Genomic DNA, 72,089 nt, shown 5'->3' on the forward strand with positions numbered 1-72,089 from the left:
CAATTACACCAAATATGTTGTCAAATATGGTCAATACATTAGCTAACGTATCCCAAACATCACAGTGTGAAGGCCGTCTATACATAAAAGTACGGACATTTGTCATATACAAACACAAATGTGTCTCACATCGCACCGTTTGACCATGACAAATCACCTTTCCAAAGCTAAACACATGAAGACATTTGGATAAATTTGCTCCATATTCTACGCATACAGCATGGCCGTCATAATTTGTTCACGTACATGAGTGCACACAATGCAGAGTCAGATACAAATGTATCCAAAAGTGTCTTGATCTTTCGCCTTCAAAATATTATTTACATCCACAATATTTTTGACTCTGCATCATGTGCACTACTGTACGTGTAAAAAAAAACACGCCCATGATGTATGCGTGGTGAAATTGACGCTACATGCACAATATATTGGTCATTTCATGTACAGTATTAATTATTAATATTCATATCATATTTTTTCACTCCGCATCATGTGCACCACTGTACGTGTAAAAAAAACGACGCCCATGATGTATGCGTGGTGAAATTGACGCTACATGCACAATATGTTGGTCATTTCATGTACAGTATTAATTATTAATAGTCATATCATATTTTTTCACTCCGCATCATGCGCACCACTGTACGTGTAAAAAAAACGACGCCCATGATGTATGCGTGGTGAAATTGACGCTACATGCACAATATGTTGGTCATTTCATGTACAGTATTAATTATTAATAGTCATATCATATTTTTTCACTCCGCATCATGTGCACCACTGTACGTGTAAAAAAAACGATGCCCATGATGTATGCGTGGTGAAATTGACGCTACATGCACAATATGTTGGTCATTTCATGTACAGTATTAATTATTAATATTCATATCATATTTTTTCACTCCGCATCATGTGCACTGTAATGCGTCATAAAAAATTGACGCACAACTGTGTATGCGTGAAAATATGACGCATAACGGGAAAATAAAAACGGCGGCCATTTTATGCAGGAAGTGATGTAATAGGATATCCTGTTTACAAAATCTGTACTGGGAGGTAACTTTCACTTTCACTTTGCAGTCTCAGATTTCTCTAGACTGTGTGGTTGTGTGAAAGGTGTTGTCGTGTGTTTTACTGCTCTAGTGTCCTGTGTGCCTTGTATTTTGTCTTAGTGTCAATCTATTATTGTTGTATCACATTGTCTCAGTCTGTTTAGTGTTATTTTGTCTATACCCGTGATAGTTTGTATTGTCTGTGGGAGTCTGTTGTGGGTAGCATAGTTTGGGGGGTTAGTTGGGCTATTTTTCTACTTCTCCTTTTTCTTTCACACCTCTACCTTTCCCCATTTCCCCCTTTATATTTTATATTTTGTTGGTACATTCTTATCCCTCTCAATATGTCAGGTAGGCCTCGCCTGTCCAGGATGGGGGAAGACGAATTGGGGGGGTTCATATGGCTCGTAAGCCATTTCCTCCCACTAATGCTGGAAGCTGTGGGCCGTGTGATACAGGGGTATCACACGGAGGCCAGGAAAATCCGGTGGGAGAAGGTGCGCCATCACCTGGTCCGGGTCTATGGGAGTCTCAGGAATGTACACCAACTCAAGCACCGCTGGGTAGATCTGATCACCAGGAAACAAGACCTGCTGGACCACCTGGGACTCCAGATTGGTGGCCATGTTGGTGAGTAAAAAACAATTACATGGGAATGACAGAAATCGGTGTGTGAACATGTGATGATTGTTAGCGAATCTGCAAAATAAGTAGCTGAGTGTGTGTAATGCCAGGGAAACCTAGGCCCATGGTTATACACATTAATCCCCATTCTTGCAACACATGTACACGCAATGACAGCTTTATAAATTCAACATCTATTTGTATTATGCTAAGTCGCCCCCTCTCTGCGTCCCAAAATGTTTCAAATGCTGCGCTACAAAGGTATACATATGTGTCCTAATGTGTATTTGTTGCAGAATGTGTATGAAGACCTATGCTACCAGTCCGATGGATCATTTTTGCAACACATACCAGATGCCTGTAGCTGCATGTAATGTAGTGTTGCCTTTGTGTCAGAAAAGCAACATGTGAACGGCTCCATTTGTACTCCACTGGTCATAATGGCCAGTGAGTACGTCATGTAGAAACAACATACCTACATATGCAGACGCCATAGCTAGACAGAAAATTGGAAACACATGATGATGTTATACATGTGTGTTGCCGTCACGTCACATGAAGTTAGTCATGTTGTTCACACATATGTCACATGTGTGTCTGTTTGCTGTCTGTTGACACTGTCCAAATAGCCTGTTTAATTGTGAGTGGTCATGCAGTCCTCATGGAACCAGTTTTGGAATGTCTCTCGGGGATGCACATGCTCAGATGTATGGATAACATTATTGTTGGGGCATACTAATGGAGGATTAACTTGGACGACACCTGACTGTCCTGACCACTGCATGAGTGTAGTAGGGTGTGACACTGGAGCAGGAGACTCATCCAATGTTAATGTTGAATACAAAGTGATCCATGCAGGATGAGCATGTGTGAAAGTCTATCATTACCATGTCATTTTCACACAGTGTCATTGTAACAGAAATCTTTTGTCCGTTCACCCAGTCTGAGTATAATCTTTGTTTCATGCTTTACAGGTGGACCAGCCCCGTACACCGTGGGAGAGGTGGCCCATTTTGACGACCCCGATACCTACAGTGAGTGTCGCCTGAGTGCTATTTACATTGTTTGGTAATGACGCATGATGGATTACTGTGTGTTCAAGAGAATTCATGATTTGATGTGCTGGCCGTTCATTGGCTTTGTTCTTTTAGTGTGATATCAAATTAGAATTATGTTTCTGCAAAGCAATACGTAGTCATCTCTCAGATTGAGGGGCTTTAGCCCATTCAATTATGGCGGCAATTGGGAATGGTATGACTCATTTCGAATAGACTGGTCAATGTTAGACTTGGTCAGGGACTTGCCATGAACTGAGTCTGCATATCAGACTGACAGTCTCCCAGATAGCTTAGGCACATGGCATTGATGACAAGTGCTTCTTCCTAGTTGAGGATGGACTGTGTACACTGTAGGTTGGATCTTCCATGGGCATGTACTTCCACAAGGTGAACTCGAAGTGTGTGTGACTTGAGTGCAATGCCCTAGGTGTTCAGTTGAATCATGTGAATGGGTGTACTACCTCCCCTGTGTGTGTTGTTAAACATGCCTCACTAATAGTATGTTATGTTGGGCTAAGTCATAACATTTTGACATGTGTGGACCTGGGATGTGACAAGGTTGGGCTGACTACAACGTGTTGCTAGCCCTTCATAGGTGTTGTGTGTGAAGGCACATAATTGTAGCACTTTCTGTACACTCCTGGGTGTGCATTGAACATGGGATTGTTGGTTGTTCTTCCCACACCACCCACAAAGACTGGGATGTTACTGTGAAACAGGGTACCTAGGACTGTAGCAACCAGTATGTTACACGTACTTAACACCTTTTGTGACTTGAGTTAGTACCTTGGGCCAGAGTGAGAAAAATGTCTACACGTTGCAAATGGCATAAATATCTGTGTGGGATTTGCAAACGTCTGTTTCCTAATCCAAAATGTCTTTGGTGGTCATGTACATATGAGTAAAATGCTTTTCAAAATTGATATAATGAAGGGTTTTACCAGACCTACTTGCAAATCACAGTGGTAGGCAATCCCATTTGCAACCGAGTACGTGGTTGCAAAGTGAGTAGCTGTTATCATCCACTTGAAGTGGATGGTAACCACCTTGCTGACTGGAAGGGGTCCTCATTGTAAAGCTTCAGCCTTTGTGAGTGGACTAAAAAAATCCTGCGCAAAAAAGCCAGTGGTCTAAGGGACCAATAATTACCGTGAAAATTTCCAAGTACAATTGTTGTGATTTAAAAATAATTGCAGCTCATTTTTCTTTCCGGTAAACGGCCTACACTTGGGGAGAAATAACTTGCTTAATTTAAAAACAGTCACGTCTATGGAGTTCTGCTGGTCCCAGCAGGCCACCATCCCCGTGAGTGCCCATGTTGCTAAGGTGGGGCAACTTGGAACCCACATCATTGATGTTCATGAGGTGGGTTTTAGGGACCCCATAGCGACTCGCAGACGGTGTCAGAGACACCGTTCTGCTTTGCAATTTGCTAGTTGATTTTCCTAAATTCCTACATCTGACACTTAGGCGGTCATTCTGACCCTGGCGGTCTTTGACCGCCAGGGCGGAGGACCGCGGGAGCACCGCCGACAGGCCGGCGGTGCTCCAATGGGGATTCCGACCGCGGCGGTAAAGCCGCGGTCGGACCGGCACCACTGGCGGGCTCCCGCCAGTGTACCGCCGCCCCATTGAATCCTCCACGGCGGCGCAGCTTGCTGCACCGCCGCGGGGATTCCGACCCCCCCTACCGCCATCCAGATCCCGGCGGTCCGACCGCCGGGATCCGGATGGCGGTAGGGGGGGTCGCGGGGCCCCTGGGGGCCCCTGCAGTGCCCATGCCACTGGCATGGGCATTGCAGGGGCCCCCGTAAGAGGGCCCCTACATGTATTTCACTGTCTGCTGCGCAGACAGTGAAATACGCGACGGGTGCAACTGCACCCGTCGCACAGCTTCCACTCCGCCGGCTCGATTCCGAGCCGGCTTCATCGTGGAAGCCTCTTTCCTGCTGGGCTGGCGGGCGGTCTGAAGGCGACCGCCCGCCAGCCCAGCGGGAAAGTCAGAATTACCGCCGCGGTCTTTTGACCGCGGAACGGTAACCTGACGGCGGGACTTTGGCGGGCGGCCTCCGCCGCCCGCCAAGGTCAGAATGAGGGCCTTAGTGTGGACACATGATTCTGGACCAGGGGTTCAATCTTAGCACACAATTAATTAAAAATGCTATTGAGTGAGGAGTGTGAGTGTAATCAAATAGAATGACACATGTACTGAAGTCAGTATGCGGAAGAGCTGGTGCCATAATGTCAAATGCCTTAGGTATGATTTGGATGAGTAGTTTAGGGTGATGTCATCCATCATGTAGAGACATGGATATGCTAGGTGTGAAATGACCTTAGGGATGCATGATTCACATGTACTTCCTCTGAGCATTTCCGTGAACTATGTTGTAACAATTGCTGCATACAATATATTTCTAGTAATGGACAAATGAGCCATTGTGGGATTCAACCCACTGTAAATTCAATGCTCAATATTTCCCTTTTCTCTTCACAGCTGCAAACCTGAGTGCCGCAGAGCGCAACCATTTTGAGCACAGGGCAATGAGGTACAGGCACATCCTGCAGGTGCAGTGTGGGTATCGGAGGATGGCCCGCAGATACAATTCCGATCGGGCCTCCGGGGCGTGGTATGCCACACCACAGGCTCCACCAACGGTGCCACCTACAACCACCAGGTCTGCCCAAGGGGACCCAGCGACGGACCAGCCATCTTCCTCAAGACCTGGACCCAGCCGTGTGTTGGGAGCAGGGCTGTTCCGTGGCCACTCCACTCCAGCGACAATCTCCACCTCCACCGGCACGCAGACCAGCAGTGACCCTCCAATTGACCCTGCAGCCTTCCAGGCATTGTCTAGGAAATTGGACAGGTTAATTCAAAAGGTGGACAACCTGACGGAGGACATGGCGGAGGTTAAAAAGAAGGTGCGCTCCATCCGGCGCACACTTCAGAGGGCAAATCTTTAGTTATTTTGCCCTCCTGAACTTTTACCCCTCCCCTCTCCCCTCTTTCCTCTTTTCATACTGTTAGTTGGGTTTGGGGGGTTAGTTATAGGATAAGTATAGGTAATTAGCTTAGTTAGTGTTAGGTAAGAGGGTGGGGGGTCCTTATACTTTCTATCTAATATTTTTATGTGGGTGGGTGGTTGGATGGGGGGCAATGTTGGGATTCCTGTTTAATACAAAAAAAAAAAATATATATAAAAAACAAAAAATACAAAAAAATATATGTTTGTTTAGGATAGTATAGTATGTGTGTAGGTTAGTAAGTGTTGTCCTGCATGTGTCTTGTCTCTTAATGGTGGGTGGGGGGTTGATGTTTAGATCGTTTCGTTACATGTGTAGAGTAAGGTTAGCTTAGGTTAGTTAGGGACAGTTGTGGGTTAGTAGTAGTCAGGTTAGATTAGTGTAGGTTTACCTTTCCCTTAGTTGCCTCTTTTATTACTACTTTTAAATAAAAAAATTGTTAACCCTTTACCTGATGCGTTAGGTGCTACCTTTTCATGGCCTTGACATCAGTGTAGCAGAAATGTTAAGTATGACATTTGTGTTCCATGCTCCCTATCCCCAGGCTTATGAGGTTTTACATGCCAGCTACCAGTGTGCTAACTTGGTAAGTATCCACCATGTTGGAGAGCCACCATTGGTAGTGTGCATTGATCATCAAGGTTTGGGGTTGGTATGTATCCTACTTCACAAAGAGTGCTTCCTGACTTGTTATTGTAGGTAAATAGATAGGTCGGACAGCATTGTGAAGTTCAGGGAGAGCTTTATAGATGATGATTTGTTCACACTCTTGTCTTGTTGCTATCATTGCTGACCTACATCATGTGTGTACTGATTCAGCATGACTTTCCTTCAGGGAAGTATACGCCGTAAGGGTGATTGATGCAGTGTAATTTGTTTATCATTCCTTTCATTCTACAGCATAATTTCAAATTTTAGTATTGCATGGTGCCTACATTTCTCAGCCACCATTAGTTGTGTAGAATAGCTATAGATGGTGCATCATTCTGTCCAACACAGCATGATTGTGTGTGCTTAGTCCCTTCATCAGTTATTTTCCTCAGTATAGTAAAGCTATGATGCAATCTTGGCCACTGCACAGATGATTCAGTATACATGAAATCAGGACAGTAGTATAGAGAATCGACATGGTTTCCACACAGCCACTTTGGAGTTATCTACTGCACAGTTGAATTTTGAAATGACACAGAGACACAATAGGTGTGCAAGTGATATTTATTTATAAGTGGTGTTGTGCAAAATGTCCATTCACCATGTTTGCTGACTCCTTTCTGGTGCATTATTACATGGTGATCCTACAGAAGGGGTGTGGATGATGCTCCTGACATGCTGGGGTGATGTCACAGACAGTGCAGAGGAACATGAAATGCCAAATGGTAGGAGAGAAACATTCACTGGCAAGGTGGACAAGTCAGACAGTGGATTGCCGAACAGTCATTGAGGTTAGTTGTAGTGAGACTGACATGTGTCAAAACGTAGGACCTTGGTCAGAGTAGGGCATGGTGCAGGGACTAGGGCTTCCGGGTACTCTTGCGTGTGAATGTTATCTGTTCCATGTCTTCTTCTTCTGATGTGTGTGTTGCCTGGTGTGTCCTGGTTGTTGTTGGTTGTGAAGGGGCAACACACACCTCAGTGTTAGAAGACATGGAGGCAGACATCCCGGGGGCTGATCCCTGTTGAGTAAGGAAGGGCAGTACTGCAGCAAGGAGGGCCTGCTGGTTTTTCAGAATGGCAGCCACATCCCGATGGTAGGCAGCCAGGTCGGCCCTGAGGGGTTCTATGTTGCATTTGTGCACACGTTGAGTGGCTTGCAGTTTGAGTTGTTGTGTCAACTGGATGACAGCTGTGCCAATTTCCTTCAGTGTTTTTGAAATGTCGTCCAAGAGAAAATTTCTGGCTTGCATTGCAGCTGCCTGATCAGCAGTTGACAACAAGCACGAACGCACCCCCTCAAGGCTGGCTGCCATATTTTGCATCCCCACCTGCACCTCCTTGGCCAGCTCCCGCTGGACCCCAACGACAGTTCTTTCGAAGCTGGTGCCAGTGTCGTCAGAGTCCTCAGCTGTGTTGGAGCTGGCAGGTCTTACAATTGGGGTGGCGGGTGGTTCTACTGTGGTGGCTGCTTCTTCTGTGCTCCTCCTTGTGACTGAAGGTGGGGTTTGGAGGCTTTCAAGGACCATGTCAATGGTCTCTTGTGGGAGGTTGATGGTGTCGTCATCCATGTCATCAGGGAACTCATGGACAGGCAGCTCAGCAGGAGATCCGTGTTCTTCTGCAATGAAACAGGGTACAATTAGTGTGTCTGTGTTGTGACAATTTTGCAGTAAGATACAAGCCTTTGGATGCCTTAACATTGTACTCTGTGTTTGTCTAGGTATCTGCTGTCCGTCATAGGGCATTGTTGTAGGCCTATGGCCCACCTCTGTGTCACATGTTTGATATGGATCTTTCAGACATGTCTGCCAGGTCGCCTCTAGGTGTTGCTTTGTAATTATTTAGGAATAGGTGTTTTTTTCTCCTACTCCTCACTCAGTGTTTCACTATTGTTATGGAGGGACATTCTGTAGGGTGGGCTCTCATTATCCAACATGTGATTCTTGACTTTCTAGGCAGCAGGACAGCTAATGGTGTGGGGGACTAAGTTTGACCCACTTGAAAATAACTCTGTCACCCAGATATTCAATTTAGCTAAGACTAACTAGCAGTGCCTCTGGTCTCCCACATCAAAGGAATGTTTAGACATCCGAGCGCATGACATCTTTGGAACTTCTCAGGGAAGTGGTGGTCACTCAGGTCCTACACATTTGTATCTTTTCCGGTAGGTTCCCATACACAAATGACATAGACAGTATTAGTTTGATATGAAGTTTCATTGTACAACTGACTTGTAGGAATTTAGGTGTGAGCCCCATTTACACAAACAATACACACTGTTAGAATTGAAATAGTCCGCAGGAGAGTAATACATTAGTACACAGCTTTCATGGTGCCTAACTGTTTCTACTCTCCCCCTGCATGTTCTATGTATAGCACAGCTTGTTAAGTTTGGAGGTTGCCTGTCAGAATCACAGGGGAGACATCATCCCTCATATCAGAGGAATGGGCTAGGATCTGGTTGTGCATCAGCAGCAAGGCAGGCAGCATCTAGTTGTTATTTTCTGTTTGGAAACTCCCCCATGCGTGTCTTGGGACAAGGGAGTGAATGTAAAAGACATATGTAATGGTGATGACAAAGTTTCCCTAAGCAGGAATGCCAAACCTTGACCCCTACCACATCTATCAGCAACGTACCAGACGGTATCCTTGACTGGGGCACAGAGTGAATATGTTCTGGCAAACTCCAGTGCAGAAGTAGGCAAAACAGTGTGATTTGACTAATTGACAACACCTTAGGACTGACTATTTGCTACATTAACTGATAGGAAGGGCAATGAGAATCATTTAGTGCAAATTGCTCTGAGGCACTTAGATGTAAGCAAATGAGTATAAGTACATTCAGGGTAAGATGTACAAAGGCCTCCAGCCTGAGGCTAATGCGCAAAGTATACGTTTCACTTGCCACACTACACTTTGACTGACTCTGGGTGTTGTGACTGCCCTGCCAGCACACTTGCCTCTCAGGCCCTGCCCCATACACTTTTTATTCACATTGCATGATCTGTACATGTAACGTGGCATTACCTATGCATGTCAATGTTAGGATGTGGTATGGATGTAAACATTCTTGATGTTTTGAGATGATGTTGGGTGATGTGTTTTGAATTGGATTGGCCTGTTTATCGTATGAAGGTCCTATTTGTTTGTCCGACTTTGCAGGTGTGTTTCAGTGACCAGTTGCCTGTGTCCCCTCCTCAATGTTGCTGTCTGAGCAGTATGACATTAGTGATGTAGCCTTGTTAGCCAGGCACGTGAGGGACCCTGACGTATGCAGCATGTGTGTATCGTTAGTGCTGTGTGGCTCCTATTGCTGTTTACTTAGGCTTATGTATGTGTCAGTTATGGACATTCGGCATTTGAGTGTACTGGTACCTTTGTCTTATTTCTAGGAGTAATTGCAGATGTCACCCTCACCCCCTAATTTAGGTATGTATGTTCCAGGGTGGGGTTTCTGCCATTTGGTACTATAGCTGCACAGAGATGAGAGGTGTTATTGTCAACTGTGTTTGCAGTTAAGTTACAGTTGTTGTATTTGCTACTGCATTACAGATAGGGACCTAGTTGATGTAGAATAGATTTTGCAATACAAGTGCCTGGATGTGGATTTGAGGTAGTGTCCTTCCCACCTGTCACTGCTTTCCCTTGGCTCTCTTGTTGTAATTACAGGATGTCCCCGTGGGACTGTTGTGGTTGCTGTATTTTGTCGTGCCCCAGCTTCGGTCAGTACTGGGCATGCCCCCCTGCCGTGCCCCTTTCCCCATGCCACTTCATATATGTGCTGACTTACATGCATTGTGTAGTAGGTATCCCCCCCCTGCTTACAGTCCCCATTATTGTATTAGGATTCCCCATGCGACTTACCCTGCATGTGCGTAGTGTCGTGGTAGTCTGCGCTGTCCAGTCCTTGAATCCCTGTGACGATCTCCTCCGGGATGACGGCTGCGACCATCTCCTCCATGTGGTCCAGGGCCTCCTGTTGTGCTGGACTCCCCCCTCCAGTCTGCATTGCTGCCTTCCTGTTCCTGGCCATTTTCTCTTTGGTCCTACGTTTGCAGTCATGCCAGCGTTTCTTACACTCGGTGACTGTCTGGCGTTCTTCAGCCACACTGTTAATCTTGTCCACAATTTGTTTCCAGATGGCCTCTCTCCTACTGAGTGGCAATTTGGAGGTGATGAAAAGTTTGTGCTGGTGTTCCGTCACCTCTTTCACCAGGATTTCCTGCTCCTCTGCACTGAAGCGACACTTTCTTTTTTTTTTTTAAATGTCCTGGTTCCTGTATGCTTCCTCCTGGCTGGTTCCTGGTCTGCTCTCATCCTTCTGGGGTCTGTTGGGGCATCTAGGATCCATTTTGGGTCTCCTCTCCTGAAAGGGCAGTTTTCGCGCAAAAATGTGACGCAATTGCGTGAAAAAAAACGGCGTTTTCACGATTGCGCTGTCGTAAATCGACCCACAGTGATGTGCGTCGCATTTACGTTGGTTTCCTTTACGACAGACCGACGCTGTCTGTGTCACGAAATAATGACTCCCACCTGTTGGTTGCGCCGCCGTACGTCAAAGTATAAATTTGACGCCCGCATGGCGCATCCAAATGGCGTTAGACGGCGCAAATTTTTTTGACGCAAAATTGCGTTAACGCAATTTTGCGTCAAAAAGTATAAATATGGCCCTCAGAGTCTTTTTCTCTTTTGAGGAATTTCGGAACCTTGGGAAGTGATGATTCTGAAGCACATACATCCATTATGGTAATTACTTCTCCATATCAATTTTGTGCATCCACCTAACCAATTTTGTAGCAACAAATAACAGTGTTATTTACTTTTCTTTTAAGTGGTCTCCAGGTTCCTTCAATGGAGCGGTGAAGCAGCACTAAGGTATAAATTGACTTCAGGTCTCCCTGAGGTGGCAAGGACTTCAAACAAGTAACAACTCCCCAGGAAGGGCTGTCAGCAAAACAGGTGGCCAAGAAATCAAGGATTCAAAAGGTGACCATTAGCATGGTAAGTATCACAAGTAAGTATCTAGTAGTTTGGCTTTGATTCCTGCTGCGCTCAAATGCCAAAACCATGAGGTCCATGGTCTTTCAGGGTGGGCACTTCAACCTGATGCACAGGATGCAATCAAAGAAGGTTGGACCATGTCTTGTTCAATTGACTCTTATTTGGTCACTGCTGCGTTGGAGCTTCCTTGGAAGAGTCATGGCAGCTGTGACAGGACCATGCCCCTAAACTCCTAAATTTAGGGACATTCACAAAAAGGTTTGCAATACATATATTTTGACCTTAGCCAATCTTAAGTTAAAATGTTAAAATGAAAATTGGGAGAGTAAGTGTTCGTGCACACAGGTGAAGGAATTGCAGCCAACACCATTTTCAAAGGGTGAGTGGCAGGAGAGAAGGTGTGTTTGGAAAAATCACTTTAAGATGAGAGAAAAATGTTTAATTGTTTTTTTATTTCATAATTGTTATTTGCACCAGTGGTGTATCTTACCTACAGAGTAATTATGCCAATCTCATTCACTGACATAAGTACCCTGTTTTTTTTAAAGTTATGTCTCATTGCCTTGCTTGTTTTCGTGAATTGCAGGATGAGGCGTGAATTAAGAATGCAGATTTATGTAACTTCATATTATTATGAGTTATGCTACTTTTGCAAAATGTCCCCTATGTCTTTTTGTCTTATGTCCACCACACTTCATTCTTTTCCATTTTTCCTTGATTCCCAAATGTGGCTACAGCCTCTTTGTGAGAAATTGGTTTATTTGCTAAGGTAGATTGACGTTCACCACAAGTAATAGTAAAGGTATTAGCTTGCTACCTCCAAATCTGCTAAAATAACCCCATTTGACAGGTAAAACCTTCCTTTTAAATATTAGTAAGTCACCCCTACGTAGGCTTGTAGCCCACAAGGTAGGGTGCATGGTATTTACAAGTGGGGAGATTCAGAAAATGAATGCCCCTAAAGTGACTATGCTCAAAAGGCTATTTGTGTTGTGGCAGACCTAGCTGTACTACGTAGAAATGCCAGCTAGAAATATAATTAAACCACTATTTTAGTAGTTATTAAAACCCATTTGAATGGCAAATCTGGATTTCTTATCAATATTAAGGAAACATAACTTTTAGAAAGCTACCCTTTACCTACCTAAACCTCCAGGAAGCTAATTTGCATTAGCTCCCCAGCTACTCCCATCCAGTGCTCGGCCTAGAATGAGGTGTGAATGTTAATATGAAATTCTTCCCAGGAGCACACAATAGGGTGGTCTGAATGGGTAGAAATGACTTCTCTTAGCTCAAGAGAGTGTGCAGGGGCTTTGTCCCTCCTATTGTCACCCCAGTGTCATATCCTGCATGAGAGATCTGTTAGAATCACATGTAAATGTTCTGTGCCCTACAAAGAGAACAAACAGGATGCTGGGATAAGTCTTACCTATCGCTTGTCTGAACAGGGATATTGGTCATTCAGAAACTCAAAACCCTCCCTATTTTCATTTTATGGATAAATGACAATTTCAGTACCCTTCATTTGAGATTCTGTCTTAACATATCTCCTTTAAATCACTGGAAGTCATTATTAATGTGGAATCGAAGTCAGAGTAGAAAAATAACAACACATATTTAATAAAGCTCCTTAGAAGTCTTATAGTCCTAGCTTCTGACTTCCCTCTACTGGAATTATTCATCCCAAAAGTGAGAGGATCATTCCATACTGGGTGTACATTCAAATATTAACCACAAACATATTGTTATACTGAAATTTCATTGCCTCAATATCGACTGAAAACATATGGACTTTTTTGCAAAATAACTTGATATAGTTTACACAAAAACACAGTAGAATGAGATAAAATATAAACCTCATAAACATAAAAAACAAACATGTTGATAAAAACATATTAAAAATGTGAAAACATTGATTCTCCATAAAATAAATATTTCTATATAAAATTAACAAATACCAATTTTCAGACATATATTTTTAAAACCTAAAGTCTGCCTAATGACACACAGCATAAAACATGAAAAACTAACTACTGTACTAATCACATTCAATACTACAATGGTTAACAAATAAAATCCACAATTAATAATGTATTTGTATAAATAGAGCAAATACAAAATATTCAATGCTTCTGCCAAACCTGGTTAAGGAGAAAGAAGAATGTTAATCTGTATGGTAGACACAACTACAGACAAAACTGGATAAAAGGCACATTCATTTTTTAAACATTAACCACTTGATTGAAACAAATATCTTCCAACACATTTAATACTAAACTACACTAAATTATATGTATGTATGAAAAATTCTCTTAATATACTCCCCCCTACAGATACCTGTGCTGAATGTCTTTGTATTACATACATTGCAAAAGAAAACACCTGAAAGTTTTGCTGAAAAGTTAAGGCCAGATTTAGAAAAGTGGCACTGCACCTATTGCAGAGCCACTTTTCTTGCACCCCTTAGTGCCCCCTTAACACCACCATGTGTGCGCCGTATTTGTGTGCGCCGCATATAAAATACATCGCACCATGGCGGTAGTCAGGGGTACTAGCGTCATGAATATTTATGGTAGTTCGGTGCAGGATTAGCTTTAAAAATGTTGACGCTAATCCTGCAAAGCATCCAGAGGCCAATGGAAAACAATGGGAGCTTTCCTCTAACACCTGCACTGTTTTTTCAGCTCCCCTTGTGCCGGAACGTCTCCTTTGTATACATTATGCCTGGCTCATTCATAATGAGGTGCAAAGGGTTGCAAAGTGGCGCAATGCAAGCATTCCGCCACTTTGTAAATATAGCACAGTGTTTTTGTCCTTCCAACACCACATTAACTTTAATAAATGACGCTTATATGGCGTAATGGTGCTAGGCCCTCTTAAATCTGGGCTTCAATGTTTCCCTGACCCAAGAAGACAAGCAATTAGTAAGTAAAAAATACAAATTGTGTCTCACTATAAAAAAAAATTAAATGTGACCTTTCCAATAAATATAATATTATAGCAATCAATCAATTTTATTTAAATTTATATAACTTTCAGATCCCACTATTTCAAAGAAACCTACCTATACAATCACACAAAAGTAGAACCAACAATGGACTTATAAAGGATAAACGCTATGTTCAAGAAAACTCTATGAAAGAGTGAGATAATTGGAAGTGTAGTAACTAAATGCTACAACTAATAGTTGGTATAGGTGTGCTATAACAATTATTAAAGCCATCAGAGAGAACAACCATCCACCTTCAATTACTGAAATATAAATAAGCAAAACTGTACATGACCTGAAATTGATGCCCTCCAAATGCCTCTAGTATTAAACATTATTAAGACACACCATCAGACAAACAACATAAGAAATGCCAGACATGCTAAAGAAGAGTTCTTACTCACAATAACAAAGGCAACAGCAAAATAATAATAATTTCTTAACTGCAAATAAGACACTAACATTAACCCAATCACCAGTTTGCATAATGGATGGGACTTTTAAGTCATGCCTCCTTTTAAATCTAGATAATAAACAGACACTATAACGGACAAATATTCCCTTAGCCTACACCCTACTGCCAAACAAACAAGCTTAAAAAACAACAAAAATAACAAATATGCACCACAATGATGGATTTTGAATATCCTATGATCAACATCATAATCAAACTCAGCACCTAAACCCAAATTCAATGCTCCAACGTTAATTTTAATCCAACTAGTTGATGCCACTTAACAAATTTACACCTTCCACCCTACTCACAAACTTATGTATGCATATGTAGATCTCCTCATGGGTGGATCTATACCTAGGTAAATCTTATGGCTAGAATTCACTATTTCCATGGGTAGCTTTACACCAAGATATGGCCCAAGTGTCCACTCTCTCAAATGACGAGACAGAGGCTCTTACAAATGAATTTAGTACTTAATAACTTTCTGTCTGCTTGTAGACGTCTCCGCCAACAAGGCTTTTCCCTATAGAAAGTTATAAGTAATGCTAAGAAAATTAATTTTAAATAAAAAAAATTATTAGAATTATTTTATTTGTGATTTATTTTTTAAAGTTATCATTTGCAATATATTTTATTATATTTGCATTGTTTATATTAAACATGTAAATGTTTTTAAACTCAAAGTTAAAGTTAAATAAAGTTTACATTAAAATGTTATATTTAACATAATTTATTTTATACGTTCCCCTATGCTTTATCATTATAACTTGCCTCTATTGAGTTCTATAGTAGTGTGTTGAAGTACCAGTGGTTGGACATTTGTTGTGCTGATACAAAGGCTGGGCTGGAGTACGTTTGAGTCTCCTTTGTCAATAGTACTACTGTAGTAGATTTAAATGTGTATTTAGCAAATCATCATTGTAATACTCTTATGAGGGTGCATGTTTTGTATCAGAAAGTTCCTCCCTACACTCTTCTTTCAAGCTCATTTAATCCCACCTATTTATGGTAACTATTCCTCAATTTTCAACCACATTCACTACTATGTCCTATCCCTATGTGTGCCTACATGACAGCACCTAACATGCACTAATCTAGTACTAATACATTCCAATGGATTTTCAAAAAATACATTATACAAAAAATAAATTATATTATACCTAGCCTACTTATTTAATCTAAAAATATATAAAGTACAGTTTATTTACCTTTACACAGTAAACCTACAGTCACTTTCCTCAATGTCTGTGGTGCAATGAAATAAAAAGGAGACTCTACAATCAACCCAATGTTGAAAGGAATAGTAGCAAAGTAGAAAAGTCAAAGAGATTACAAATACATTCCAATCAATGTTAAAATGTGTTTTTATGGGAAAAAATAAAAAAGTTTAACACATTTTTTCATGTGGAACATTTGACTGCACCAAAAAAGGTATGACAACGTTCAATGTAAAACAATGTTACATAAGTTACACTTTAGATATTATACAATTGGTGCATTCATGAAATCATTTAGACTATGCATATTAGTGCAATACTGATCCTCCTGTTCATACTCACAAGTGTTATTCACTGATGTCCCAATTCACAAAAGCACTAATGAGCACAGGAAGTACTCTTTACCATGCTCAGTTGCCATGGTAAATCATTCCCGAAACGTCCAGCTCATTTTAGTACAGAGTGCATAGTTATTTTTATTTTCTCTAATTGTATAATTAATATACATATATATATTTTTTTGATAAGGCCAGTGATATAGCAGAAACTTGTTATTTTAAATCATGACTGTAATATATAATAATTTGAGGAGTTACATTTACCATTATAACTCTCTTACAACAAACATTAATGACAGTGAACTAGAGGGAGAGGCAAATATAATATTCTAACTCAAATCTCCAAAACACTGAGGAAGTTTAGGTTTTCATCCCCTATACTCATGTTCCAAGCATAGGAAAGGGACCAAAGTATAAACGCTTAGGCCCATATTTATACTTTTTTAGCGCCGCATTTGCGCCGCTTTTTGACGCAAAATTGGCCCAAACTTACAAAATACAATTGTATTTTGTAAGTTTGTGCCGATTTTGCGTCAAAAAATGATGCAAATGCGGCGCTAAAAAATTATAAATATGGGCCCTAGTCTCATACACAGCAGAAATGTAGTTTTATTCACTTCCAGCTCGCATCAGAGCTGCTCACAATCAAAGGAAATGACTGGTGGCAGTGGCAAGCACATACACTTTAAAAATTGCATAAGGAACATAATTCAAAACTGCATAAGGTACAAAATTCAAAACACATTGTTCTCAATCAATGGTGGCAGTGGGACACTGATACATTTTTAAATTGTGAAGATAGCATGCTCTGGGACAGACTTTTCTAGTAAATGGTTTAATTATTGTTCTCAATAAAAAACCTGTGTCAGAAGTGCCATGTGCAAATAAACACAGGCATATTGGGTGTCAAATGCTTGTATGTAATTACTAGATAAGTAATATAAATAGTAAAGACGCTACTCACTTACTTCAAGGGTAATACCGGCAAAATGATCTAAGTTGCCTACATTTGACCAGCCTCCTAATGGGTAGTTTCTTGGTGCAGCATCTGATGTGAAGGGCGTGACACTGAGGTACTTGTAGGTAGCCTGAACATCTAGGAATGCTTGGAAACATAGTTTGGAGTGGCTATTTTTCCCCAAATGTAGGAGATTTGTCAAAGAACCTTACATGCGTGGTGTTTCTTGCAAATTATGGTTCATGATGGTCTTTTTCTTATCATACTAATACCCCCCTCCTGAGTTGCAGTTTGACAGGAGCACTAACACCTTCTATGTTAATGTAGAAATGTCAGCCTTCTAATAAATCCTTTCCATCATGCTCTATATTTCCTTTTCTTTAGTTACCCACGTTACTCACTTTGACCTATTTTGTAAAGCTGTCACATTTGACTAGACAATAACACAAGGAAAACATCTTGATTTGCTTTAGGCATGACAACCATGCTTAGCGACATCACACAGATGAGTATGTTGTTTCTCAACCTTGCATAAGTTGCTAGCAGCTGTTCCATATTATTGTGCAGCTCTCCCTTCTTTGGTTTCCCAATCAAACTTGTGAGATCATTGTACTCTTATAGTTTACCAAGCGTTTCTTTGCACGCATCATGTAACTGCTTTTACCTGTGCAGTAACATCTCAGAGGCAACAACTGACCAACTAGGAGATTCTCCTTCAGCGACTGGGGCTGACAACTTTCAAATTGGAGTAAGGTGCTTCTATGAATTGCTTTGTAGTGCACTTCTGTCTTCAAAGCACCACCACCTGAAAAGGTGCTCAAAGAAGCAATGAAGGAGCAAGCCAATGTCGTGTCCCCCCCTTGTCTCTAAAATCCTGTGGGCTGATAAGCGTGCCATTTAAAAACAAGGCCGCCAGTGCTATCATTCCCAGTTGCTTGAGCAATCTCTTGGTCTCATCATCCAATAATGTTAAAAGTATAGCTTTGCCATCTATTTTAAGTAATGATGTGTAAGGTATGTCCTTGCCAAGTATGCTATTTTCTACTATACCCAGTTTGTGATTGTTCTAAGATCTATCTCGGTGAGTAGCTGTACCAGCTTCTTCCCCAGAATAGTAGAAAGAATGTGCCGTCTGGCTAATGCTTTTTCAATGCTCACATGTTTTAGGGTTTTACCGTCTATTAACTTGCGTTTAGCATGTTGATCTTGAGCCAGTAAATAATAGTGAAAGGGATTAGGCATTCCTATGCTCCCCCGTTCACGGGTAGTGTGAACACATTCCATTTTAAGCTGCTTGCTTACTTCCCCAAGGGTTGCTTGCATCCCCAAACCAGTTGTGTGAGCATTTTCTGGAGCTGCCTGAAGAACTCCTTGGAGAGCTGTATCAGAAAATAAACCAACAAACAAATATAAAAGTTTTAGCAATTTAACCGCTTTAATCAATGATACATGTTCCAGGATAGACAAAGGGAGTTTTAACCAACAGATGACTTGTGTAGTCAGATCAACTGTTACCAAACTAAAGGTTCTCCAAACCAGTTCAGTTGGGTCTCTCATTAATTAAATTACTAGACACTTCACTCCCTCAGGACTCTAATGAAGTTGGGAGTCTCCCTTACACAGTTCCATAATATCAGTTAGTGGGAACACCTCAGATTTATCTCAGTTGGTTTGCAGACCAGATTACTCCCCGAATCAGACAATATCCCTGATGATAGGTGCAACATTTGTTGCAGGGTCTTGCATATATATATTATGACATTGTCTGCGCATATTAACACTAATAAGGATCCCATCCCACTGTTAATCCTTTTATCTGAGTGATAATCTTACAGTCAGCAAGTAAGTGGTTCGATAAACAAGGCAAAAATAAGCAGGGCTCATGGACATCCCTGGTGACTACCCACACCTGTTGAGAAAGCAGAGAATTGCCTAACATTTATGATAACTCAGACAGCGGGGTTCATGTATAGTAACTTAAGAAGACTCAGGAAGTATGTCCCTAGACTTATGCATTGCAAAACCTCCTGCATGCATGGCCCTTCTAGTGAGTTGAACGCTCTCTCAGGATCTAATAGAAGGCTACTGCCAAAAAAGCAGAGTCTAATCTTTGTAAGACTGCCATTGAAGTGTGAAGGTTAGGCACCATTGAGCAATGGGAAATAAACCCTCAATGTTTTGGTAAGACCATTCTCTGCAATAGGGGCTGTAATCCCTGTGCCAGTATCTGAGCAAATATTTTATTTTCCACATTCAATAAGGAAAGTGGTCTATGAGTGGCACTCTCACTAGGATTGTGCCCTGGATTTGACAAGATTGTAATCATCGTCTGGAGGTACGAAGGGGATAAACTACCACTGTATATCGCCGATGACATACCACTATCAGTTTGGGAGTCTGTATGCCGGAATATTCTTTATGAAACTCAACCAGGAAGCCATTGCTTCCCGGGGATTTTCCATTTGTGAGTGCAGCAATTACCAATTTCACATCTTTCTCAGTTATTGGGGAGTTCAGCAATTTCCGTAAAGTTCCCTCTATCCAGGCCAACGCTATACCATCCAAATAATATAAAATAGTTTAACCTGGGGATATATAACTGCTCATAGTATTGCTGAAAGATTGCTAAAATATCCTCTGTTTTCGTTTTCATGTTGCCATCAATCCCTGTTAGGAGGTCATTTGTAAACACTCAGAATTCCTCCTCAGCACCCAGGAGTGTGTCCTGCCCGGCCTACCACTTTTGCCAAAAACCCTGGCATGACTATGTTTTCCCAGAGAAAGCACATCCCTTTCCACTGTTTCCTGAAAGTTCTCCAAGGTTTTTTGTGTGCTGGATAACAGTGCTGCACCTTTACTGCTCTCATGATCTTTTTCAAGCTGTTTTATTTCAGGTGGGCATAATGATATTAATATTTCCATCCATTAGATATACAAATGCCTCACATGTGGGGTTTAAGGTTTTCCACAGTGTTCTCATGTCTGCCACAGATCCCTCATTTTGTTGCAAATATTCTAGTATTTTAGCTCAAACCTCTGAGCAGAATACTGAATCTTGCAGTTAACCCCACCTTAATTTCCAAATTCTGGTTCTAGTCAGTGTGTCTGCTATAGGCATGACTAATACCACCAGGAGTCATTTAATAGTGTTCTGAGTAGAATCAGCACATTGCTAATTGACCAAATAAGTGGACCTGTTGCCAGCCAGAAATCCATACATGAACTAGTGTTGTGTACTGAGGAGTAATATGTATAATGCACCCCAGTGTGATTCAACCCTCTGCAGACATCTACCATTACGTAGAGTGGCATGATCGTATGCAGTGCATCTCTGGACTGGACCAGGGGCCTATGCATGCGAGTAGAGCTGTCCTGCTGTGGTGAGAGGACCAGGTTAAAGTTTCCCTCCCAAAACATTGGTAGAGTTACAAATCTGGTACATGTAGTCCTAAGCACATCTGAGAAGTATGTATGTCCAAATGTGGCCATACGAATTGAGAAACACTATTGAAGACTCATGTATACCATCTACTACCAACACCCAAAGGCCCTGCACATCTACACTCCATTCCTATAATGTGAAGTTTACATTCTTTGTGATTAATGTACACCCCCCTCACGCATAGGATTAGTATGATCCTCACTCCCTGTGAAATAGGAGTCCTATAACAATGGAACCTCAATCCCATGGCAGTCTAGGTACACCACTGCTTGACACATTTTGTGGTGACTGTTAATCCCCCCAATGTTTCAGCTAACAGTTTTAAGAGTTAAATTACTTGATATGTGAACCATTCCTTAAGGCATGTATATATTGTGCACAACTGCTCTGGACAGAACAATGTAACCTTTCTAGTGCACTGTGTTATGAAGAAATAAAAACATCAAAGAAAAAATAATATGCCCTTTCAGATATCCATGCACACTCCAACCACACCAGCACGAATACTGGTGAAGCACCCACCCATGACCAACATATCAAGTAGAACTCTAGCAGTGATGTTTTTAACCACTGCACTTGCACTTAATGCATGGGGGTGTTCAAGAGTGCATTTCAAGCCAGGGATGTTAAGAAACATTCACAACAGTACCGTAATATTTATGTAAAAGCCCCAGTAACAAAGCATACAACTATTGAAAATTACAGGCAGCACTATCTTTAAGTCATAGATATCATGGCTGGAAGGAAAATATTATTGCATATCGATGACCATTGCACACTGCAAATAGCCATGCCCCTGCACTGTACCCCTCTTATATAGCTCTATCATATCTCAGCCAAACAGTGTTGCTGTCATGATTTACCTTTCACTTACTGCCCTGATCAAGTGGAGATGACGTACGGCCTCAGTTCTTGTTAATCCTGCTCTGGCCTAAATAGGGGCAACCCCTTCCGGTAGCCACGGTGCTGCTGACAATGGTACGCTACCACAGTCCATGCCCTCCACAAGGAGTCCCAGAGGAAAAACCCCAAAGGGAAAAAACCTCTAGACAGGAACTCCTTGGAACAGGAAAAAAGGACACAAGAAAATCAGAACTTCAGCGCCTGGAAAATATCACTGAAAAGCAAGGGAAAAAACAGGAACAAAAACTGGAATCAGAGAGAAAACCAACCGGAGCGTGACCACCACAGGAAGAAGTGTTGCAACGCAACGAGAAGAAGAATCTAACCCCTTATATACCCATTAGCAGGAAGTGACATGCACAAAGAAGTAGGAACGCCATCTTGGATTGGGAAAGGGGCTATAGAACAAGATAGGAAAGGCACCATTTTAGTAAGGAGAACAGATGCATGCAGGGAAGGGGAAGAAACGAAAATGGTATGCTGGGAAAGGAAAAATCATGGCTCCACCAGGAAGAAGAAAGAAGAAGAGAAAGCCCTAGATCAGGGCACCAGGTAAGTGAAAAGGCTGGGGGGGGGTGCGGGTACTGCACGCAAACATCTGCACAGTGCATTGAACGCGGCGAGACCCAACACCCAACCCTGGGCCTCCGACCTCACTGCGGCCAAGAAAACGGGTCGGAAAAAAGGGCCGCGGCGGACGCCGCAACCTGGAAAACAGATCGAGGTCCCTACTGTGGCCCGACCAGGGAAAACCATGGGAGCCTGCAGCATGACAGTTGCTCAATCATCCACAGGAAAACAAACATACTGTAGCCCAGGTGACAATTATATGTTAATGCGAGAGTATTCAGTTGTTATCACTGCTAGCCAATTAATGCATCTGGCGATCACAATTACCAGTTAGGCTAGATGCCCCTGTGCTGGGTCCAGAACCTGGTTGAACATGTGTCTCTATAAACTCCAACACCGACTGGGTGAAGAAGTGTACTTTCCCTTTGTATTCCACTCTCAGTTTGACCAGAAAGAGCATAGAGTATTTGATGGATTTTGTTCAAAGTTGTTTCCTGGCTTCCTGGGCCCGAATTACATTTAGGGCATAAATTCCATGATTGCACCGTGGCCCACCTTGAAGTAGGTGGGTAGGGTGTAATCAAAGAAAGTGAGCACTATTAGTAAGAATGTGCTGCCCTCAGGGCAGCCATAAAGGTGCACTGCCACCGGGGCAGCGCATTCGGGAGAAATAAGGGGCAGCTGTTTAAAATCTGCTCTGTGTTTCTCTGTGCAGGTGACATCCTGCCTGCACTTTTTCGAGGGATTAGAGATTCTCTTGAAGGCGAGTGCAGTGAGTGACTCTGCCCACCTGGAAAGGGATGTCTGAGGGGTCCATGAGACCCCCTTTCATCCCTTTAGAGGGCTGCATTTAGAAGGCACAAAGTATGCCACCTTTGTGTGGTACACCTTCAATGCACCTTCTAAAGGATGCAAATTAGGGAACACCCTCTAATGATAGCGCTGCCGCTATATGTGCACAAGTGCTATCTGTATTTCAGAAGGGGTTGCATAAGCATTAGTGGCCCCTTCTGTAATACCAAAGTGTCCCAGGGTGGACAAAGCGAGTGCAAATGCCCATTGCTCCCCTAGGGCACTTGTGTAATATGGTCCCAGAATGGATTTTTGCCCCTATTGCACAGAGGAGTGAAGTCTAGGTAGAATGTCAGGGTGGATCTGTTATATTGTAGCTCATGATGTTCTCTATTCAGACACATCACAGTTTCTGTATATCTGTAATTTAGCATGTGGGCTATAATTAATCTGGGGTTTTGACCAAGCCGCGCAATCTGTATGCCCTTTCAATCACAAATACTGCAGAATAGGTGTCTCATCCAAACAGGGATCTCACAAAATTTTGCACAAATATTTCCATGTTAATCTGTTTTTTCGACTTGACCATGACTATAATGGCATAATCAACCCTCTAAGTCTTCATTTTTGAGTTTTACAAGTTTATGTTCCTTTGTCATCGCCATCAGGGAGGGACGCGATGTACAGGCAGTATCTTCCACCACCAATACCCAGGATTTGACCTCCACTAGTCTAGTATCATTTTTGTCTAGCTGTTCCTTGAAGTGGTCCAACTGCAGGGTGAGGTGAACAATTGTTTTAATTTCTTTGAGCTTTACTTCCATTTTAATGACCAGCACATTTGGTGGGGTTGAGGTCTGCTCATCTGGCTGGCTCGCTCCCTGTGTTTTTTCAGTGTAGGTTAGACTGCCTTCAATTTGTTTTTCCCACCATGCTACACTATTAAAGACAACCTATTCATCAACAAATATGCATACATGTAACTTTGGTAGCCCCCAATTTAAAGACTCTCCAGTGCCATACACTGGTGCACCTATCTCTTCTGTGTTGTCTCTAGTGAGTCTATCAGTCTCAGCCTACCATGGAGTAGGGCATATAATCCGAGGGAGCATGACTATGTAGGGGAGTCTCACAGGGAAAGAAACTCACAACACCTGCAGACCAGCAGCCCCCTTGGTTATTGTCTCACAGTTGCCCCATTCACTACGAAGGGTCAATAGACCGCAAGCATGTACTCTCAAGCTATATCCCACACTGATGATCTGTAATAGAACAAGACTGTTAGGGCCTGACTCAGAGTTTAGCAGACAGGTTACTCTGTGCGTGACGGATATCCGGTCAACCGTATTACAATCCCTATAGACTCTAATGCGATTGTAATATGGCGGATGGAATATCTGTCACACTTGTGATGGAGTAACCCTCTCTGCAAACTCTAAATCAGGCCTTAAGTATCCACAGTCAATGTAGCAAGCTCCTACACACATTACCCCAAACAGCCCATGTCACAAAAGAAGCATTAATATTCCAGTATTATTCTGAGGCCTATAGTGAACTGTGGCCTTATGACAACCTCATCGGCCCATCTGCCACACCTTGTTCCTTACAGTCAATACTGGTAGCGGGCTGCAAACTGAGGAAATAATGCTTGTCCAATTAACCACTCAACAGCGGTCCAGACCAAGAGGCTGTGATTTCCTACTTCAGTGCACAAGCGCCTACATCTGGTCCTCCAGTCTTTCTTGTCTGTCACCTACACACTCTGTGCAGGTAGTCCTCAGCCTGCTCTCCACAGGAGTCCAGCGACTCTGCAGCCACTGCTGTAGGCTGGGTGCCCGATTGCTTCAGGCACACACTGCACTGCTCTCTATGGGCCCAAAAGGGCCTGCCAGACTGGTAATGGGGTCAGACTGACCACTCCACCAGGTACAATAGTTGCTCCAGCAGGCCGCAACCTCCATCCCAGTTAAGGTGCCTCATGGGCATTTCAAAAATGCATCGTGCATCCTCTCTGCTCTCTCAGCTGATCTCAGTCACACACAGGCTCTAGTGTGCTCAAGATACTGCCACTGTCAAACTGGGTCAAAGTTCAACTGCGGTGACTGCCAAGGCAAATGAATGCCAGGAGAGCTCATCTAAAAGGCAGCCATCTGAGTACACAGCTCTTTAGTGCACCTGATATATATATATATATTTATATATATATATATATTTTTTTTAAACAGCCCCCAGAACAATGTACTCCCAATGGATTTAAATTTGCTACCGACAACCACAATAACGACCCCACATATAAAATATTAAAATTAATATCAATTTAAGACATTACCTATCCAATACCCTAATAAGTCCTATAGCCTATAATATAAAAATAATTAAATCTATAATTTATACACCGCAAAATGCATGAATCCCAACATTTTCTAAAATTAGACAAATATTTTTAGAAAAGAATCGTATTTAGTTAAACATGAAACTAGAGTTGAATTTCATTTTTATGAATTTATTATTACAACATGACCCACTCAAGACCTCAAAATAGTCCACAATGTATTTCAAAAGCTAACACTAAAAGAAAACAACAAAGCTCCGTATCTCGGTGCCATTGTCTTTTGGTGCCAACACCACGGAGCTAGTCACTCCAAAGCCTCACTCTATTCAACCACACCCATTGGCAACAACCTTTCCAGTTCTTCCTGAATGAGATGCAGTAACCTTAAACTTTGTGTACTACTGGTTTAGCACTGGTTTTTAGGATGATCTTGTGTTTGAATCTCTTCAACAATCCCAGGTACGCTATGAATATTTTTTTAAACTCTTCAACAATGTCTCCATCATCACTTACATGTGCTATTAACAGCACTGCTTCAGGTGAGATGGAATTCAAAGTAATACCTAGATATCTTTCTTGATGCCATCCCAACAGGTTGTCACTTCATTTAGCTACATAGACTTGTCCCTTCACAGACTACAGAGATCTCGGCCTAAATCCAACATTTTTTTGCTACCCATACCTTTCCAATTTGGAACCAGCCATGCGCTAAACAGTCTTGACTCTGTTCCCGCTGGGAACAGTCCAGTCCGAACTGCCAGGCCAGGTCTTCACTGGACTGGAATCAAGCATCCTGAGACCAGGTTCGGGGTATCACCCCTCATCAGCCAGGCTATTTTGACTCCAGTGGCATAGGTAGCACAGGACCCAGGTCTGGGCATACCCGTCACACCTAGGGTGACAAAAGCAAAAAGAACAGATGAAGGACGGAATGCTGAACAATGCAAACATTCACCCCTAGTCAAAAACATCTGACCACGGGGAACAGGGTCAAGACTGATTTGCATTTGGCTAGGTCCAAACTGGGGTGGCATGGTAGGCAAAAAAACTGTGGATTAAACCTAGATCAGTGTAACTGGGGCTTAATGTTTGCACTGTCCAGCATTCAGTCCATCATCTGTTCTTTTTGCTACTGCGCAGACACTAGCACTAACATGGCAGCCGCAAATGTAGTCAATGAATAAGTTCCAGTGCACTACATCAGACGTGATCATGTGAGCAGTGATCACGTCACTGGATTTGACTTGTGCTGAGTCGTGAGTACAGGAAGTCGATGATAGGAGATGGCTCTCGTAAAGTCGTGGGCCGTTAAACATCACAGTCACCATCTACCGAGCCGTATGCCAGAAATCCTGTGCACTGGGCTCATGACATCAACGGTTAACTGCAACAATTAAAGTACCGTTCCCTTAATAAAAACCACCTCTTCCTTCCTTCGAGATATTAAAATAATGTGAGTGTCATACCTGGCAAAACAGCAGGCCAGCATGCAGCACACTGCAGACGTGTGGGTCCCAAAAGAAGGCCTCCTACAATAGCAATCCTCAGGGTTAGAACAGCATGCTGGGGTCCTGGGTGGATGCAGCCTCTCATCGTTGTGTCTTTTAAGTCTTTATTAGCATCCACCCCTGGTAATGGCACAACATCACATAATCCCCAGGTTGATCCCTCCATCCATTTGTCCCTGTTGCCCCCGGATACTCCTAAAGTAACAGTATACATAAGCTACAACACCTTTACTTGATAGGAAACAATGGGGGTCATTCTAATCCTGGCGGTCCAAGACCGCCAGGGCTAAAATGACGGGGGCACCGCCAAGAGGCTGGCGGTGCCCCGCTGGGCATTCTGACCGCGGCGGTTTGACCACGGTCAGAAGTGGAAAACCGGCGGTCTCCCGCCGGTTTTCCGCTGCCCATTTGAATCCTCCATGGCGGCGCAGCTCGCTGCGCCGCCATGGGGATTCTGACAGCCCATACCGCCATCCTGTTCCTGGCGGTTCGCCCGCCAGGAACAGGATGGCGGTATGGGTTGTCGTGGAGCCCCTGGAGGCCCCTGCAGTGCCCATGCTAATGGCATGGGCAGTGCAGGGGCCCCCGTAAGAGGGCCCCACAAAGAATTTCACTGTCTGCATTGCAGACAGTGAAATTCGCGACGGGTGCCACTGCACCCGTCGCACCTTCCCACTCCGCCGGCTCCATTCGGAGCCGGCGTCCTCGTGGGAAGGTAGTTTTGCACTGGGCTGGTGGGCGGCCTTTTGGCAGTCGCCCGCCAGCCCAGTGCAAAACCCAGAATACCCTCAGCGGTCTTCCGACCGCGGAGCGGTATTTTGGAGGGGGAAGTCTGGCGGGCGGCCTCCGCCGCCCGCCAGACTTAGAATCACCCCCAATATGTCCTTTGTCATTTTCCTATATGGGGATAGTGATATTTCTGGGCCAACCTTTTAGATTTTTATGGAGTGTTTGGTTATTTATCGGCAATTGGCATGGATTTGAATAGTGAGAATGGGGAGGCCTGCTGAAACAATAATAATTGAAGTTGAAATTAAATGTATATATTTATGACAAACTGAAAAGCAAAACCTGCTTTTGCGCACTAAATAATAAAAATGGTTGTTTTCATAGCTTAAGTGTAATGTGGCATGGATCATAGAAGGATTTCTTCCATATAGAAGGAATACAGGTTGAGGAGGAGCTTATTGCTATATATTTGTGATCTAGGCCCACACATGGAGTTCATTGCACTGTGCCAGCTACATCCATGGATGGGCACTTCTCACAGCACCTGGTTGGGTATCATTGTAAATGCCCATGCACACTCGTTGAGATGGATGAATTAAGGATTATAACTAAGCCTAACTACAATGTAGCTATCATGCTACATTAACCGGCATCCCCTTCTGGGAGCATTTTTATACTGACATAGACTGTCGATTTTTTCAGCAACATATCTGGTAAGGGCTGATTACAAACTTTTATCAAAAGGTCAAGAACAATATTACATTTATGTGAAACATGGAGTCAGATGATGAAAGAATTCAACGTTCTCCAGTTATATCTGTCTTGTACTGGATGCAGTTGCAGGCAAGCAGGCATAATGTTTTTTAAATATCTACTAAACTACTTTGGAATACATTCCAGTGTACAAGCCTTCATTTTGGAAATGGTTATTAACAAGTGTTGAATGCAACTGCTTTTTATAGTTAACTAGCATAAATACTATTTTTGCTTGCTGGGAATATAGATAGAACCAAGTCCCAAAAATAATGCCCTTTCTAGTTCCAGAAGAAATCATTTGTAGCAGGTTGAGTTTTCTTCCATTCATTGCTTTTAATACAGGTGCCTAAAATGATTTATACACCAACAATCATTTCTATAAACTTCACAAAGTAAGAGCAAACTCACTTCCTCAAAGTAGGTGCAAATAAAGACAAATTTTAACTGCCATGCCACAACCTGGCCAGCATGGTGGTCCTGTAAACAAGGATGAGAAAACGTGTCTAGACATCCAAGAAGAAAACACCTACCTGTCAGTGACATGTTTTCTTAGAAACAAAACCCGGCTTTGGGTTTTTGTTAAAAAACAAAAGTAATGCAATGAGGTACTGCCCGCATTACGTTTTTGCCAATCATGTTCCCACTGGGACAGATCTTTTGGTTAAAATGCCCTGCCAAAGCTGTGATGCTGGGCGAGGCAGGCCTCATCCACCACCACAGTGGTTTGATAGTCCACCTGCCAAACTCACAACGACCCTTATAGAGTGGACATTCGGTGGTGGGTGAGGGAAACACATCCTTTTATGCCTGGGTTATCTCAAAGAACAACAGGAAACTACCAAGTTGAAACTTTGAATTGCATTTAAAATTATTTAATGACTTCACTCTTCACACATTACTGTACAAATGATTACTTTTCAAGGTGTATATAATGCATGATTACCGCAGGGATCATAAGCATTTTTAGTAGTGTTTGTTAAAATTTGCAAATGTGCAATGTTGGGTGAAAATTATTTCTTGAAGTTTGAAGGATCTAATGATGTTTTGAGCCACAACCAATGAATTAATGAGGCTGCACTTGAAAAGAGTTTACTGACTCATTCTGAAATGTAACTAATACTATGAAATAGTCATGCCACATTTTCATATGAGATGGTTTGTATTAATATGGATGCAGTTTAAGGTGCTTTGTTTATTTTGCTTCTACTTATTCTGCCTCCCAATTAGTGTCCTGCTGCAAGCCATCTCCCCTTTCGTTTCCATGGAGCATCAAGTGAATGACGTCAATAATTCAAAATTGACCAATTATGTTAGGGAGTTATATTGTGAATGAAGCTTCAATCGTGGACTCAAAGTATCAGAATCAACAACTACGCTGGAAGTTCCACTAAAGACATATTGATTCTATGAGCCTCTGTTAGAGAAATGTTTAATGTTGTGCTGATCATCTCCAGAGAACAGTTGCTGAGAGAGTAGGTGGAAAATTTCTCTTACCTTAATAAATGGCTAAGTGTTAAAACATTTTATGTTGCGGTTTCTGATTTGCCAATGTGGCCCTAACCATGATCATACCATGCTGAATTTACAGAATCTTTTAATAGAATATGTGATTTGGGTATAAACATTCTTGGACTTTAGAACTTTGTGGGTCATTTCTATTCACTTTTCATAGGGTTCATTTTGTTCAGCTGCTGCTGGGTTGATGTTTCATTTTTCTCCTGCGACCTTGTTTATTTGTCTTAGAATTTTTCTAATGGGGATGCTGTCTATGCTCTTTTTGAGTTGGACTCTTAGGGGTTGCTAGATCTGTCTGAATAGGACTTTGTTTTTTGATTTTGTGGTTTTATAAACGAGCCTTCATGACATTTTCATTCATTTTTCTCTGTACTACATTTACTAAAAGTTCTGTAATAAATCTATTTTTGCCTCATCTAGAACTCAACTGTAAGTGTTTCTATATTTTTCTGTTTTACTGTGTTGAAATGTTTATTTTTGAAAGAGGGAGGTAGTCTCTGGCTGCTAGATCTATTGGGGATTCTGGCGCCAAAATAATTGGGCACAACTTAGGGTGTTCAAAATAGTCCTTCAATGTTAAGATATTAGATTTCCTGACATAAATGTGTGATATGATAAAGATATCAAGAACTATGCAGTTTGAGAAGTTCAATAATTGGGATCTCATGACAACAGAGAAAGAGAGGGGCAAGAAAGCTGAAACTATAAAGACGTAATTCTGGAGTTAGTTAGAAAGCAAACTAGATTGCCAAGAGAAAATGTGTAGTGGAGCTATGATGAAATGTGTTAACCTTTCCAGCTGTTGTTACTGGGGCAGAACAAATCAACACTATGGAGAAAGGAGAGAATTAAGAATCAGATGAGGATGACACATTCATAAATGAATTGGAAACATTTGCTGATGAATTAAAGGATGATATAGTAAAATGAAAAATGTAAAACTAAATTACAAAATGTATTTAACATATGATGAAATTAAAGAGAGATGTCTCATTACTTAGAAGGCCCACATTAAAGATTTGATTGAGAAAACTTGAGATTGGGAGAATGCAAACAAATATCAAGATAAATGGTAAAAAGGGACTGTAAATAAGAGGAAAATGAAGGGAAATGAGAGAAAAGGGGCAAGAAATATAGCTAGTGGTTCAGAAGCGTGAAAGAGTCTCATTTTTGTGTTTCCTTTGAGAGAGGTACATGGAGGGAATTCAGTGCATGTTTTTTTGACAATAGCAGTTGTGTATGTTTTTTAGCATAATTTTCCAAAATTGAGAGAAGATTCATCAAAATGGTATGATGAAATCCACACCTTTCTTTAATGTTGTGGACTAATTTGAATACATTATTTTAGATTTTTGTTCCTGGAGATTTGTGGTTGAAGTATGAGGTGGCTGTTGAATGGCCAGTGTAGAAACCAGCTAGACTTGGTCCCAATAATCCCGCATATGTGGAGGCAGCTGGGAAATGCAAGCCATGCAAAGGGATATTATTTGGGAAAAGATATTGAAAATGACACAGGAGCCTAACGAATCAGTATATTCCAATTACGAGGGATTGATGGAGGTGTTTAAGAAATATAGCACAGTTGAAGATCCAGAGAAGATGCTTTTGGGGCTTTCATCTCTGCTTTTGTGAATGGACTAAGGCAAGACGTAAGTTATCATATTCATCAGAGTGAGTTGTATTGGTCGACAAAAGGCATTGATGAGATTCTGAAATTGGCAAAGAACAGTAATGATTATCTTATGAAGAAAGAAAGAAATTGAAAGAAAAAAACCTAATGATTGCTCAAACTAAACAGTTGAAGAAAAGGCAGATGAATCACGTGGGATCAAATATGAATTTTGTGAGAAATAGCATGAATAATAATAAATAAATGTATAATAAATAATAATAATAAATTCATCAATGCAAGGAGGTAGAATGAATGGAATGAATGGAAGTGTTGAGATGGTGAAGAATAACATTGCTTGCCATATTTGTGGCCATATTGAGCACTGTAGGAAACGAAGGGCCATATGTATGAAAACATGAGCTTGCGAATCGCAAATAGCGATTTTTAAGAAATCGCTATTTCCGAGTCGCAATTGGCCATGTAACAAAATTGCGATTCGGAATTAGCGATTTCTTAAAAATCGCTATTTGTGGTTTGCGAGGCCCATTTACAGAATCGCAATTTGCATGCTCGCAAATTGCGTTTTTTTTGCGATTCAATAAAAAATCGCAAATTGCGAGAAAGTTCGAGAATGCACACCTGGAGGAGCCTGATGACATCACCAGCAGGAAATGAGTCATCCCAGGCAGTTTCAGGTGCCACAGCCAAACCAGCATCCTGAGAGAGAGCAGCCCAGCCACACAGAGCAGCACTCAGCAGGAGCAGAAACACCTGAGCCAGGATGGAGACCCCAGGCCCAGCACAGGAGAAGACTGAAAGGAAGCGCAAGCTTAAATTCAGTGAACAGGAGCTTGAGGTCCTGACTGAGGAGGTGGTGAGGAGCCATGACCGCCTGTTCGGAAAAAGCTCACTCTAGGTTCCTGAGAGTGAAAGGAGAAGATTATGGCTGGACATCCAATCCAAAATCTGCGCCATTGGAGTGGCACAGCGCTCCTTCGAGGAAATAAAAAAAAGGTGGTACGACCTGCGCTCCCGTGCAAAGGAGAGGGTGGCAAGGAGACTTGCGGAGGCCAGGGGTACAGGCGCGGACCACCAACAGAAGCACCATCAACACCATTGGAGGACCTGGTGGAATCCACTCTCCTCCCTAAAGCTGTGAGTGGGGTCACAGACATCAACACCTCCGGCACACCGAGTACCAGCCAAGGTAAGTGCAATGATGTTTAGGAACCCTATATGTGTATGCACAAAAGCCCCTTAGGAATTAGCATGTAATGTGAAGCAGTGTGTGAAGTAGTCCAGTTCACATCTTAGAAGCAGCACAACAATGCATTATGGGATTGACAGTCCACAAACTAGTACAGACAGTAGCACAACAATGTAATGAAGTATAGTGACACCCAAAGTAACACAACACACACAACACTGTGTAGAGCAGTACCTGTACCTTGATTGCCATTTTTTGACAGATAATGAAACATACAGAACTGACATGCTGCTTATTGTTGTTACAGGTGGGCCAGGCCCAGCAACCACACCATCTCCTTGTGTAGGGGAGACGGACACCCATCAGCCCTCAGACACAAACACCAGTGGGTCCCTCCACATGTCCACTGTCCGCCGCAGGCCCAGTGTACTGCCACTGCCAGAGTTCAGCAGCGACTCTGATGAGCACTTGGAAGGGCCAAGCACACTGTCAGCACCAGACAGGCGCAGCCAGATTCTGGAGGGCAGGGGTCATCCAACACCAGCACCATGCAGGATTGCGAGAGAGTCCCAGGCACAACATCATGAGGCAGGTGAGGGTCTGTCCTTATTTGTGGGCCTTGAGGCTGCTATGTTGCAGCAGCAGCGTCTGCAAAATAAGCGGATCCTCAGTTTAGACCGAAACCTGCGAGTACACAACAGCAACATGATGGGCCTGCATCGCCAACTGGACGCACTAAATGGCATTTATTAGTTTATTTTGCGTTTGTGACATCACCTGTTTCATTTATTTCTCAATCATACATTACCTGACATAAGGTAATACATTTATATCACTACAGGTACAGTTGTCAGTGGATTTGTGTCATTCATACTCACGTCTGAAATGGTTGTGTGTGATGTCGGCACGCCTTTGCCTTCCCTCTGCTGCACTGGTCCTGTCTGCTGGCTGTAGAGGTGGTATGGGATCGTCATCCTCATCTGATTAAGTGTCACTGATTTCTATTGGTATGCCCCTGGTTGTAGCTATATTATGCAAGATTGCACAAGTAGCCACTATTCTACATGTGGTCTCTGGACTGTACTGTAGTGCCCCTCCACTTTTGTGGAGGCAACGGAAGCGACTCTTCAGCAGTCCAAATGTGCGCTCCACTACGTTGCGGGTTGCCCTGTGTGCTGCATTGTATCTCCGTTCTACTGGTGTTGTGGGATTGAGGTAGGGCGTCATCATGTAGGTGCGCACTGCGTAGGCACTGCCTCCTGGAAGGGACAGAGGGTGTGATGAGTAACTGAGCCATCTGACATGGGTTCGCCATCTATGCACCAGTGTACAGAGTGACATTACCTAGTAGATATCCTTCACCAAACTCCCCAGCTAGCAGTCTTGTGTGAATCCCGCTGTGGCGAAAGATGTACGAATTATGTGTGCTCCATGGGTACCTGGCCACGAGATCAGTTATGATGTAGGAGGCATTGCATATCACCTGAATATTCATGGAATGTTGGTATTTACGGTTTCGGTACACATACTATGTGGCTGATGTTGGACAGATTGCCACATGAGTGCCATCTATGGCACCTAGGACGTGGGGGTAATGGTGCTATCTGGTAAAACTCTATTTTTGTCTGCTATATTTCCTGTGGGGTGTGGGGGAATCTGATGTACTGTTGGAGTTTGCTTAGCATGGCGTTGATAAATGCATTGAAAAATCTGGAGAGGGTACTCTGTGAAACCCCTCCAGCTGCTGCTATGACCCCTTGATAGCTCCCTGAGGCAAGTAGGTGTAGGGAGCATAATACCTGCACATGGGTGGGTATGCTGTGAGTCCTTAGTGTTCTGCACTGCAGTATGGGTTGTAGCTCAGCTATCAGATCAAGTATCATGGCTGAGTTCAACCTATACTCCTCATATACTTCCTCCTCTGTCAGGTCAAAAAGTGTAATGCGCACTCTGAAAATGCGCTCCTGTCTCCTCCTCCCTCTCCTCAAACCTGCCAAGATCCTCATCATCCTCACCATGACGTAGAGTGCAGCCATTGTGGAAAAGAGTCTGAGGCATTCTGGGCCTCTTTATATAGGTTGCACCTGGTTACCACCTGGTTTCACTTAGTGGTATTTTGCATGTGCAAAATGCCATTCTGCGAAAAATCGCAATTTGCGATTTTTTGATGCATCTATTTGCGAATTGGATTTTGCGAATCGCATTTTGCGCCTCGGAATTTCCTACTGGAAATACCGAATCGCAAAATGCAACTCGAAAAACCAGGTCGCAACGCAAAAAATCGAAATTTTTGCGATTTCTTATTTTTGGTCTGCGAATGCCTTTCATGCATCGCAGACCACGTTTTTGCACTCGCAAACGGCCGATTGCTATGATTCTCACTGAAGAGATAGCAGGAAGCAGTTCACAATAACGTTGCCTGAAGGAGGAGGAGGGCTGCTTAACTGGAGCAATTCTGGAGGTAAAACAAAGAGGCCCATGAAATGACAGAGAAGTTCATGAATATCCCCTTTAATTTCTGATTGATACGGGGGCTACCCATTCTACAGTTTGTTCTGTGCAAGTTCCAAACCTATCCCTCTCAGGAAGATAAGTCCAAGTTGTAAGGATCAGCAATAAGCAAATTGTTGATCAGATTTTAACAAACGTTACTGTAAAGATAGGACAGATGCAAAATAAACACTTTATTTTGTGTTATTCAAGCCCAGTGAACTTGCTTGTAAGGCATCTTCTCTGCGAGATGAACTTCATTAATTATTGCACACTGGATGGTGTAACAGTATAAATGCAGGGTGAGTATTAAGTTTTTAAATTAAGTGCAGAGGACACCAGAGTAGAATTGTACCCAGTTGTGACAACAGAGGATTTACCTGTAGATTTTCAGTTAGAGAAGAAGTGTGGGATTTCACCAGGAAAGAAATTGGATTGATCAAAACAGCAGAAACAGTGATGATCAAGGTGAAACTAGATGCATTTTTTTTTCTGAACTAGACAATACAGACTAACTAGAGAAGCTGAAGAAGGAATGAAACCACTAATTGACCAAAAAGATTAAGCAGGAAATTCTTTGAGAAGAGCTTGGCAGTCCTTGCAGTTCTCTGGTGATGGGACTGAAAAGTTGAATGGCAAATGGAGGATCATTCAACATCTCCAGAAAATAAATTAAATTGTGGTTCCTCACTGTCCAGTGATACCAAATCCAGCAGTAATAATCAAATCAAATCAAATCATTAACATTTATAAAGCGCGCTACTCACCCGTGCGGGTCTCAAGGCGCTAGGGGGAAGGGGTTACTGCTGCTCGAAGAGCCAGGTCTTGAGTAGTCTCCGGAATGCGGAGTGGTCCTGGGTGGTCCTGAGAAAGGTGGGGAGGGTGTCACAAGTCTTGGCCGCCAGGTAGGAGAAGGACCTCCCACCCTCCGTGGAGCGGCGGATGCGAGGGACGGCGGCGAGAGCGAGGCTGGTGGAGCGGAGAAGACGGGTGGGAGTGTAGAAGCTGAGGCGACGGTTGAGGTATTCTGGTCCCTTGTTGTGGAGGGCTTTGTGTGCGTGGGTGAGGAGACGGAAGGTGATCCTTTTGCTGACGGGAAGCCAGTGCAGGTGTCTCAGGTGTGCGGAGATGTGGCTGTTGCGGGGTATGTTGAGGATGAGGCGGGCGGAGGCGTTTTGAATACGTTGCAGACGTTTCTGGAGTTTAGCGGTGGTTCCTGCGTATAGGGTGTTGCCGTAGTCCAGGCGGCTCGTGACGAGGGCGTGGGTCATGGTCTTTCTGGTGTCGGCGGGGATCCAATGGAAGATCTTTCGGAGCATGCAGAGGGTGAGGAAGCAGGAGGATGATACGGCGTTGACTTGTTTGGTCATGGTGAGAAGTGGGTCCAAGATGAAGCCGAGGTTGCGTGCGTGGTCTGAGGGGGTCGGTGCGGTGCCAAGGGCCGTGGGCCACCAGGAGTCGTCCCAGGCGGTCGGGTGTTACCGAGGATGAGGACTTCTGTTTTGTCTGAGTTCAGTTTCAGATGGCTGAGTTTCATCCAATCTGCAACGTCTTTCATTCCATCTTGCAGGTTGGTCTTGGCGCTGGTGGGGTCCTTGGTGAGGGAAAGTATCAGTTGAGTGTCGTCGGCGTAGGAGGTGATGATGATGCTGTGTTTGCGTACGATGTCGGCGAGGGGGCTCATGTAGACATTGAAGAGTGTCGGGCTGAGCGAGGAGCCTTGTGGGACGCCGCAAATGATCTTGGTGGGGTCTGAGCGAAAAGGTGAGAGGTAGACTCTTTGGGAGCGATTGGAGAGGAAGGAAGCGATCCAGTCCAGGGCCTGGCCTTGGATCCCGGTGGAGCGGAGGCGGGTTATTAGGGTGCGGTGGCAGACGGTGTCGAAGGCAGCCGAGAGGTCGAGGAGGATGAGGGCGACTGTTTCTCCGTTGTCCATCAGGGTTCTGATGTCGTCTGTGACTGAGATGAGGGTGGTTTCTGTGCTGTGGTTGGCTCGGAATCCGGACTGAGAGGGGTCGAGAAGGTTGTTGTCTTCAAGGAAGTTGGTAAGCTGCTTGTTGACGGTCTTCTCTATGACTTTGGCAGGGAAGGGGAGGAGCGAGATGGGGCGGAAGTTCTTCAGGTCGCTTGGGTCAGCCGTAGGTTTCTTCAGTAGAGCGTTGACTTCAGCGTGTTTCCAGCTCTCGGGGAAGGTAGCAGACGAAAACGAGGTGTTGATGATGGTCTGGAGGTGCGGGCGATGATGTCGTCGGCTTTATTGAAGATGAAGTGTGGGCAGGGGTCCGAGGGGGCACCGGAGTGGATGGAGTTCATGGTGGCTTTGGTCTCTTCTGTGTTGATGTGGGTCCAGGCGTTGAGGGTGATGGCTGGGGTTGTGGGTTCTGTGGTGGTCGGCTGGGTCTGGAGTCTGAAGCTGTCGTGTAGGTCGGTAATCTTACGATGGAAGAAGGTGGCGAGGGAGTTGCAAAGGTCTTGTGAGGGCGTGATGGCGTTGGCGTTGGGGTTGGAGAGCTCTTTTACGATGTTGAAGAGTTCTCTGCTGTTGTGGCTGTTTTTGTCCAGTCTGTCTGTGAAAAAATTCCTTTTGGCGGCGCGGATCAGGTGATGGTGTTCGCGGGGTAGCGTTCTTGAGGGCAGTCATGTTGTCTGCGGTGTGGTCCTTACGCCAGGCTTTCTCGAGGGTGCGACAAGTTTTCTTTGATTCCTTAAGGGTGTCAGAGAACCAGAGAGGTTTTTTGGTGTTGGACTGTCTTGGAAGGCGTCTGAGGGGAGCGAGGTTGTCTGCGCAGTTGGTGATCCAGTTCGTGAGGCTGAGGGCTGCGTCGTTGGGGGCGGCGGAGAAGGTGGGTTGGTTGTCGATGAGAGTGAAGAGAAGCTGTTCTTCGGGGATTTTGTTCCACTGTCGACGTGGGATGGGTTGTGTGCGGAGGTGGCGAGTTTCGCGTCGGAAGGTGAAGTGGACACATCTGTGGTCGGTCCAGTGTAGAGCGGAGGCGTGGCTGAAGGATACGTGTTTGTTGGCGGAAAAGATGGGGTCGAGCGTGTGTCCGGAGATGTGGGTGGGGGTGTTCACCAGTTGCTTGAGGCCGAGGTTGGCGAGGTTGTCGAGCATGGCGGTGGTGTTGTGGTTGTTGTTCTGTTCCAGATGGAAGTTGAGGTCGCTGAGGAGGATGTAGTCCGGCGAGGCGAGGGCGTGCGGGGAGATGAAGTCGGTGATGGAGTCGCTGAAGAGGGCGCGCGGTCCGGGGGGACGGTAGATGAGGGATCCTCTGAGGGTGGTCCTGGGGTCTGTGCGGATCTGGAAGTGCAGGTGTTCGGCAGCGAGGGGGGTGTCTTCGGTGGAGGTGGTGACGTTGATGGAGTCTTTGAAGACAATGGCGATTCCTCCTCCTACTTGGTTGGTGCGGTCTTTTCTGGAAATCTTGTAGCCTTCGGGGATGGCTATGGCGATGTCGAGGGCCGAGGAGGCGTTCATCCAGGTCTCAGTGATGAAGGCGACGTCTGGTGCGGTGGAGTCCAGGAGGTCCCAGAGTTCAACGGCGTGCTTGTGGACGGATCGTGCATTGATCAGGATGCATTTGAGGTGGTTGATGGCGCGTGGGCTGGCGGTTGTGGTGGTTTCGTGGTGGAAGGTAAGTTTGCAGGTGTGACATACGAAGGGTCCGTGGGTACGTTTCGGGTTGGCTTGGAAGCAGGTGCTGGAGCTCCCCGGGTTGAGGGCGTGGAGGGTGATGGGGTCGTAGCGGTGCAGCAGGGTTTGGGAGTGCTGAGGGCCAGGGGTCGAGGCGCTGGGTGCGGGCCAGACGCGGATGGACGCAGAAGGGCTTGCCTTTGGCGCGCATTCGGCGCGCATTAGGCGTGCCAGTGGCGCGCCCGCTGCATGCACCCGCTGCGCGGCCGCACAGCGGCCGCCATAAGAGGAAGAGGGGGGGAGGGGTCAGCTGGGGGTGGGGACGGGAGTGTGGCGACAAATGGGAGCTGGGGGGTGGGGCGTGCAGGAGGTGGCGGCGGGAAAGCGGAGGGAGGGGGGACAGGTAGAGGGGAGAAAAGATGGGGGAGGGGGGTTAAGGGTGGCGGGGAGTTAGGAAGAAAGTTAGGAGGAAAGTTAGGAATATAGGGGAGGGGGTTTACAGAGGTGGAGGTGAGTGAGGGAGAGAGATAGAAGGGTAGAAAGATAGGAAGGTAGGGGGGTTACAGAGGAGGTGGCGAGTGAGGGAGAAAGATAGAAAGATAGGAAGATAGGGGCGTTACAGAGGGGGTGGCGAGTGAGGGAGGTCAGAGAGACGAGTCAGGAGCAGGAGGGCATATGCGGGAAGATCCAAGAAGAAGGTAAAAGAAGTAGAGGAGCAGAAGAGAGAAGAGCAGAAGAGAGAAGATCCAAGAAGAAGGTAAAGAAGCAGAAGAGCAGAAGAGAGAAAATCACAGAAGAAGGTAAAGAAGAAGAGGGGCGGAAGATCAGAAGAGAGAAGATCACAAAAGAAGGTAAAGAAGAAGAGGAGCGACGAGCAGCAGAGAGAAGAGCCAAGAAGACGGTAAAGAAGAAGAGGAGCAGAAGAGAGAAGCTCACAGAAGAAGGAAAAGAAGGAGAGGAGCGACAAGCAGCAGTGAGAAGAGCCAAGAAGACGGTGAAAAAGAAGCGGAGCAGAGGAGAGAAGAGCCTAGAAGAAGGACACAGAAGAAGAAGGCACTGGCAGGTCGCGGTGCAGAGAGAGAAAGAAGCACACAGAAGAAGAACACAGATGAAGACAGAAGAAACAACACGCAGGACGGGGAGCAGGGAAGAAAGAAGAGTACAGATGAAGAATACAGATGAAGAGCACAGAGGAAGATCAGAGATGAAGAAAAGAAACAGAAGAGGAGGTGAGTAGCGCGGGGCAGGGCGAGGGGCTGGGCGGTGGGGGGGGGTACTTACTGTGATTTCGCTGGGCTTGCTAGTAGGTCTCAGGAGCCTGGGCTGGTGGAGCTGCAGTGGCAGGGGGATTGACCTACCCTTGGGTCAAGGGTCGCTAACTCTGTCGCACAGCGGCCGCCATAAGAGGGAGAGGGGGGGAGGGGTCAGCTGGGGGCGGGGGACGGGAGTGGGGTGACGAATGGGAGCTGGGGGGGCGGGGGCGTGCAGGAGGTGGCGGCGGGAAAGCGGAGGGAGGGGGGACAGGTAGAGGGGAGAAAAGATGGGGGAGGGGGGTTAAGGGTGGCAGGGAGTTAGGAAGAAAGTTAGGAGGAAAGTTAGGAATATAGGGGAGGGGGTTTACAGAGGTGGAGGTGAGTGAGGGAGAGAGATAGAAGGGTAGAAAGATAGGAAGGTAGGGGGGTTACAGAGGAGGTGGCGAGTGAGGGAGAAAGATAGAAAGATAGGAAGATAGGGGCGTTACAGAGGGGGTGGTGAGTGAGGGAGGTCAGAGAGACGAGTCAGGAGCAGGAGGGCATATGCGGGAAGATCCAAGAAGAAGGTAAAAGAAGAAGAGGAGCAGAAGAGAGAAGAGCAGAAGAGAGAAGATCCAAGAAGAAGGTAAAGAAGAAGAAGAAGAGCAGAAGAGCAGAAGAGAGAAAATCACAGAAGAAGGTAAAGAAGAAGAGGGGCGGAAGATCAGAAGAGAGAAGATCACAGAAGAAGGTAAAGAAGAAGAGGAGCGACGAGCAGCAGAGAGAAGAGCCAAGAAGACGGTAAAGAAGAAGAGGAGCAGAAGAGAGAAGCTCACAGAAGAAGGAAAAGAAGGAGAAGAGCGACAAGCAGCAGTGAGAAGAGCCAAGAAGACGGTGAAAAAGAAGCGGAGCAGAGGAGAGAAGAGCCTAGAAGAAGGACACAGAAGAAGAAGGCACTGGCAGGTCGCGGTGCAGAGGAGAGAGAAAGAAGCACACAGAAGAAGAACACAGATGAAGACAGAAGAAACAACACGCAGGACGGGGAGCAGGGAAGAAAGAAGAGTACAGATGAAGAATACAGATGAAGAGCACAGAGGAAGATCAGAGATGAAGAAAAGAAACAGAAGAGGAGGTGAGTAGCGCGGGGCAGGGCGAGGGGCTGGGCGGTGGGGGGGGGTACTTACTGTGATTTCGCTGGGCTTGCTAGTAGGTCTCAGGAGCCTGGGCTGGTGGAGCTGCAGTGGCAGGGGGAGCGACCTACCCTTGGGTCAAGGGTCGCTAACTCTGTCGCACAGCGGCAGCCATAAGAGGGAGAGGGGGGGGAGGGGTCAGCTGGAGGCGGGGGACGGGAGTGGGGCGATGAATGGGAGCTGGGGGGGCGGTGGCGGGGGCGTGCTGAAGGTGGCGGCGGGAAATCGGGGGGAGGGGGGACAGGTAGAGGGGAGAAAAGATGGGGGAGGGGGGTTAAGGGTGGCGGGGAGTTAGGAAGAAAGTTAGGAGGAAAGTTAGGAAGATAGGGGAGGGGGGGTTACAGAGGTGGAGGTGAGTGAGGGAGAGAGATAGAAGGGTAGAAAGATAGGAAGATAGGGGGTTACAGAGGAGGTGGCGAGTGAGGGAGAAAGATAGAAAGATAGGAAGATAGGGGCGTTACAGAGGGGGGTGGCGAGTGAGGGAGGTCAGAGAGACGAGTCAGGAGCAGGAGGGCATACGTGGGAAGATCCAAGAAGAAGGTAAAAGAAGAAGAGGAGCAGAAGAGAGAAGAGCAGAAGAGAGAAGATCCAAGAAGAAGGTAAAGAAGAAGAGGAGCAGAAGAGCAGAAGAGAGAAGATCACAGAAGAAGGTAAAGAAGAAGAGGGGCGGAAGATCAGAAGAGAGAAGATCACAGAAGAAGGTAAAGAAGAAGAGGAGCGACGAGCAGCAGAGAGAAGAGCCAAGAAGACGGTAAAGAAGAAGAGGAGCAGAAGAGAGAAGATCACAGAAGAAGGAAAAGAAGGAGAGGAGCGACGAGCAGCAGTGAGAAGAGCCAAGAAGACGGTGAAAAAGAAGCAGAGCAGAGGAGAGAAGAGCCTAGAAGAAGGACACAGAAGAAGAAGGCACACGCAGGTCGCGGTGCAGAGGAGAGAGAAAGAAGCACACAGAAGAAGAACACAGATGAAGACAGAAGAAACAACACGCAGGACGGGGAGCAGGGAAGAAAGAAGAGTACAGATGAAGAATACAGATGAATAGCACAGAGGAAGATCAGAGATGAAGAAAAGAAACAGAGGAGGAGGTGAGTAGCGCGGGGCAGGGCGAGGGGCTGGGCGGTGGGGGGGTACTTACTGTGATTTCGCTGGGCTTGCTAGTAGGTCTCAGGAGCCTGGGCTGGTGGAGCTGCAGCGGCAGGGGGAGCGACCTACCCTTGGGTCAAGGGTCACTAAGTCTGTCGCACAGCGGCAGCCATAAGAGGGAGAGGGGGGGGAGGGGTCAGCTGGGGGCGGGGGACGGGAGTGGGGCGACGAATGGGAGCTGGGGGGGCGGGGCGTGCTGAAGGTGGCGGCGGGAAAGCGGGTGGAGGGGGGACAGGTAGAGGGGAGAAAAGATGGGGGAGGGGGGTTAAGGGTGGTGGGGAGTTAGGAAGAAAGTTAGGAGGAAAGTTAGGAAGATAGGGGAGGGGTTTACAGAGGTGGAGGTGAGTGAGGGAGAGAGATAGAAGGGTAGAAAGATAGGAAGATAGGGGGGGTTACAGAGGAGGTGGCGACTGAGGGAGAAAGATAGAAAGAGAGGAAGATAGGGGCGTTACAGAGGGGGTGGCGAGTGAGGGAGGTCAGAGAGACGAGTCAGGAGCAGGAGGGCATACGCAGGAAGATCCAAGAAGAAGGTAAAAGAAGAAGAGGAGCAGAAGAGAGAAGAGCAGAAGAGAGAAGATCCAAGAAGAAGGTAAAGAAGAAGAGGAGCAGAAGAGTAGAAGAGAGAAGATCACAGAAGAACGTAAAGAAGAAGAGGGGCGGAAGATCAGAAGAGAGAAGATCACAGAAGAAGGTAAAGAAGAAGAGGAGCGACGAGCAGCAGAGAGAAGAGCCAAGAAGACGGTAAAGAAGAAGAGGAGTAGAAGAGAGAAGATCACAGAAGAAGGAAAAGAAGGAGAGGAGCGACGAGCAGCAGTGAGAAGAGCCAAGAAGACGGTGAAAAAGAAGCGGAGCAGAGGAGAGAAGAGCCTAGAAGAAGGACACAGAAGAAGAAGGCACACGCAGGTCGCGGTGCAGAGGAGAGAGAAAGAAGCACACAGAAGAAGAACACAGATGAAGACAGAAGAAACAACACGCAGGACGGGGAGCAGGGAAGAAAGAAGAGTACAGATGAAGAATACAGATGAAGAGCACAGAGGAAGATCAGAGATGAAGAAAAGAAACAGGAGAGGAGGTGAGTAGCGCGGGGCAGGGCGAGGGGCTGGGCGGTGGGGGGAGTACTTACTGTGATTTCGCTGGGCTTGCTAGGAGGTCTCAGGAGCCTGGGCTGGTGGAGCTGCAGCGGCAGGGGGAGCGACCTACCCTTGGGTCAAGGGTCGCTAACTCTGTCGCACAGCGGTCACCATAAGAGGGAGAGGGGGGGAGGGCTCAGCTGGGGGCGGGGGACGGGAGTGGGGCGACGAATGGGAGCTGGGGGGGCGGGGCGTGCAGGAGGTGGCGGCGGGAAAGCGGAGGGAGGGGGGACAGGTAGAGTGGAGAAAAGATGGGGGGGCTAAGGGTGGCGGGGAGTTAGGAAGAAAGTTAGGAGGAAAGTTAGGAAAATAGGGGAGGGGGGTTACAGAGGTGAGTGAGGGAGAGAGATAGAAGGGTAGAAAGATAGGAAGATATGGGGGTTACAGAGGGGGTGGTGAGTGAGGGAGGTCAGAGAGACGAGTCAGGAGCAGGAGGGCATACGCAGGAAGATCCAAGAAGAAGGTAAAAGAAGAAGAGGAGCAGAAGAGAGAAGAGCAGAAGAGAGAAGATCCAAGAAGAAGGTAAAGAAGAAGAGGAGCAGAAGAGAGAAGATCACAGAAGAAGGTAAAGAAGAAGAGGGGCGGAAGATCAGAAGAGAGAAGATCACAGAAGAAGGTAAAGAAGAAGATGAGCGACGAGCAGCAGAGAGAAGAGCCAAGAAGACGGTAAAGAAGAAGAGGAGCAGAAGAGAGAAGATCACAGAAGAAGGAAAAGAAGGAGAGGAGCGATGCGCAGCAGTGAGAAGAGCCAAGAAGACGGTGAAAAAGAAGCGGAGCAGAGGAGAGAAGAGCCTAGAAGAAGGACACAGAAGAAGTAGGCACACGCAGGTCACGGTGCAGAGGAGAGAGAAAGAAGCACACAGAAGAAGAACAGAGATGAAGACAGAAGAAACAACATGCAGGACGGGGAGCAGTGAAGAAAGAAGAGTACACATGAAGAATACAGATGAAGAGCACAGAGGAAGATCAGAGATGAAGAAAAGAAACAGGAGAGGAGGTGATTAGCGCCGGGCAGGGCGAGGGGCTGGGCGGTGGGGGGGGGGTACTTACTGTGATTTTGCTGGGCTTGCTAGGAGGTCTCAGGAGCCTGGGCTGGTGGAGCTGCAGTGGCAGGGGGAGCGACCTACCCTTGGGTCAAGGGTCGCTAACTCTGTCGCACAGCGGCCACCATAAGAGGGAGGGGGGGGTCAGCTGGGGGCGGGGGACGGGAGTGGGGCGACAAATGGGACTGGAGGTGCGGGGGCGTGCAGGAGGTGGCGGCAGGAAAGCGGAGGGAGGGGGGACAGGTAGAGGGGAGAAAAGATGGGGGAGGTGGGTTAAGGGTTAAGGGTGGCGGGGAGTCAGGAAGAAAGTTAGGAGGAAAGTTAGGAAGATAGGGGAGGGGGGGTTACAGAGGAGGTGGCGAGGGAGGGAGAAAGATAGAAAGATAGGAAGATAGCGGCGTTACAGAGGGGGTGGCGAGTGAGGGAGGTCAGAGAGACGAGTCAGGAGCAGGAGGGCATACGCGGGAAGATCCAAGAAGAAGGTAAAAGAAGAAGAGGAGCAGAGGAGAGAAGAGCAGAAGAGAGAAGATCCAAGAAGAAGGTAAAAAAGAAGAGGAGCAGAAGAGCAGAAGAGAGAAGATCACAGAAGAAGGTAAAGAAGAAGAGGGGCGGAAGATCAGAAGAGAGAAGATCACAGAAGAAGGTAAAGAAGAAGAGGAGCGACGAGCAGCAGAGAGAAGAGCCAAGAAGACGGTAATGAAGAAGAGGAGCAGAAGAGAGAAGATCACAGAAGAAGGAAAAGAAGGAGAGGAGCGACGAGCAGCAGTGAGAAGAGCCAAGAAGACGGTGAAAAAGAAGCGGAGCAGAGGAGAGAAGAGCCTAGAAGAAGGACACAGAAGAAGAAGGCACACGCAGGTCGTGGTGCAGAGGAGAGAGAAAGAAGCACACAGAAGAAGAACACAGATGAAGACAGAAGAAACAACACGCAGGACGGGGAGCAGGGAAGAAAGAAGAGTACAGATGAAGAATACAGATGAAGAGAACAGAGGAAGATCAGAGATGAAGAAAAGAAACAGAAGAGGAGGTGAGTAGCACGTGGCAGGGCGAGGGGCTGGGCGGTGGGGGGGTACTTACTGTGATTTCGCTTCGCTTGCTAGGAGGTCTCAGGAGCCTGGGCTGGTGGAGCTGCAGCGGCAAGGGGAGCGACCTACCCTTGGGTCAAGGGTCGCTAACTCTGTCGCACAGCGGCCGCCATAAGAGGGAGAGGGGGGGAGGGGTCAGCTGGGGGAGGGAGTGGGGCGACGAATGGGAGCTGGGGGGGCGGGGCGTGCAGGAGGTGGCGGCGGGAAAGCAGAGAGAGGGGGGACAGGTAGAGGGGAGAAAAGATGGGGAGGGGGGGTTAAGGGTGGCGGGGAGTTAGGAAGAAAGTTAGGAGGAAAGTTAGGAAGATAGGGGAGGGGGGGTTACTGAGGTGGAGGTGAGTGAGGGAGAGAGATAGAAGGGTAGAAAGATAGGAAGATGGGGGGTTACAGAGGAGGTGGCGAGTGAGGGAGAAAGATAGAAAGAGAGGAAGATAGGGGCGTTACAGAGGGGGTGGCGCGTGAGGGAGGTCAGAGAGACGAGTCAGGAGCAGGAGGGCATACGCGGGACGATCCAAGAAGAAGGTAAAAGAAGAAGAGGAGCAGAAGAGAGAAGAGCAGAAGAGAGAAGATCCAAGAAGAAGGTAAAGAAGAAGAGGAGCAGAAGAGCAGAAGAGAGAAGATCACAGAAGAAGGTAAAGAAGAATAGGGGCGGAAGATCAGAAGAGAGAAGATCACAGAAGAAGGTAAAGAAGAAGAGGAGCGACGAGCAGCAGAGAGAAGAGCCACTAAGACGGTAAAGAAGAAGAGGAGCAGAAGAGAGAAGATAACAGAAGAAGGAAAAGAAGGAGAGGAGCGACGAGCAGCAATGAGAAGAGCCAAGAAGACGGTGAAAAAGAAGCAGAGCAGAGGAGAGAAGAGCCTAGAAGAAGGACACAGAAGAAGAAGGCACACGCAGGTCGCGGTGCAGAGGAGAGAGAAAGAAGCACATAGAAGAAGAACACAGATGAAGACAGAAGAAACAACATGCAGGACGGGGAGCAGGGAAGAAAGAAGAGTACAGATGAAGAATACAGATGAAGAGCACAGAGGAAGATCAGAGATGAAGAAAAGAAACAGGAGAGGAGGTGAGTAGCGCGGGGCAGGGCGAGGGTCTGGGCGGTGGGGGGGTACTTACTGTGATTTCGCTGGGCTTGCTAGTAGGTCTCAGGAGCCTGGGCTGGTGGAGCTGCAGCGGCAGGGGGAGCGACCTACCCTTGGGTCAAGGGTCACTAAGTCTGTCGCACAGCGGCAGCCATAAGAGGGAGAGGGGGGGGGAGGGGTCAGCTGGGGGCGGGGGACGGGAGTGGGGCGACGAATGGGAGCTGGGGGGGCGGGGCGTGCTGAAGGTGGCGGCGGGAAAGCGGGTGGAGGGGGGACAGGTAGAGGGGAGAAAAGATGGGGGAGGGGGGTTAAGGGTGGTGGGGAGTTAGGAAGAAAGTTAGGAGGAAAGTTAGGAAGATAGGGGAGGGGTTTACAGAGGTGGAGGTGAGTGAGGGAGAGAGATAGAAGGGTAGAAAGATAGGAAGATAGGGGGGGTTACAGAGGAGGTGGCGACTGAGGGAGAAAGATAGAAAGAGAGGAAGATAGCGGCGTTACAGAGGGGGTGGCGAGTGAGGGAGGTCAGAGAGACGAGTCAGGAGCAGGAGGGCATACGCGGGAAGATCCAAGAAGAAGGTAAAAGAAGAAGAGGAGCAGAAGAGAGAAGAGCAGAAGAGAGAAGATCCAAGAAGAAGGTAAAGAAGAAGAGGAGCAGAAGAGCAGAAGAGAGAAGATCACAGAAGAAGGTAAAGAAGAAGAGGGGCGGAAGATCAGAAGAGAGAAGATCACAGAAGAAGGTAAAGAAGAAGAGGAGCGACGAGCAGCAGAGAGAAGAGCCAAGAAGACGGTAATGAAGAAGAGGAGCAGAAGAGAGAAGATCACAGAAGAAGGAAAAGAAGGAGAGGAGCGACGAGCAGCAGTGAGAAGAGCCAAGAAGACGGTGAAAAAGAAGCGGAGCAGAGGAGAGAAGAGCCTAGAAGAAGGACACAGAAGAAGAAGACACACGCAGGTCGCGGTGCAGAGGAGAGAGAAAGAAGCACACAGAAGAAGAACACAGATGAAGACAGAAGAAACAACACGCAGGACGGGGAGCAGGGAAGAAAGAAGAGTACAGATGAAGAATACAGATGAAGAGCACAGAGGAAGATCAGAGATGAAGAAAAGAAACAGGAGAGGAGGTGAGTAGCACGGGGCAGGGCGAGGGGCTGGGCGGTGGGGGGAGTACTTACTGTGATTTCGCTGGGCTTGCTAGGAGGTCTCAGGAGCCTGGGCTGGTGGAGCTGCAGCGGCAGGGGGAGCGACCTACCCTTGGGTCAAGGGTCGCTAACTCTGTCGCACAGCGGTCGCCATAAGAGGGAGAGGGGGGGAGGGGTCAGCTGGGGGGGGCGACGGGAGTGGGGCGACGAATGGGAGCTGGGGGGGCGGGGCGTGCAGGAGGTGGTGGTGGGAAAGCGGAGGGAGGGGGGACAGGTAGAGGGGAGAAAAGATGGGGGAGGGGGGGTTAAGGGTGGCGGGGAGTTAGGAAGAAAGTTAGGAGGAAAGTTAGGAAAATAGGGGAGGGGGGGTTACAGAGGTAAGTGAGGGAGAGAGATAGAAGGGTAGAAAGATAGGAAGATAGGGGGGTTACAGAGGGGGTGGCGAGTGAGGGAGGTCAGAGAGACGAATCAGGAGCAGGAGGGCTTACGGGGGAAGATCCAAGAAGAAGGTAAAAGAAGAAGAGGAGCAGAAGAGAGAAGAGCAGAAGAGAGAAGATCCAAGAAGAAGGTAAAGAAGAAGAGGAGCAGAAAGAGAAGATCACAGAAGAAGGTAAAGAAGAAGAGGGCCGGAAGATCAGAAGAGAGAAGATCACAGAAGAAGGTAAAGAAGAAGATGAGCGACGAGCAGCAGAGAGAAGAGCCAAGAAGACGGTAAAGAAGAAGAGGAGCAGAAGAGAGAAGATCACAGAAGAAGGAAAAGAAGGAGAGGAGCGATGCGCAGCAGTGAGAAGAGCCAAGAAGACGGTGAAAAAGAAGCGGAGCAGAGGAGAGAAGAGCCTAGAAGAAGGACACAGAAGAAGTTGGCACACGCAGGTCGCGGTGCAGAGAAGAGAGAAAGAAGCACACAGAAGAAGAACAGAAATGAAGACAGAAGAAACAACATGCAGGACGGGGAGCAGTGAAGAAAGAACAGTACAGATGAAGAATACAGATGAAGAGCACAGAGGAAGATCAGAGATGAAGAAAAGAAACAGGAGAGGAGGTGATTAGCGCCGGGCAGGGCGAGGGGCTGGGCGGTGGGGTGGGTACTTACTGTGATTTTGCTGGGCTTGCTAGGAGGTCTCAGGAGCCTGGGCTGGTGGAGCTGCAGTGGCAGGGGGAGCGACCTACCCTTGGGTCAAGGGTCGCTAACTCTGTCGCACAGCGGCCGCCATAAGAGGGAGAGGGGGGGAGGGGTCAGCTGGGGGCGGGGGACGGGAGTGGGGCGACAAATGGGAGCTGGGGGGGCGGGGCGTGCAGGAGGTGGCGGCAGGAAAGCGGAGGGAGGGGGGACAGGTAGAGGGGAGAAAAGATGGGGGAGGGGGGTTAAGGGTTAAGGGTGGCGGGGAGTCAGGAAGAAAGTTAGGAGGAAAGTTAGGAAGATAGGGGAGGGGGGGTTACAGAGGAGGTGGCGAGTGAGGGAGAAAGATAGAAAGATAGGAAGATAGGGGCGTTACAGAGGGGGTGGCGAGTGAGGGCGGTCAGAGAGACGAGTCAGGAGCAGGAGGGCATACGCGGGAAGATCCAAGAAGAAGGTAAAAGAAGAAGAGGAGCAGAAGAGAGAAGAGCAGAAGAGAGAAGATCCAAGAAGAAGGTAAAGAAGAAGAGGAGCAGAAGAGAGAAGATCACAGAAGAAGGTAAAGAAGAAGAGGGGCGGAAGATCAGAAGAGAGAAGATCACAGAAGAAGGTAAAGAAGAAGAGGAGCGACGAGCAGCAGAGAGAAGAGCCAAGAAGACGGTAATGAAGAAGAGGAGCAGAAGAGAGAAGATCACAGAAGAAGGAAAAGAAGGAGAGGAGCGACGAGCAGCAGTGAGATGAGCCAAGAAGACGGTGAAAAAGAAGCGGAGCAGAGGAGAGAAGAGTCTAGAAGAAGGACACAGAAGAAGAAGGCACACGCAGGTCGTGGTGCAGAAGAGAGAGAAAGAAGCACACAGAAGAAGAACACAGATGAAGACAGAAGAAACAACACGCAGGACGGGGAGCAGGGAAGAAAGAAGAGTACAGATGAAGAATACAGATGAAGAGCACAGAGGAAGATCAGAGATGAAGAAAAGAAACAGAAGAGGAGGTGAGTAGCGCGTGGCAGGGCGAGGGGCTGGGCGGTGGGGGGGTACTTACTGTGATTTCGCTGGGCTTGCTAGGAGGTCTCAGGAGCCTGGGCTGGTGGAGATGCAGCGGCAGGGGGGGCGACCTACCCTTGGGTCAAGGGTCGCTAACTCTGTCGCACAGCGGCCGCCATAAGAGGGAGAGGGGGGGAGGGGTCAGATGGGGGCGGGGGACAGGAGTGGGGCGACGAATGGGAGCTGGGGGGGCGGGGGCGTGCAGGAGGTGGCGGCGGGAAAGCGGAGGGAGGGGGGACAGGTAGAGGGGAGAAAAGATGGGGAGGGGGGGTTAAGGGTGGTGGGGAGTTACGAAGAAAGTTAGGAGGAAAGTTAGGAAGATAGGGAAGGGGGGTTACAGAGGTGGAGGTGAGTGAGGGAGAGAGATAGAAGGGCAGAAAGATAAGAAGATGGGGGGGTTACAGAGGAGGTGGCGAGTGAGGGAGAAAGATAGAAAGAGAGGAAGATAGGGGCGTTACAGAGGGGGTGGCGCGTGAGGGAGGTCAGAGAGACAAGTCAGGAGCAGGAGGGCATACGCGGGAAGATCCAAGAAGAAGGTAAAAGAAGAAGAGGAGCAGAAGAGAGAACAGCAGAAGAGAGAAGATCCAAGAAAAAGGAAAGAAGAAGAGGAGCACAAGAGAGAAGATCACAGAAGAAGGTAAAGAAGAAGAGGGGCGGAAGATCAGAAGAGAGAAGATCACAGAAGAAGGTAAAGAAGAAGATGAGCGACGAGCAGCAGAGAGAAGAGCCAAGAAGACGGTAAAGAAGAAGAGGAGCAGAAGAGAGAAGATCACAGAAGAAGGAAAAGAAGGAGAGGAGCGATGAGCAGCAGTGAGAAGAGCCAAGAAGACGGTGAAAAAGAAGTGGAGCAGAGGAGAGAAGAGCCTAGAAGAAGGACACAGAAGAAGAAAGCACACGCAGGTCGCGGTGCAGAGGAGAGAGAAAGAAGCACACAGAAGAAGAACAGAGATGAAGACAGAAGAAACAACATGCAGGACGGGGAGCAGTGAAGAAAGAAGAGTACAGATGAAGAATACAGATGAAGAGCACAGAGGAAGATCAGAGATGAAGAAAAGAAACAGGAGAGGAGGTGAGTAGCGTGGGGCAGGGCGAGGGGCTGGGCGGTGGGGGGGGGGTACTTACTGTGATTTCGCTGGGCTTGCTAGGAGGTCTCAGGAGCCTGGGCTGGTGGAGCTGCAGCGGCAGGGGAAGCGAACTACCCTTGGGTCAAGGGTCGCTAACTCTGTCGCACAGCGGCTGCCATAAGAGGGAGAGGAGGGGGAGGGGTCAGCTGGGGGCGGGGGACGGGAGTGGGGCGACAAATGTGAGCTGGGGGGGCGGGGGCATGCAGGAGGTGGCGGGTGAGGGAGAAAGATAGAAAGATAGGAAGATAGGGGCGTTACAGAGGGGGTGGCGAGTGAGGGAGGTCAGAGAGACGAGTCAGGAGCAGGAGGGCATATGCGGGAAGATCCAAGAAGAAGAGGAGCAGAAGAGAGAAGAGCAGAAGAGAGAAGATCCAAGAAGAAGGTAAAGAAGAAGAGGGGCGGAATATCAGAAGAGAGAAGATCACAGAAGAAGGTAAAGAAGAAGATGAGCGACGAGCAGCAGAGAGAAGAGCCAAGAAGACGGTAAAGAAGACGAGGGGCGGAAGATCAGAAGAGAGAAGATCACAGAAGAAGGTAAAGAAGAAGAGGAGCGAAGAGCAGCAGAGAGAAGAGCCAAGAAGACGGTAAAGAAGAAGAGGAGCAGAAGAGAGAAGATCACATAAGAAGGAAAAGAAGGAGAGGAGCGACAAGCAGCAGTGAGAAGAGCCAAGAAGACGGTGAAAAAGAAGCGGAGCAGAGGAGAGAAGAGCCTAGAAGAAGGACACAGAAGAAGAAGGCACACGCAGGTCGCGGTGCAGAGGAGAGAGAAAGATGCACACAGAAGAAGAACACAGATGAAGACAGAAGAAACAACACGCAGGATGGGGAGCAGGGAAGAAAGAAGAGTACAGATGAAGAATACAGATGAAGAGCACAGAGGAAGATCAGAGATGAAGACAAGAAACAGGAGAGGAGGTGAGTAGCGCGGGGCAGGGTGAAGGGCTGGGCGGTGGGGGGGGGTTCTTACTGTGATTTTGCTGGGCTTGCTAGGAGGTCTCAGGAGCCTGGGCTGGTGGAGCGGCAGGGGGAGCCACCTACCCTTGGGTCAAGGGTCGCTAACTCTGTCGCACAGCGGCCGCCATAAGAGGGAGAGGGGGGAGGGGTCAGCTGGGGGCGGGGGACGGGAGTGGGGCGACGAATCGGAGCTGGGGGGGTGGGGGCGTGCAGGAGGTGGCGGCGGGAAAGCGGAGGGAGGGGGGACAGGTAGAGGGGAGAAAAGATGGGGGAGGGGTGGTTAAGGGTGGCGGGGAGTTAGGAAGAAGGTTAGGAGGAAAGTTAGGAAGATAGGGGAGGGGGGTTACAGAGGTGGAGGTGAGTGAGGGAGAGAGATAGAAGGGTAGAAAGATAGGAAGATAGGGGGGTTACAGAGGAGGTGGCGAGTAAGGGAGAAAGATAGAAAGAGAGGAAGATAGGGGCGTTACAGAGGGGGTAGCGAGTGAGGGAGGTCAGAAAGACGAATCAGGAGCAGGAGGGCATACGCGGGAAGATCCAAGAAGAAGGTAAAAGAAGAAGAGGAGCAGAAGAGAGAAGAGCAGAAGAGAGAAGATCCAAGAAGAAGGTAAAGAAGAAGAGGAGCAGAAGAGAGAATATCACAGAAGAAGGTAAAGAAGAAGAGGGGTGGAAGATCAGAAGAGAGAAGATCACAGAAGAAGGTAAAGAAGAAGATGAGCGACGAGCAGCAGAGAGAAGAGCCAACAAGACGGTAAAGAAGAAGAGGAGCAGAAGAGAGAAGATCACAGAAGAAGGAAAAGAAGGAGAGGAGCGATGAGCAGCAGTGAGAAGAGCGAAGAAGACGGTGAAAAAGAAGTGGAGCAGAGGAGAGAAGAGCCTAGAAGAAGGACACAGAAGAAGAAGGCACACGCAGGTCGCGGTGCAGAGGAGAGAGAAAGAAGCACACAGAAGAAGAACAGAGATGAAGACAGAAGAAACAACATGCAGGACGGGGAGCAGTGAAGAAAGAAGAGTACAGATGAAGAATACAGATGAAGAGCACAGAGGAAGATCAGAGATGAAGAAAAGAAACAGGAGAGGAGGTGAGTAGCGCGGGGCAGGGCGAGGGGCTGGGCGGTGGGGGGGGTACTTACTGTGATTTCGCTGGGCTTGCTAGGAGGTCTCAGGAGCCTGGGCTGGTGGAGCTGCAGCGGCAGGGGGAGCGACCTACCCTTGGGTCAAGGGTCGCTAACTCTGTCGCACAGCGGCTGCCATAAGAGGGAGAGGAGGGGGAGGGGTCAGCTGGGGGCGGGGGACGGGAGTGGGGCGACAAATGGGAGCTGGGGGGGCGGGGGCGGGGGCATGCAGGAGGTGGCGGCAGGAAAGCGGAGGGAGGGGGGACAGGTAGAGGGGAGAAAAGATGGGGGGGGGGGGTTAAGGGTGGCGGGGAGTCAGGAAGAAAGTTAGGAGGAAAGTTAGGAAGATAGGGGAGGGGGGTTACAGAGGAGGTGGCGAGTGAGGGAGAAAGATAGAAAGATAGGAAGATAGGGGTGTTACAGAGGGGGGTGGCGAGTGAGGGAGGTCAGAGAGACGAGTCAGGAGCAGGAGGGCATACGCGCGAAGATCCAAGAAGAAGGTAAAAGAAGAAGAGGAGCAGAAGAGAGAAGAGCAGGAGAGAGAAGATCCAAGAAGAAGGTAAAGAAGAAGAGGGGCGGAAGATCAGAAGAGAGAAGATCACAGAAGAAGGTAAAGAAGAAGAGGAGCGACGAGCAGCAGAGAGAAGAGCCAAGAAGACAGTAAAGAAGAAGAGGAGCAGAAGAGAGAAGATCACAGAAGAAGGAAAAGGAGAGGAGCGACTAGCAGCAGTGAGAAGAGCCAAGAAGATGGTGAAAAAGAAGCGGAGCAGAGGAGAGAAGAGCCTAGAAGAAGGCACACGCAGGTCGCGGTGCAGAGGAGAGAGAAAGAAGCACACGGAAGAAGAACACAGATGAAGACAGAAGAAACAACACGCAGGACGGGGAGCAGGGAAGAAAGAAGAGAACAGATGAAGAATACAGATGAAGAGCACAGAGGAAGATCAGAGATGAAGAAAAGAAACAGGAGAGGAGGTGAGTAGCGCGGGGCAGGGCGAGGGGCTGGGCGGTGGGGGGGGGGGTACTTACGGTGATTTCGCTGGGCTTGCTAGGAGGTCTCAGGAGCCTGGGCTGGTGGAGCTGCAGCGGCAGGGGGAGCGACCTACCCTTGGGTCAAGGGTCGCTTAACTCTGTCGCACAGCGGCCGCCATAAGAATGAGAGGGGGGGGAGGGGTCAGCTGGGGGCGGGGGACGGGAGTGGGACGACGAATGGGAGCTGGGGGTGCGGGGGCATGCAGGAGGCGGCGGCATGAAAGCGGAGGGAGGGGGGACAGGTAGAGGGGAGAAAAGATGGGGGAGGGGGGTTAAGGGTGGCGGGGAGTTAGGAAGAAAGTTAGGAGGAAAGTTAGGAAGATAGGGGAGGGGGTTTATAGAGGTGGAGGTGCGTGAGGGAGAGGGATAGAAGGGTAGAAAGATAGGAAGATAGGGGGGGTTACAGAGGAGGTGGCGAGTGAGGGAGAAAGATAGAAAGATAGGAAGATAGGGGCGTTACAGAGGGGGTGGTGAGTGAGGGAGGTCAGAGAGACGAGTCAGGAGCAGGAGGGCATACGCGGGAAGATCCAAGAAGAAGGTAAAAGAAGAAGAGGAGCAGAAGAGAGAAGAGCAGAAGAGAGAAGATCCAAGTAGAAGGTAAAGAAGAAGAGGAGCAGAAGAGCAGAAGAGAGAAGATCACAGAAGAAGGTAAAGAAGAAGAGGGGCGGAAGATCAGAAGAGAGAAGATCACAGAAGAAGGTAAAGAAGAAGAGGTGCGACGAGCAGCAGAGAGAAGAGCCAAGAAGACGGTAAAGAAGAAGAGGAGCAGAAGAGAGAAGATCACAGAAGAAGGAAAAGAAGGAGAGGAGCGACGAGCAGCAGTGAGAAGAGCCAAGAAGACGGTGAAAAAGAAGCAGAGCAGAGGAGAGAAGAGCCTAGAAGAAGGACACAGAAGAAGAAGGCACACGCAGGTCGCGGTGCAGAGGAGAGAGAAAGAAGCACACAGAAGAAGAACACAGATGAAGACAGAAGAAACAACACGCAGGACGGGGAGCAGGGAAGAAAGAAGAGTACAGATGAAGAATACAGATGAAGAGCACAGAGGAAGATCAGAGATGAAGAAAAGAAACAGGAGAGGAGGTGAGTAGAGCGGGGCAGGGTGAGGGGCTGGACGGTGGGGGGGGGTACTTACTGTGATTTCGCTGGGCTTGCTAGGAGGTCTTAGGAGCCTGGGCTGGTGGAGCTGCAGCGGCAGGGGGAGCGACCTACCCTTGGGCCAAGGGTTGCTAACTCTGTCGCACAGCGGCTGCCATAAGAGGGAGGGGGGGAGGGGTCAGCTGGGGGCGGGGACGGGAGTGGGGCGACGAATGGGAGCTGGGGGAGCGGGGCGTGCAGGAGGTGGCGGCGGGAAAGTGGAGCGAGGGGGGACAGGTAGAGGGGAGAAAAGATGGGGTGGGGGGGTTAAGGGTGGCTGGGAGTTAGGAAGAAAGTTAGGAGGAAAGTTAGGAAGATAGGGGAGGGGGGGTTACAGAGGTGGAGGTGAGTGAGGGAGAGAGATAGAAGGGTAGAAAGATAGGAAGATAGGGGGGGTTACAGAGAAGATGGCGAGTGAGGGAGAAAGATAGAAAGATAGGAAGATAGGGGCGTTACAGAGGGGGTGGCGAGTGAGGGAGGTCAGAGAGACGAGTCAGGAGCAGGAGGGCATACGCGGGAAGATCCAAGAAGTAGGTAAAAGAAGAAGAGGAGCAGAAGAGAGAAGAGCAGCAGAGAGAAGATCCAAGAAGAAGGTAAAGAAGAAGAGGAGCAGAAGTGCAGAAGAGAGAAGATCACAGAAGAAGGTAAAGAAGAAGAGGGGCGGAAGATCAGAAGAGAGAAGATCACAGAAGAAGGTAAAGAAGAAGAGGAGCGACGAGCAGCAGAGAGAAGAGCCAAGAAGACGGTAAAGAAGAAGAGGAGCAGAAGAGAGAAGATCACAGAAGAAGGAAAAGAAGGAGAGGAGCGACGAGCAGCAGTGTGAAGAGCCAAGAAGACGGTGAAAAAGAAGCGGAGCAGAGGAGAGAAGAGCCTAGAAGAAAGACACAGAAGAAGAAGGCACACGCAGGTCGCGGTGCAGAGGAGAGAGAAAGAAGCACACAGAAGAAGAACACAGATGAAGACAGAAGAAACAACATGCAGGACGGGGAGCAGTGAAGAAAGAAGAGTACAGATGTAGAATACAGATGAAGAGCACAGAGGAAGATCAGAGATGAAGAAAAGAAACAGGAGAGGAGGTGAGTAGCGCGGGGCAGGGCGAGGGGCTGTGCGGTGGGGGGGTACTTACTGTGATTTCGCTGGGCTTGCTAGGAGGTCTCAGGAGCCTGGGCTGGTGGAGCTGCAGCGGCAGGGGGAGCGACCTACCCTTGGGTCAAGGGTTGCTAACTCTGTTGCACAGCGGCCGCCATAAGAGGGAGAGGACGGGGAGGGGTCAGCTGGGGGCGGGGGACGGGAGTGGGGTGACGAATGGGAGCTGGGGGGGCGGGGCGTGCAGGAGGTGGCGGCGGGAAAGCGGAGGGAGGGGGGACAGGTAGAGGGGAGAAAAGATGGGGGAGGGGGGGTTAAGGGTGGCGGGGAGTTAGGAAGAAAGTTAGGAGGAAAGTTAGGAAGATAGAGGAGGGGGGGTTACAGAGGTGGAGGTGAGTGAGGGAAAGAGATAGAAGGGTAGAAAGATAGGAAGATAGGGGGGGTTACAGAGGAGGTGGCGAGTGAGGGAGAAAGATAGAAAGATAGGAAGATAGAGGCGTTACAGAGGGGGTGGCGAGTGAGGGAGGTCAGAGAGACGAGTCAGGAGCAGGAGGGAATACACGGGAAGATCCAAGAAGAAGGTAAAAGAAGAAGAGAAGCAGAAGAGAGAAGAGCAGAAGAGCAGAAGAGAGAAGATCCAAGAAGGAGGTAAAGAAGAAGAGGAGCGACGAGCAGCAGAGAGAAGAGCCAAGAAGACGGTAAAGAAGAAGAGGAGCAGAAGAGAGAAGATCACAGAAGAAGGAAAAGAAGGAGAGGAGCGACAAGCAGCAGTGAGAAGAGCCAAGAAGACGGTGAAAAAGAAGCGGAGCAGAGGAGAGAAGAGCCTAGAAGAAGGACACAGAAGAAGAAGGCACACGCAGGTCGCGGTGCAGAGGAGAGAGAAAGATGCACACAGAAGAAGAACACAGATGAAGACAGAAGAAACAACACGCAGGACGGGGAGCAGGGAAGAAAGAAGAGTACAGATGAAGAATACAGATGAAGAGCACAGAGGAAGATCAGAGATGAAGAAAAGAAACAGGAGAGGAGGTGAGTAGCGCGGGGCAGGGTGAGGGGCTGGACGGTGGGGGGGGTACTTACTGTGATTTCGCTGGGCTTGCTAGGAGGTCTTAGGAGCCTGGGCTGGTGGAGCTGCAGCGGCAGGGGGAGCGACCTACCCTTGGGCCAAGGGTTGCTAACTCTGTCGCACAGCGGCTGCCATAAGAGGGAGGGGGGGAGGGGTCAGCTGGGGGCGGGGACGGGAGTGGGGCGACGAATGGGAGCTGGGGGAGCGGGGCGTGCAGGAGGTGGCGGCGGGAAAGTGGAGCGAGGGGGGACAGGTAGAGGGGAGAAAAGATGGGGTGGGGGGGTTAAGGGTGGCGGGGAGTTAGGAAGAAAGTTAGGAGGAAAGTTAGGAAGATAGGGGAGGGGGGGTTACAGAGGTGGAGGTGAGTGAGGGAGAGAGATAGAAGGGTAGAAAGATAGGAAGATAGGGGGGGTTACAGAGAAGATGGCGAGTGAGGGAGAAAGATAGAAAGATAGGAAGATAGGGGCGTTACAGAGGGGGTGGCGAGTGAGGGAGGTCAGAGAGACGAGTCAGGAGCAGGAGGGCATACGCGGGAAGATCCAAGAAGTAGGTAAAAGAAGAAGAGGAGCAGAAGAGAGAAGAGCAGCAGAGAGAAGATCCAAGAAGAAGGTAAAGAAGAAGAGGAGCAGAAGTGCAGAAGAGAGAAGATCACAGAAGAAGGTAAAGAAGAAGAGGGGCGGAAGATCAGAAGAGAGAAGATCACAGAAGAAGGTAAAGAAGAAGAGGAGCGACGAGCAGCAGAGAGAAGAGCCAAGAAGACGGTAAAGAAGAAGAGGAGCAGAAGAGAGAAGATCACAGAAGAAGGAAAAGAAGGAGAGGAGCGACGAGCAGCAGTGAGAAGAGCCAAGAAGACGGTGAAAAAGAAGCGGAGCAGAGGAGAGAAGAGCCTAGAAGAAAGACACAGAAGAAGAAGGCACACGCAGGTCGCGGTGCAGAGGAGAGAGAAAGAAGCACACAGAAGAAGAACACAGATGAAGACAGAAGAAACAACATGCAGGACGGGGAGCAGTGAAGAAAGAAGAGTACAGATGTAGAATACAGATGAAGAGCACAGAGGAAGATCAGAGATGAAGAAAAGAAACAGGAGAGGAGGTGAGTAGCGCGGGGCAGGGCGAGGGGCTGTGCGGTGGGGGGGTACTTACTGTGATTTCGCTGGGCTTGCTAGGAGGTCTCAGGAGCCTGGGCTGGTGGAGCTGCAGCGGCAGGGGGAGCGACCTACCCTTGGGTCAAGGGTTGCTAACTCTGTTGCACAGCGGCCGCCATAAGAGGGAGAGGACGGGGAGGGGTCAGCTGGGGGCGGGGGACGGGAGTGGGGCGACGAATGGGAGCTGGGGGGGCGGGGCGTGCAGGAGGTGGCGGCGGGAAAGCGGAGGGAGGGGGGACAGGTAGAGGGGAGAAAAGATGGGGGAGGGGGGGTTAAGGGTGGCGGGGAGTTAGGAAGAAAGTTAGGAGGAAAGTTAGGAAGATAGAGGAGGGGGGTTACAGAGGTGGAGGTGAGTGAGGGAAAGAGATAGAAGGGTAGAAAGATAGGAAGATAGGGGGGGTTACAGAGGAGGTGGCGAGTGAGGGAGAAAGATAGAAAGATAGGAAGATAGAGGCGTTACAGAGGGGGTGGCGAGTGAGGGAGGTCAGAGAGACGAGTCAGGAGCAGGAGGGAATACACGGGAAGATCCAAGAAGAAGGTAAAAGAAGAAGAGAAGCAGAAGAGAGAAGAGCAGAAGAGAGAAGATCCAAGAAGGAGGTAAAGAAGAAGAGGAGCGACGAGCAGCAGAGAGAAGAGCCAAGAAGACGGTAAAGAAGAAGAGGAGCAGAAGAGAGAAGATCACAGAAGAAGGAAAAGAAGGAGAGGAGCGACAAGCAGCAGTGAGAAGAGCCAAGAAGACGGTGAAAAAGAAGCGGAGCAGAGGAGAGAAGAGCCTAGAAGAAGGACACAGAAGAAGAAGGCATACGCAGGTCGCGGTGCAGAGGAGAGAGAAAGATGCACACAGAAGAAGAACACAGATGAAGACAGAAGAAACAACACGCAGGACGGGGAGCAGGGAAGAAAGAAGAGTACAGATGAAGAATACAGATGAAGAGCACAGAGGAAGATCAGAGATGAAGAAAAGGACCAGGAGAGGAGGTGAGTAGCGTGGGGCAGGGCGAGGGGCTGGGCGGTGGGGGGGGGGGGTACTTACTGTGATTTCGCTGGGCTTGCTAGGAGGTCTCAGGAGCCTGGGCTGGTGGAGCGGCAGGGGGAGCGACCTACCCTTGGGTCAGGGGTCGCTAACTCTGTCGCACAGCGGACACCATAAGAGGGAGAGGGGGGGGAGGGGTCAGCTGGGGCCGGGGGACGGGAGTGGGGCGACAAATGGGAGCTGGGGGGGTGGGGGCGTGCAGGAGGTGGCGGCGGGAAAGCGGAGGGAGGGGGGACAGGTAGCGGGGAGAAAAGATGGGGGAGGTGGGGTTAAGGGTGGCGGGGAGTTAGGAAGAAAGTTAGGAGGAAAGTTAGGAAGATAGGGGAGGGGGGGTTACAGAGGTGGAGGTGAGTGAGGGAGAGAGATAGAAGGGTAGAAAGATAGGAAGATAGGGGGGGTTACAGAGGAGGTGGCGAGTGAGGGAGAAAGATAGAAAGATAGGAAGATAGGGACGTTACAGAGGTGGTGGCGAGTGAGGGAGGTCAGAGAGACGAGTCAGGAGCAGGAGGGCATACGCGGGAAGATCCAAGAAGAAGGTAACAGAAGCAGAGGAGCAGAAGAGAGAAGAGCAGAAGAGAGAAGATCCAAGAAGAAGGTAAAGAAGAAGAGGAGCAGAAGAGCAGAAGAGAGAAGATCACAGAAGAAGGTAAAGAAGAAGAGGGGCAGAAGATCAGAAGAGAGAAGATCACAGAAGAAGGTAAAGAAGAAGAGGAGCGACGAGCAGCAGAGAGAAGAGCCAAGAAGACGGTAAAGAAGAAGAGGAGCAGAAAAGATAAGATCACAGAAGAAGGAAAAGAAGGAGAGGAGCGACGAGCAGCAGTGTGAAGAGCCAAGAAGACGGTGAAAAAGAAGCGGAGCAGAGGAGAGAAGAGCCTAGAAGAAGGACACAGAAGAAGAAGGCACACGCAGGCCGTGGTGCAGAGGAGAGAGAAAAAGCACACAGAAGAAGAACACAGATGAAGACAGAAGAAACAACACGCAAGACGGGGAGCAGGGAAGAAAGAAGAGTACAGTTGAAGAATACAGATGAGGAGCACAGAGGAAGATCAGAGATGAAGAAAAGAAACAGGAGAGGAGGTGAGTAGCGCGGTGCAGGGCGAGGGGCTGGGCGGTGGGAGGGGTACTTACTGTGATTTCGCTGGGCTTGCTAGGAGGTCTCAGGAGCCTGGGCTGGAGGAGTTGCAGTGGCAGGGGGAGCGACCTATCCTTGGGTCAAGGGTCGCTAACTCTGTCGCACAGCGGCCGCCATAAGAGGGAGAGGGGGGGGAGGGGTCAGCTGGGGGCGGGGTACGGGAGTGGGGCGACGAATGGGAGCTGGGGGGGCGGGAGCGTGCAGGAGGTGGCCGCGGGAAAGGGGAGGGAGGGGGGACAGGTAGAGGGGAGAAAAGATGGGGGGGTTAAGGGTGGCGGGGAGTTAGGAAGAAAGTTAGGAGGAAAGTTAGGAAGATAGGGGAGGAGGGGTTACAGAGGTGGAGGTGAGTGAGGGAGAGAGATAGAAGGGTAGAAAGATAGGAAGATAGGGGGGTTACAGAGGAGGTGGCGAGTGAGGGAGAAAGATAGGAAGATAGGGGCGTTACAGAGGGGGTGGCGAGTGAGGGAGGTCAGAGAGATGAGTCAGGAGCAGGAGGGCATACGCGGGAAGATCCAAGAAGAAGGTAAAAGAAGAAGAGGAGCAGAAGAGAGAAGAGCAGAAGAGAGAAGATCCAAGAAGAAGGTAAAGAAGAAGAGGGGCGGAAGATCAGAAGAGAGAAGATCACAGAAGAAGGTAAAGAAGAAGAGGAGTGACGAGCAGCAGAGAGAAGAGCCAAGAAGACGATAAAGAAGAAGAGGAGCAGAAGAGAGAAGATCAAAGAAGAAGGAAAAGAAGGAGAGGAGCGACGAGCAGCAGTGAGAAGAGCCAAGAAGACGGTGAAAAAGAAGCGGAGCAGAGGAGAGAAGAGCCTAGAAGAAGGACACAGAAGAAGAAGGCACACGCAGGTTGCAGTGCAGAGGAGAGAGAAAGAATCACACAGAAGAAGAACACAGATGAAGACAGAAGAAACAACACGCAGGACGGGGAGCAGGGAAGAAAGAATAGTACAGATGAAGAATACAGATGAAGAGCACAGAGGAAGATCAGAGATGAAGAAAAGAAACAGGAAAGGAGGTGAGTAGCGCGGGGCAGGGCGAGGGGCTGGGCGGTGGGGGGGGTACTTACTGTGATTTTGCTGGGCTTGCTAGGAGGTCTCAGGAGCCTGGGCTGTTGGAGCTGCAGCGGCAGGGGGAGCGACCTACCCTTGGGTCAAGGGTCGCTAACTCTGTCGCACAGCGGCCGCCATAAGAGGGAGGGGGGGGAGAGGTCAGCTGGGGGTGGGGGGGAAGTGGGGCGACGAATGGGAGCTGGGGGGGCAGGGGCGTGCAGGAGGTGGCGGCGGGAAAGCGGAGGGAGGGGGGACAGGAAGAGGGGAGAAAAGATGGGGGTGGGGGGGTTAAGGGTGGCGGGGAGTTAGGAAGAAAGTTAGGAGGAAAGTTAGGAAGATAGGGGAGGGGGGGTTACAGAGGTGGAGGTGAGTGAGGGAGAAAGATAGAAGGGTAGAAAGATAGGAAGATAGGGGGGGTTACAGAGGAGGTGGCGAGTGAGATAGAAAGATAGGAAGATAGGGGCGTTACAGATTGTGTGGCGAGTGAGGGAGGTCAGAGAGACGAGTCAGGAGCAGGAGGGCATTCGTGGGAAGATCCAAGAAGGAGGTAAAAGAAGAAGAGGAGCAGAAGAGAGAAGAGCAGAAGAAAGAAGATCAAAGAAGAAGGTAAAGAAGAAGAGGAGCAGAAGAGCAGAAGAGAGAAGATCACAGAAGAAGGTAAAGAAGAAGAGGGGCAGAAGATCAGAAGAGAGAAGATCACAGAAGAAGGTAAAGAAGAAGAGGAGCGATGAGCAGCAGAGAGAAGAGCCAAGAAGACAGTAAAGAAGAAGAGGAGCAGAAGAGAGAAGATCACAGAAGAAGGAAAAGAAGGAGAGGAGCGACGGGCAGCAGTGAGAAGAGCCAAGAAGACGGTGAAAAAGAAGCGGAGCAGAGGAGAGAAGAGCCTAGAAGAAGGACACAGAAGAAGAAGGCACACGCAGGTCGCGGTGCAGAGGAGAGAGAAAGAAGCACACAGAAGAAGAACACAGATGAAGACAGAAGAAACAACACGCAGGACGGGGAGCAGGGAAGAAAGAAGAGTACAGATGAAGAATACAGATGAAGAGCACAGAGGAAGATCAGAGATGAAGAAAAGAAACAGGAGAGGAGGTGAGTAGCGCGTGGCAGGGCGAGGGGCTGGGCGGTGGGGGGGGGTACTTACTGTGATTTCGCTGGGCTTGCTAGGAGGTCTCAGGAGCCTGGGCTGGTGGAGCTGCAGCGGCAGGGGGAGCGACCTACCCTTGGGTCAAGGGTCGCTAACTCTGTCGCACAGCCGGCGCCATAAGAGGGAGAGGGGGGAGGGGTCAGCTGGGGGCGGGGGACGGGAGTGGGGCAACGAATGGGAGCTGGGGGCGTGCAGGAGGTGGCGGCGGGAAAGCGGAGGGAGGGGAGACAGGTAGAGGGGAGAAAAGATGGAGGGGGTTAAGGGTGGCGGGGAGTTAGGAAGAAAGTTAGGAGGAAAGTTAGGAAGATAGGGGAGGGGGGTTTACAGAGGTGGAGGTGAGTTAGGGAGAGAGATAGAAGGGTAGAAAGATAGGAAGATAGGGGGGGTTACAGAGGAGGTGGCGAGTGAGGGAGAAAGATAGAAAGATAGGAAGATAGGGGCGTTACAGAGGGGGTGGCGAGTGAGGGAGGTCAGAGAGACGAGTCAGGAGCAGGAGGGCATACGCGGGAAGATCCAAGAAGAAGGTAAATGAAGAAGAGGAGCAGAAGAGAGAAGAGCAGAAGAGAGAAGATCCAAGAAGAAGGTAAAGAAGAAGAGGAGCAGAAGAGCAGAAGAGAGAAGATCACAGAAGAAGGTAAAGAAGAAGAGGGGGGGAAGATCAGAAGAGAGAAGATCACAGAAGAAGGTAAAGAAGAAGAGGAGCGACGAGCAGCAGAGAGAAGAGCCAAGAGGACGGTAAAGAAGAAGAGGAGCAGAAGAGAGAAGATCACAGAAGAAGGAAAAGAAGGAGAGGAGCGAATTGTTCCAGATTCCAATAAAGGCAGAAATATTATTGACTTATGCCAAGCGTTCTTTTTAAATCCAATGAATGAGAATTGTTGGTTCCCTTTTACATTCCAATTTTTGCATAAAGTTTGTGTGTGGTGTAGGATCCCACAAGGGTTTACAGAGAATCCATAAATGGTCTCACAAATACTCAAGAAGGATGTATAACATTTTATAACATTTTAAATTGCCATGCAATTCAACTCTACTCCAAATATGTAGATGATCTCTTGATAGCATCAAAAAAGCAACAGAGAATTGTAAGCTTGATTTCATTGCATTGTTGAATCATTTGACTGAAAATGGAGAAAATGCCTCCCCAGCCAAAATACACCATTGTGAAAAATAAGTTGTTGATCTAGGACACCATAATGAAAAAGGTGTTCTAAAAATCTCACAGGAATGTGTTTTTGCAATTTTGAAATTGAGTCTCCTGACCACCAAGAAGGATTTTTAAATGTTTCTTGAGATTGTTGGGTATTGTTGACAAAGGATCCAAAACTTTCCCTGATTGCTAAGCTGTAAGTGATACTGAACTGTAATAATGTGCAAGAACTGTTAGCATTTGATGATGAGTTCCTTGAAGCATTGAAGGAACTAAAAGAGAGTTTGTGTCATGCACCTGCAGTCAGGATGCCTGATTACAATATGTTTCTCTACCTTTTCTGCAATAAAAAGATGGCTGTGCACTTTCAATCTTTATATGGAAACATGGGGGACTCATGCAGCCAGTGGCAGATTTTTCAGCAGTTTTGGATCCAGTTGCTGTAAGTCTTTCTGGATGTCTGAAATTGATTAGTCTATCAGGCAATTGAACAAAGTAATGGAACTGTGATGGGCCATACTTCAATTGGCTATGTCCCACATTTCGTAAACATTCTTTTGACAAGAGCAAAAACACAACACATGACAAACAGCAGGTTAACATTGTATGAGCAGGTGATTCTAGGAGCACAGAATATTTCTATACAAAGATACACTGTTTTAAATCCAGCAACACTGCTTCCGATTTCAGACAAATGTGAGGACAGGGATAGTGGACATGATGATGAATTGGAGCATAACTGTATTGGAGTGACCAAATTATGCACAAAACCAAGTCCAGACATGAAAGAAGTCCTATTAAAACTGTCAGATTTGAAAATGTTGATGGTTCTTGTGTGGGAGCCCAATGTGGAGGATTGAGAGCTGCCTCTCCAGTGTGTTCTATTAAAGAGGCCTTAGAAGCATCCTCCCTGCCAAGTGTGACATCGGCATAAGTAGCAGAATTGACTGCCTTAACTAGAGCTTGCTGCTTGTCAGAAAGATTGGATGTAACAATCTATACTCATAGCAAGTATTGTTTTGTGTTGCTCATTAGATGGGCAACTGTGACCACAGAGGGGGTTCATGACTCAAAATAGAATGTACATATCAGATTTGTTGGATGCAATGCAAAAAACAAAATAAGTAACAGTTTTAAAATGTCAGGCCCAGAAGGCTAGCAAGGATTTGGTCACATTAGGAGACAAATATGCTGAGCAAATGGTGAGGTATTGTGTCTCGCAAAAAGAGCCAGTTGCTCAAGAAAGTGGAAATTAAAGTCATGCAGTTGTACAAAGGTCTGATACTATAAAATGTTCCAATCTTGTTTCAATGCAGACTTCTTTAAATGAGTTAAGAAATATGCAGGAATATGCTTTTGAAAAGGAGAACATGAATTTATAAAGAATAGGCTATAAAAAGAATTATCAGGATCTGTACGTAAATACAGAGCAAAACTCCAGTTTGCCTCAGTCAATTTTGCAACCCTTGTGTAAATATTTACATAATCATACCCATGGAGAAAGGGGCAGTTTGGTTGTTTAAGAAGTATTTGGAAAACACAGGATTTTACATGTTGCTGAATATGTATGTAATTGTTATTCAGTTTGTCATTTAACCAATCAAGGAAAAAAGACTGTTAGTTACTTTTATGAGTCACACTGGCAAATCAGAAGGGTTATTTATGAGATTACAGGCAAACATTATTGAGATGCCACACAGACTTTGCCTGTTCGAAAAACAGGTTGAAGCATCTCCCACTAGGAGAGCTGATAGCCTCGGAGTTGCCAAATTGTTGTTGAGGGAATTAATACCAATATTTGGCCTCCCAGCCTCTATTGAGACAGATCGTGGCACACTCTCCAGAAATGAAGTTGTACAGATAAACCGTGCAGCTTGTAGAATTAGGCAAAAATTCCATTGTAGCTATAAGTCACAATTCTCAGGTGTGGTAGAGTTGACCAATGACATGCTCAAGAACAAACTGGTTAAAGTTTGTGTTTCAAAAGGATGGAAGTGTCCAGATGCACCTCCCCTGCTCTAATGATTATACAAAGCACTCCGAACAGAAAGACAGGTCTGTCATTTCTTGAAGCGATCCTGGGCAAAGCAATGAAGCTTGCACGTGTACCTTCAGCTGCATATATTTATATAACTGGTGACATTGTACTAGCTTATTGCAAAGGTTGGGCTGATGTGATGAAATCTATCTCTCATCAGGTGAGGTCAGCTATAATAGACTATTAGGATACACCTTCTACGGTCTGAACGTGGATGATTGGGTGTTCATTCGCAAGCATGTCTAAAGAGGCTGCCTCAATGAACGTTCATTGGAGTGGTCCTTTCCAAGTGATCCTCACCACCAACAGTGCAGTCAAGTGTGTGGGAGTGCCTCATGGATCCACACCACTCATACAAAGAGAGTGATAGTAGCAGAAAGTGTGTACGAAGTAAGAACAGGTGATCCAAATGTACAGTCTGCTGAACAAAACCATAGTTAAATTCAGATTTGCAGTGTATATCCAAAGCAAGGGTGAAGATTTTTCTGTAACTGGTGAAGATCAAACAGAAAGTCCTAAAGAGAGCAGAAAGTCAAAAAGATCAGTTTCAGGTTCTGATGAAGAGCCTGAAACGTCTGAAGTCTAGTTACAGAGGGAGCCCTGGATCAAAGCAATGACAAGTTTCTTGGAGAAGAAAATTTGCTGTGAGAAAAGCTAACAAGAGAGAATCCAGTTAAGTGCAAGTTCAAGCTTGAATCAGGGTCATGAGGAAGAAAGAGACTGAAAGACTATTGCTGAAGAATTACATAGAACAAGATATTGCAAAAGAAAATACTGTGAAGCAGGAAAGAAGCTAAAGAGACATTTGAGTTGGGAAAGTAATGAGAGTGAATCGCTGGCTGCCAGAAGACCAATTAAAAACAAAGTTCCTGATGAAAAGTATGCTCAATTAGAGTGGATGTACCCAGATACAGTGCAGAGGAAGATACTGATGAAGATGCTTATTTCCAAATGAATGAGTGCCAAAATATTTTTGAAAAAGGATCAGATATAGAGACTGACACTGAAGAAGAGGCACCCTGAGGAGAAATAAATGACATTGAAATATTGATTTTTTAAATGAAATTCACATTTTTGAGACAGGAGAATTTTGCTTAAACACCAAAGTAACTAAAGAGAAAAAGAAGCAACATACAGAAACTAATAAAATGTTTAAGATGACTTTACATTTTTCCTTTATTCAAAGAACTGAGATTTTTTACAGTCTGAAAGAAAAAATAATTTTTGCCATGACTTTTTTGTTTTAGTCTCCAACATGATATGATGCCAGGAAACTGCAGAGGATATGATATTGTAGGGCTGGTGCTAATAACATTGATGTTATTAGTATTAGTTGGACTGTTGGTGTGTGTACTGATTCCTGTGATAAATGTTTCACACCCAATAACTAGGGGAGTTGCAAGTATGTCTAGTCATAAAGAAATTAAGCACTTAGTATGTTTACATGAAAATCATTTAGTTAATCATTTTAGAGAAAATGTGTTAACTAAAATGGTCACAGAATATATTGAAATGATGAAAGTTAGCAATTGTTATGTATATATATTCCTTCCTACTTCAGCTAGAGAAGGAGCCCTCTATGCCGAGGCAGAACATTTTTAATCACTTTTTTGTAGTGTGTTTGTAGCTATTTCTAATTATGAAGAGTTTGTTTTCCTGTACCTGACTGTTTATAGTGAGACTTTGGAGAATGTATTAATTTGTGAGAGTTGTAGGGAAATTTTGGGCCTGATTTAGAATTCTGCTGAGGGATTTGCTCCATCACAAACATGACGGATATACCGTCAGTTGTATTATGATTCTGTTATTTCCAATAGAAATCGTAATATGGCGGATGGGATATCTGTTACTTTTGTGAGGGAGTAACCCGTTTGCCAAACTCTAAATAAGGCCAGCAGTATGGAAAGTATTTGAGAGAGATTGCACAAGCCAGAACTAATACTAACATGAATGAAGTGTATTTGTGATTGTTAAGCAGTAAAGAGCATTAATACATTAATGAATATAATGAAAGAAGTATAAAGGTGGCAAGAAATTCGGAAGAGCAACAGATTGCTTTACATGAAATAAGGGAAGAAGTAGAATTTAGGTTTTCAGGGTTACATCCAAGGTTGAAAAAATTGAATAAGAAAAAACTGAGAGATGTGTATGGTAAGGCGTAGTTCCACAGAGGAAGAGAGAGTATAGTCTGTTAGTGAGAGCATATGTGCCAAAACCTATGGCATTAGTGGAAATCTTTTAATTAGAGAAGAACCTGTGTATGAGAGGTATGTATGGTGTATGTAGAAAGAGTAGCTTTAGTTTCCCCTAGAATTTATCATGTGAAAGAATCAGAAGAGGAACATGGTCTGAAGCGAGTGAGAAGAAGCTTTGGTCAAGCTTTTTATGGATGTTTTAGGGGTTGTTATTCCTCCAATGTGAATAGCCATGAATGATGTGAAGTTTTGGAAATTATGAAGAGTTGCAGATAGACGTGCTGTAGATACTACAGGGTCCTTTAAATAAGTGAATATAGAGATGTTAGCAATTAGAGCAATTGTGATGAAGGACCGTCTCACTTTAGATACACTCTTTATGAAGAAGGGCAGTGTCTTTAAAGTAATTAAGGCAAAGAAGTGCTGTGCATATATATCAGATAATAGTGGAGTGATTGACTCTTATATTACTAACATAACTAATTTGACTTATGAGATTAAATCATTAGGAGAACCAGGTTAGCGGAAAGCTATAAGATCTAAACAGCGTTTTTGCAAATGTAGGAAAGTGGTTTTGATGGTGGAGTTTTACAAGCTGTATTAGCACCAGTAATTGGAATACTGATTTGTGCAGTTCCCGTATACTTCCTAAACTAATAGAAAGTATGGTTGGAACATTTACTAGAAATAATAAGACTAGAAGTAGTGGAACTAATTCTCCAAGAAAAAGAAAAAAGATCAATGGACTTTGAACTAGACAATTATCTGGATTGTGTATTCTAACAGATAAAGCAGATGGAGGGGAATGTCTGATTAACCAAAAGGATGAAGGCTTTAAAGACTAGTGGCTGATTAATAGAGTTACTAATTGGGTTAAGTTAATATATAAAAAAAGTAGTCAGAGGGGAGATTTGTAGTAGCATTTTTTTAAATGTGCAAATGTGTATTATAAGGGTGAAAACTACTTCTGAATTTTGAAGGTTTTAATGATGCATAGAGTCCTAACCCATAAACTAATGACGTTGCACTGTAAACAACTTTACTGAGTCAAATAGAAATTTAATTAATACTGTGAGGTAGCCATGCCCCATTTACATACAAGAGCCCATTTGTTTTAGTATGGGTGCAGTTTTGGGTGCTCTGTTCACCCACCCTCCAAATCAATGTCCCGCTGCAAGCCCTCTCTCCTCTGGTTTCCACAGAGCCTCAAGTGAATGACATAAATGCTTCATTATAGAACTATTTTGTTAGGAAGTGTATATTGTGAATGAAGGTTCCACCATGTACCCAATGTATCATATTCAAGGACTTCTGCTGGAAGCTCTGCTGAAAACCCATTGGTTCTGTGAGCCTTTGATTCAGAAATGTTTAATTTTGTGTTGATCATCTACAAAGTGCAGTTGCTGAGACAGTAGTTAGAAGATTGTTTTCTTACCTTCAGAAATTGGTTAATGCTAAAGATTTAAAATGTTTAATTCTAAATTTAAAATTTAAAATGGTGTTGCTGTTTCTGATTTGCCAATGAAACCCTAGCCATGATTATGCCATGCTGAATTTGTGGAATCTATGAATAGAGTATGTGATTTGTGTATATATATTCTTGGGGTTTAGTACTGTGGGGATCACTTGTATGTACTCTTCATGGGGTTAATTTTGTTCTGCTGCTGAGGGGTTGACTTTTCAGTTTTGTCCTGAGACTTGGCTCATTTGTCTTAGATTTGTTTCATATGGCGATACTGTCAGTGCTCTTTATGAGTTTGGCTCCCAGGGGTTGCCCAGATCTTTCTAATTATGGCTAAGTTGTATGATTCTGTATTTCAGTAATTGAGTCTTCATGGCATTTACATGCATTTTTCTTGGTATTGCATTTACTAATCTTTCTGAAGTAAATCTATGTGTGTCATATTTTTGATTTAGAACTCATGTATTAATAGTTCCCCGTTTATTATGTCTTCCTCTGCTGAATTGTATATTTTTGGATGAGGAATATACTCTCTTACTCCTAGATCTATTGGAGATTCTGGAGACAAATTAATTGGGTACTGTTAGAATTTGGGATTCTGGTTGGCAGAGATATGCAAGTTGTCCAAGGGAAAACCACAGTCCTAGTCAGGGCATGTCATATACATACCGTAAATTAACCTGTACTCAAGCTTAACATAAGAGGACATAAGCGACAATGTATAAAGTATTTGTGCAACACTTCAAACAGTCAAAACACCAAACAAAAAGGCACCACACCTGGTTAGTGGTATGAGTTGAATAAGACTGGAATGACAAAAATCCAATAAGTAGAAGTTGAAATATGAATTTTTAAAGATTAAAATGTAATATAGTGCTTACCGGAGCTATCTGGTCACATTAGACTGGGTAAAATGCAAAAGCTCAGGCTGACAACAATGTAGAGCAGGTCGAATACAGTAAGTCCCGCTGACATTTTTTCTTCTCAGAATTGAAGAAAGAGACCAATTCGTGGGGAAGAAGATTACAGAGAGTAAGGAGAACATTGCACGTGGTGGTCCGCGGGTGTGAAGGGTCGACCGGGTGTCACAGAAAGGCAGACTGAAGCCTCATGGCCATGTGTGAACAGGCCCATTCTTTGATGTGAAGAGCCCAAAAGCTGGATTTCAGTAGCCACAAAACCACTTTTAAGGGCCTAGCACCTCGTAGGTGTCAGGAACTGGTAGAAGATGAGTCCAGGAGCTGTAGAAGGCATGTTGAAAGTCTTTTCTGTTCCCGAGACTTCAGAAAACAGGAGGCAAGCCCTTGAAGTCACTTTGGTTCTGGGATGAAGAGGTGCATGTCCAGTTCTTTTCACTCCCAGGCAGGAGGGCAGCTAGCAGCAGGTCAGCTCACAAAGCAGGAGTCCAGCAGATAAACAGCTTAGCAGAGTAGCAGTCCTTGTATCAGCAGATCAGTCCTTCTTCCTGGTAGAGTAATCACAGGTCCAGAAGTGTACTGAGTTGGTGATGGCAGAGGTCCAGTACTTATACACGGGTGTGCCTTTGAAGTAGGGGAAACTCCAAAGAAAAGTCAATGAAGTACACATAGGTCCTCCCTTCTGGTCCTTGCTGCAGAATCACTACAGGGGGATATGCAGCCCATTGTGTGTGGCAGCACACTGCCCATTCCTGTGTAAGTGTCAGCCCCTACCTCCCATCCTGCACAGGATGGCCCATCATGATGTTGATGGCCTGTCAGTCATACCTACAGTCCCTTTTGTGTGGCTGTCTAGAGGGAATGCACAAGTCCAGCTGTCACCCCACCCCAGATGTGCACTCGAGACAGGCAGTAGGCACCAAGGGGCATATTTACAAGCCCCTAGCGCCACTGGAGCGTCACATTTTGTGACGCTCCAGTGGCGCTATGTACTGTGCCGTATTTACAAGGCAGCATTAAGCCACTTTTTGTGGTTTAACACCACCATCTAAATATGCCTCTTCACATCCAGCACTTTGCATGGAAAGGGCGTGCAATGGGCGTTGCTGTGAGTGTTCCACAGCAACACCCATTGCATTTATTTAGTGCCCTAAATTTGCAAGAAATTGTAAATCTGTGGCAGTGCCAAAATCAAACGCCACCCCAGGGGTGGCATTAGCATGGCACAAGAAGGACAAATACTTTCATTTCACCTCGTTTTTTGCTCTGCAG

Source organism: Pleurodeles waltl, chromosome 1_2 (assembly GCF_031143425.1).
Source record: "Pleurodeles waltl isolate 20211129_DDA chromosome 1_2, aPleWal1.hap1.20221129, whole genome shotgun sequence".
NCBI classification, from domain to species: domain Eukaryota; kingdom Metazoa; phylum Chordata; class Amphibia; order Caudata; family Salamandridae; genus Pleurodeles; species Pleurodeles waltl.